Source organism: Brachycentrus maculatus, unplaced genomic scaffold (assembly GCF_059751285.1).
Source record: "Brachycentrus maculatus isolate JH-2025_06_01 unplaced genomic scaffold, ASM5975128v1 h1tg000370l, whole genome shotgun sequence".
Lineage (NCBI taxonomy): Eukaryota > Metazoa > Arthropoda > Insecta > Trichoptera > Brachycentridae > Brachycentrus > Brachycentrus maculatus.
Genome location: NW_028281119.1, coordinates 874778 through 946866, shown reverse-complemented (window position 1 = coordinate 946866; position 72089 = coordinate 874778). Strand labels below are relative to the sequence as shown.

Below are 72089 nucleotides of genomic sequence, written 5' to 3'. Positions count from 1 at the left end.
AGAACACAAAAAGTGTTGCCACATGTTTAAAATAAAGATGAAAAGTTAAAATGCCGCCAAGAATAGGTCTCATGTGAGTTGTGATGGAAACCTTGAAACTTCAAAATGTTCCAAAAGAAATAAACTTTGCCTTTGTTTGAGCATGATGATAGTAAGAACAAACAATCCAGACTAAATAAGTAAAAAACCAGACGGTTTTGTTAAGAAAAATCTCTGTGAACATATCGCTCACTCCTTTCAACAACGTCATATATAAAAAAACTTGATTTTTCAGAGGATCGTTTTTAATGTTAAAGAATATAATAAAATGTATTAAAAATAAATATCAAGCAACGTATTGAACTTTTTACTATGCAACAGATCTTTTTAGATGAAATCTGAAGGTTTTTTCTCCATTTAAAAAATATGTAGAATGGTAAAAAAAATTATTAAACAATACATTTTCTTCGAAATGCATAAACAACACTTTCTGCCCCGTACCAGGTAAATATTAAGTTAAAAATATGCCCCTTTTGCTGGGATATAGTACATTTTCTGGGCATTCTAAAAACATGCAAAACTGAAAATTGACGATTTTTGATATATGACGTTGTTGAAAGGAGTGAGCGATATGTAAAGTTCTCTTTTTAGTTTGAGATTAACGAAGCACAGCATTCACATATGTTTAAACAAATTAAATTGATAATATGACATGGATGATATTTTACTGACATTGTACTTAATACTTGAGAATAAATATTTTGAATTTCATTAATTTATATGATTTTTTGACATCTCAACATCAATGAAGAAGAATATGGAAGTCTGGGCATTTACGGGGCTTACGGCCGTCATAGGCTGGTTTAGGTAATCACTACATACGCGTGTAACATTTACCAATTCTATCCATGATTGACAACCACATTACTCAAATTCTTGGAACATCTATATATATACGGTTCAATTTCAAAACAAAGTGCTTGAATCACTAGAATTTCACTAGAGACATCTATTGGTGAGCAGAAACTCTTTCATTTGTATGTGAGGTCAGAATTCTGGATTATAATCATATACGATATTATAATCCAGAGAAACGCTTAAAAATATATGAAGTAATGTGAAAAATAACTCCTATAATTGGAGATAATCCAGATTTTTGAACAAGTATTTGAATGCACTCAAAATTTCGCTCATAATTTAAGTAATTTTTTCATATAGATAGTCTGTAAGCACTTTTCTACCATGACACACATTTTTGTTTAGACTTTTAAAAATTTTAACAACTAAAAAAATCAATGTTTTAAGACATCAGTTACAGTTCTCAGTTACGTTTATTGTTTTTTTTTAAATAGATTTTTAGGAAACATATGTTAACGTTTTAATCGCGTTTTATTCAAACCAGTGTCCACTCTTTAATTCTATCAGAGAGTTTTCTAAGGTTAGTAAGTCCAAACGTTACTCTTTTTGTATAACGTTACTCTTTTGTATCTTTTTGTATATTTATACGACAGCTATTGAAATTTGAACAGATTTATTAACAACGAGTTTATAAGTATCGGATAAATATTAACAAAAAATATGAAGAAGATATATTTTTAAGACATATTTTTATACCCAAGGAAATAAAGTTAAGAAATCAGAAAGCTCTGAATATCTGAAACACGTGTAAATATAATTGAATTTGATGAAGAGGAATAAGAAAAATATAAATGAGCCGACACTAAGACGACACGGTCTTAAAATATTGTTTCGAATGAAAAAATAGATTATTATTGTAATACTTGTATATTCATGTAATTTTTTTTATACATATCATTAGAAGCAATATCTATAATCATTATTTCGAGAAATAAAAAATACTTTGTGTTCTGATCCACTCACACTTTTATTAACCAACTAGTTTCGGCAACAACCTGTTGCCCTCTTCAGGGTTTATTTATTACTAAACATATATATACATATAAAGAAACAGTGTACAAGTTGTTGGGTTTCAAAAGGGTGACCCCTTTCTTTATATGTAGGTATATATATGTTTAGTAATAAATAAACCCCGAAGAGGGCAACAGGTTGTTGCCAAAACTAGTTGGTTAATAAAAATGTGAGTGGATCAGAACACAAAGTATTTTTTATTTCTCGAAATAATATGTCAATATGATCCACAAAGTTAATGCTTTCAATATTCAAAACATATCTATAATTTATCACAATATGTGCTTGTAAGAGCATTAAATTAAAATGCTGTTGCGATAAAATGATTACAATCTTTAAAATTAAAAAGATTATCAAATAAAAGATTGTCAACAATTTGTTATTATTATTTATTCACACACTAGACTAATCATTCTACGGATGATTTATATATATTAAAGGTGTATTAATTTGAGATTAAACATCTTCATCACAAATTGAGATACCTATTATTTTGATGTAAAATCTGTAAGGTGAATTATAACTAAAATAACAAAGACTGGCTTTACCTTTTCTTAATAATTAATATTGTCAGTTAAAAAATAAACTTTTTTTTCTAATAATAAATGAATATTTTATTGTTTATTATTGAAATGCTTGTTTGATAGAACAAATTATATTTGTTTGGTTAATAATCAACTAATCAAATACAAGTTTCTAGAAATGGAAGCGTTATTTCAAACTCTCTTCCCTAACATATATTTCAACTAAAGGTGCCATAGCCAGAAAAAATCCCTAATATAACAAATAACTACTAACAATAAAATAACAGTGCGTATAAACATCTCTCGAAAAGCGTTATGGAGGTTCAATGATTAAAAGTTAAAAGTGATCACCTGAGCCAGCCAAATGCCAGGCCTTGAAATGCTCGAACCTCCATATTTTTTTCATATGAAAGCGATAGATGCTTCATATCAAGTCGAGACACCTATAATGATGTATTGTTGATTTTAAGTTTCATCTTAATTTTACTAGATAACACATTTTAGGAACATGTCAAAAGAAAAAAAAAGATTATAATTTATATTTGAAACACTAACTTTGTGATTTTCCCTTTCATAAATAGATTCTATTAAATATCTCAGGCACTCTGAAAACATTTATTATTATTGATAACAACATTTGAAATTCATGGTAAGATCTTTTTCAAGAAAGTAGCGTATAATTCATTTAAATCCATTACCTTACTGAAATATTCAGGATAACGTAACATTTATTTCATGAAAAGGATACCCGGGATATTCCGTAGAGATTTTCAGTTTTCAATATGTACGACCAGTTTATGAGAACAACCCCAACAGAGTGTATCCGCATTGAAGAAAATACATAAATAATACACTTATTCTGTATACATCATTCGAAAGCATTTACTGCGAATTCATACGCATTTCTTAAAAACGGGATGACAAACTGAAAATAATCCAGGCTTTTCATAAGCTCGAGCAACTGTGGAAAAGCAAGATAAAAATTGTTCAAATTTTGTTTTCTTTTTTTTCTTCATCATCGTACTGGGATCGCATAACTTGGTATAATTAAATATTTTTTTTTTACAGAATACTGAAAATGAAATTCTTTGTAAAGTGTTTAAAGTTATTTGAATAATTGCCGAAGTTAATCTTGCTTGATTCTGTGATGCTAAAAGAATGTTATATTTTAAGAGAAAAAAAGGTTTTTAATTATTAGCAACTTCAGGACCAATTAAAAATTCTTTCCAAGCACGATCTAACCCTTTCAATCATTATATAAATAAAAGTTAAATTTTTTTAAATCCTTGCTTAGTTGTTATTTTCAAATAAATATATGCAGCCCCAAATAAAGAATTAAAGCTCGTAAGTATCTATATTACAGGTATTTTATTAAATTAAATTGATGTTTACAACAATAATATTTTTAAACTTTAATAAAGGATAATTTAAAATGTTTCAATATATGGCACTAAACTACAAAAGTTGGTCGGTAAAGTAAATAGTTTGTTCCGATAGAAAACTGGAATGCAATATGAGAAAAGCGAGGAAAACATTTTCAGCGCTACATTTCTTAAAAAACTAAATATAATATTTATTTATTTGATATTTTTACCAAAGTCAGACGGAGAATGTGTCACGGAAGACTATTTATAGTAAAATCTTAATATTGAATATAAACTAACGAATTACTGAGTCAAATGTTTTTTTGAAAAATAAAAAGTTAATTTTGTTTCTCATATTTTAATGATGAAAAGGCTGTAACAGAAAATAATAAAGTTAATTTTTTTTTTAAATTAAATTTTGGTTTGATATTTTTAACAACCCTTAAATGGAAAACCTATTTTCACAAAGAAACATCTGCCCCATATGTGCTGGATATAAGTGTAAAATGTCTAATATGTACATAAATTATCATTATACAATGCCATCCATGCTTTGAGAATGTTTGATATTATCATACCTCTGTTTTTCACCATATTTAAAAAACGGTTTACTTCATCTTCAATTACCTTAAAATAAAAATTCATTGGAATTTTTAAAATTCATTACGGCAAAATATTGGAAATTCCTCAAAGATTTATTCCGAAGTCTTCGAACACAATCTTTCGTTGAATTAATACAAGAATCTTTCTCCTTACGTACATAAATTCTTTAATAAACTTTCAAAAAAAACTTTCTTAAAAATATTTGTAAATATTGCTTAAAGAAAAACCCTTTTAAGTAAATTAGAAAAAAATGTTTAAAGTGTTGGCTTTAAATTAAAAAATACGTGGTGAAAATAGATATTTTTAATGAAGTAACTATGAAATCAATGAAATAATTTGGTTGACGCTGTACATAGTTTAAACGTTTTCAATGCATTTTTCTATATGGGTGCAAATGAATTCTTCTATACCCTTTGATGCATAACCTATATAAAAGAGTGTATACACGAGGATACTTATATTTTCAAATTTAGAAACTTTATAAAAAAGAAAAAGTGAAATTTGAAATATTTCTGTAGTCAGCTCATCTGGGAAATTAGAATACTCATTTAATCTGACGGGAAATGTATGCCTGTCCGCATCTTGGTGCCAACGCTTCCGGCGGATATGACAGGAGGTTGTATATCATTAGCGGAAACCTGATGTTAAAATATGATTTAATTAGATGAACATGCTCTTTACCTCTCTCAGAGATGATCCATAGAACTTTGATTTTAAAATACTTAAATAAAAATAAATAAATAATTGAATGGACTACATTCCAGGCAACAGATTTTTTTAACCATTATTTTTTATATCAAGAAAACGTAGCGCATTTGTAACTTATGAAATTCTTTATCCCGATTATTTTTTTATACGTCATTTGAAAACGTATTTTTTGAAAAAAATAATAAATAAAAAAGTTTGTTATGTTTCTAAATCACTCTCAAATATGTAAAAGCATTAAAAGGAAGCAATCAAATAAATGTTTTTATTTTATTAATTTCAGTCTTTCATTCAAATATTTCTCGAGAGATTTGCTGACTTGTTGCAGAGAAAGAGAAATATTTTTTCTTCATAAATATCTGATGAAAAATTAAATTGCCTTCATCATCTTAAAGGAGAGGAAGACATAAATTTATAAAAATAAATTTGAATGGAATCTCGTCTTAACAAACGAATGATATTTAAAAAAATATCATTCGTTTGAATTTCAAAATAAATTTTAGTATAATTTTAACTCATTTAGGTACTTATATTATCAAAATCATCGGTAAAACAAGACAAAAAATAAATCACATGTTTTTTTTAAATTTCGTTCTCAAAATATTCAATGTAACAATGAAAACATTACTTTAATAACATTTGTTCCCTTTTATATATTAAATGTCAATTAAATGTCAGTTAAATCAAGCACTGATTTTTAGGGTCTACTAAATTGTATTTTATTATTAAAAACACAAAAATAAAATTTGTGACAATTGTTTTGCCTTGTTATGGCATTTTTTAATCAATAAGTTTGAAAATGCTAAGCGAAACAACTATCGCCAATTTTATTTTTGTATATTAAACTATAAAATACAATTTAGTAGATTCTAAAAATTAGTACTTGGTTTTAAAATGTATTTAATATATAAACAAAATTGGAGTTCTCCAAATTAAAAGATAAATCTATAAATAAATGTATTTTTTCTTTGAATTTTCTGAAATCTATTTCAAAAGGCTTTCACAATTCTCGTTGAGTGATGGATGACCTCTGTGAACCCCTTGATTTCTAACATTGTGAAAAGTGTATCATTTTAACATTGTCTTTGTCACACCATGAAATATAATAGATAATATGTAACAACAAAACAAAAACAAAATCGGGAATCCAGCGTTTGGTTTAGTTGAGTTATGAAAAACTGCTAAATGAATCCTTTTGTATACTGGCAAAGAAAAAACGAACGTTTCTCTAGATGACTTTAGATATGTGCATGTAAAATAACTTGCAAAATTGCTGATTATTATTTTTTATTATTTTTTGTATTTATCCTTGCAAAATTATTTGTTTTTCAAATATAAACTGAAACGAATTCCTTTGACATCGTCTATTTTAAGCAGAAACATGTTTCATCTGAGAATGGTTCATATATCAATAAGAATTCTTAAGATCTAATCACACAAAAGGTGATATTGGTGGATATGGATATATCAGAGTACAAGTGTAATGTTTCATGATTTTTTATCAATTTTTCATTCTTTTATTACACCACAATCAAGAAAATCAACGTACAAAGAACATGCTGATGAGTTTGAAGAATGAAGATTAGATTAGAAATTTTTGATGTGTTTTTATTTTTATTATTATTTTTTGACATCTCATCAAAGATGAAGAAAAATATGGAAATCTGGGCATTTACGGGGCTGACGACCGTTATAGGCTGATTTAAGTGATCACTTTACACACGTATACACATTCACCAATTCTACCCATTATTGACAACCATACTACTCAAATTCTTGGAAGTTCTATATATATGAACCAATTTTGAAACATTGTTCTTGAAAAACTAGAACTTCACTAGAGACATCTATCGATGAGATGAAAAGACGTTTTTTTTTTTAGCAGAAACTCTTTTATATTAGTATGTGAGGTCCGAATCCTGGATTATAATCACACACATGAGGAACGTCAGAAAATATCATTTTCATTTTTATTATTTAAGCTTATAACTTGACCAGATAATTTATTTGCAACATTTTGAGTGTGTCTAATTTTGAAGTTTAAGTAACAACATTTGGACACACTCTAAATGTTGTTACTTAAACCTAAATTTTTTTGTTTCTAATACGTTAACATAATTTATGAATAAGTTTGTTCCATCGTATACGATGTAGCAAACCAATAAACTGGTTAGTGGAAAAAATTTAATAAGGGCGCATCGCTGAAAATAATAACATAGTCTTATGTTTGTTTACTTTCAAACTAATATCAGCGAATCTAAAACTTTGGTTCACATTCGTTAATATGAGTGATGTTTCAAGAGAGAAAAAAATAACATCCGAAAAATATATGTGTATTTACATACATAGACGTATAGTCTACGAGTTTGATTTTCTTTAGATGCAAAATGAATCCATATTTTTACGATTTTCCCAACTGTGCTATTTGTTCATAGTTTGGCGAAAAATATCTTAGTAAACCCCTATATACCCTTTTGTAAGGATTATAAATAACATCTAATCAACAGTTAAACATGTCAACATAGATAAAGAAGAATATTACATTCTATGAGTGTTTACTTACGATCTGTCAAACACTGGTTAAAGTGATCTCTTTATCCACATGTAACATTCATGGTTCTATACATGAATGACAATCATACAATTCATATTTTTCAATCTCATATATAAACGATATGTTTCATCGGTCGCTTTATATGAGAGTTTACGGCAGTATCTATGGTCGATTTGAGTAAGTTTTATTTAGTAGAGATCCTTTTATACAAAGTGGTCACTTAAACCAGCCTTTGACAGGTCATCAACCCTGTAAATTCCTAGACTTTACAGGGTTAACGACCTGTCACCAGGGTTAACGGGCTTTATTCTTCTTCGTCTATGTTGAGCAGTCAAATGTAAAAATAACCCCTAAGTGGAGAAAACCAGATTTGTGAGCCAGGATTTGGTTACTCCCAAAATGCCGTTTATATATATATCTGTAAAAATAATTTATTGATATGTTTTCTACATATATATACATATATAATATGTATATAGATAAAAGTTTTTTATTTATTGATTTGGCGTTTAATTTGTAGAACTCAATTTTAATTAATGTATTAATTTTAAATCAAACACAAATTTTTTGAGTCTACTATCCTAGTAGACTCAAAAAATCTGTTTGATTTAAAATTAATATATAAAATACATATAAGTATTCATACTAAAGACGAAAACGTGGTAATCGTTCACTTAGCCCATAGTTGCGATCGGATGACTAGGCCGATTTGCGCTGCAAGTAATGCAGCCCTTGGTTGACCGAAGCACGTTCCTGCAACAGGGGATGAACAATTACAAAGTGCAATATAGGCTAAACGTAGAATCATCCAGCTACAAGCCAGCTCTCGAAACTTCACCGACAACTTCAACAACATGCGGTGTCAAACACGTGCTTACTACCACAAATTAATTCCATGCATTACTATTGTATGTATGTAAAGTATCACATTACATTGAACAAGTATACGTAAAGTGGTGAAGAAACTATATTGGCAACAAAATACAATATGACCATGAACAAAGAAAAACTAAATGTATGGTCGTATGAAGAGAGAAATAAAGGATAAAAATTATACAAGATAGTAAAAAAAAACAAAAAGAAGAATTTGATTATTTGGGCAGCTTAATAACTAAGGATAGTCAAGCGAAATCAGAAATATTTAAAAATACGAGTACAGCTAAATAAAACAAGCGAGAAAAGTATTCGATAAGAAATCATGAATTTTGAAAATAATAATCTTAGTTTAAAAATTATAAAAACCTTAATTAAATCTCAAGTTTGGAGTATAATGTTACACAGAAGCGAAACGTGGTTTATCAGTCAAGCTGAACTGGGCGCATGGAGGTGTTTAAGATGTGATGCTACAGACGCATGTTGGGGATTCATTGGTCGGAACAAATTGGGAAAAACGAGCCATAATAAAAGATACTCGGGCCTACTTCTTACGATCGGGGAAGGCATGTGCGAATGCACAATCTGCAGAGGATGACCGCTTCATCTACATGGATCAAATTATATTGACATGCGGTGTATAGCGGGTACGCCGAGTTAAAGAGACGTGCGGAGGATAAAGGCAGGTGAAGACTGCCCGTGAAAGAAGCAAATCAATCATCACAAATATTCCCCACGAAGAAGACGTTAAATTCGAGTTTCAGGCAATTTAGCTTTTTGTTTTTGTTTCAATGTAAATTAATATGAGTACAGTGGAACGTCTCATAACGAACATAATTTGCAACATTATTTGCAACATTTTGAGTGTGTCCAAATACTTGTTCACAAAATCTGGATTATCTCCAATTACAGGAGTTATTTTCGTATAGGCGTTTCTCATGTGTGTGATTATAATCCAGGATTCGGACCTCACATACTAATAAAAAAGTTTCTGCTTAGTAAAAAGCTTCTTTTCATCTCACCAATAGATGTCTCTAGTGAAGTTTTAGTGATTCAAGAATGTTTCAAAAATTGATTCATTCATATATATATATATATATATATATATATATATATATATATATATATATATATATATATATATATATATATATATATATATATATATATATATATATATATATATATATATATATATATATATATAGAACTTCCAAGAATTTGAGCAGTGTGGTTATCAATAATGGGTGGAATTGGTGAATGTTACACGTGTGCAAAGTGATCACTTAAACCAGCCTATGACAGTCGTCAGCCCCGTAAATGCCCAGACTTCTATATTCTTCTTCATCTTTGATAAGATGTCAAAAAATTATATGAAACATCATTTGTTTTAAATTGCGTTTTTGGCTTTTTTATGTCCCGGCTCTTTAAGTGAATGTTGTGAAAAAGGCACTTCCTCTTGAAATTTCACTCGTTAAGGGAGCATCTTTTTCACTTTTTTTTGCTCGCTATGCGAATAACTCATTATGAGAGGTTCCACTGTATAAATAAAACTGCATTAACGCGATGCATTTCCCGGGCTCAGAGCATAAGAGGAACAACTGGGTAATTAAAACGATTAATGTAGTTAAAACGTAGGAATCTTTATAAAAAAGTCGGTAGTAAATCTAGTGGCGTTTATTATTCTTAGAGGCGGCCCACCTTAATGGATCACCCGACAGCAGCTCGGAGTTGCAGAGGCGGACCGGACGTGGTTAACATCCAGCGACAAACTCGGCTAGAATTAATTCCTCGGTTTATATTTCCACGTCGGGAGAGTTTTACGAGAATTCATTGTGCTTGTTGCGCTTTGCGAAATGCACCCTCGGAAGCTTAATGCAAACTGAAAAAATAAAAGCATTCGAAACTCCCAAGAATCTAGGAAGACGCATATTTATTATTTCAAAGACTGTTTGCATTTTAGATGTAAATAAATAAATGACTGGTAAATAAATCTGTGAAAACTTAAATTAAAATAAATAAAGATGGTTTAATATTTTAATTAAACTATCTTATATTCACTCTTTTATCTTAGTATCTTCACGAAATAAAGTACAGAGTTAGTAAAATACTGCAAAGATTCGTTCATATCTGTATTTCTAAAATTAACTTAAAAAAATAAAATAAATGAGTTATTGCGGTGGGAACATAAGTCTGAATATTTATAAGATTTATAACCTAAATATAATGCTGCCAAATAAATAATCTAAGAAAATATTAATTAAAATATATTCACATCATTTTGACATCTCAACACACATGAAGGAGAGTGTGAAAATCTGGGTATTTAGAGGGCTTATGTCTAGTCATAGGCTAGTTAGGTGATTAGTTCATAAACGTGTACCATTCAATAAATAATATACTTTTTCAAAATTCTTCACCTTTGCTTTCCATTTTTCCTTTATTTTCAAACTCCATCCCCTTGACTAACCCCTGCTCCCCTTAACTTACCCCTCTCTTAATTTACATAGCAGTTAATTATTTCTTAGGTTTTAGTTTACATTTAGACCTGATGATGGAAGCTTAGCTTCCGAAATTTGTCGTCATAAAATAAACCCAAGATGAAAACCTTGAAGCAAACAAGTGTTTTCTTTAATAATATCATCATGTCTTACCACGAAGTAAATATCGAAATGATAAATAAAATAGTGTGCCATTCACTTTTATTATCTATGTTGAGATGTCAAAATGTAGAAATAATTTCTAATAGTAAGTGGAGATACCCAGATTTGTGAACAAGGATTTGGATACATCCAAATATTGTGCATAAATTGATGTTTAGAATTTAAATTTAACTTTATTAAATAGCCTCTTCTCAAATTTCATTTCGTAAAAACAATTGCTTTTTTATCATCATTAATGTGATCAAATATTTTAACGTAAACCACAGGTAAGTAATGTTTATAAAATAAAACATTGTATTTAAAATGAATTATATATTTAAATTTCTTAATGGTTGAAACTTGAAAAAATGTCAACGTTTAAAAACAACAGTAATTTAAAGAATTTCCTGAAATGTCTTAAAAGAATTTCAGCAGAGTCCAGAGCTCACGTCCTGCCGACCAAGCCGTAAGGCTTCCCATTCTATCTGCGGCTCATCTCAATTCCTCTCTCATGTTAAAGGTTTCAGCTATTTCCATTTTAAACGTACTGTACTTCCTGCAATTTAACCGAGTGACTTCTTACTGACGCGTGTTTCGTATACGCCATACAGAATTTAATATATCGGAGACTAGCTGCAATAAACTTTATGTCCAATTATGTATAATTTTTTTTAAAACTAAAAATATACTAATTATGGTGTTAATTTTTATCTTTAATACATCCATATATTTAAAATCAAATTAAAAAAAAAGAAAAATATTAAGTATTAACGCTTGTGCACATTGTATAATTGACCACCAAGTTAAGATAAAATAAAGGAGTAGTTACAGTTGATATGATTGTAAAATATTACAAATATATACATTCATGATAAAGGAAGACACGGTAGATTTAGGTACTGAGTCAAGGAAGGAGAGAGTGAGGATCCTTAAAAGTATAGAATGATAAAGGTAAAGGACTATTATAGATATAAGATTTCTTCGAAATTATCAAAGAACATTAATTTTTCTCAAGAAGAAGAGATTCGTTCCAACGTCTTACTTAGACTGAAAAGGAATAATCGAAAATTAAAAATTATAGCGAAGAGTTGAAAAATCATGTTTTGTTAATAAAATTAAATACTCTCCTAATCACACATAATTAAAATGAGAATTCATTAAAAGTTTACTTCACATATCACCATATGAATAAAAAAATCTTACATACATACGACTTAATAATACCGATTCCAATATATAGTAAATTCATATCCATCCTAGGATATTATTTAAAAAAATCAATTTCATTTAAAGTCTATATATATAAATGCATTTAGTAGTTAGCGTATGTGGCTGCCAGGTTTGATTACTACACGATGGGGTTAAAATACACCTATATCCTGATATTTAGCACCAACCAATATTTAAGCTGTATCAATTTAGCCATTATTTAGATGGAATAGGGTTTAAAATAATGTATTTATAACAGATTTCAGTCAATGTCTCAAAACTAACTTGAAATATCAGAATTTTTATCCTGCAATATTTTGTTAACAAAATAACATGAAATGTGAAATAAATATAACTTTCATTAAACTATACTCAGAATAAAAAAAAATACATGAGTCGATATCTATTTTAATGATTCTGACTTTTATACGAAATTCTGCTATTAATACTGAATAATGTTTCGGATTATTTTGATACTTTTTTGTCGCAGATAATTTAACGAAACTACAAATATGTTACCCTCGTTAACTTGATACCATATTTTGCTAGATCGTTCGTTTTGAGTGTCCAGCGAATATAATCCTTAACGGGCAGTTAGACATCATTAGGAACAATTTGAACAGCGCTAAATCGCGCCCCCTAGTCAACTTAAAGACCTATCTTAAAAACATTACGCACGCGTGAAGTGCACAGCGTATTCGTAAAAAAATATTGGTAACCCTTAAGACCTGAGGGGAACTATGATTTAACAACCGCCCCCTTTTTATTATGGTCCATTGTTTAACCGGTGAGAGAGATGTTTACATTAAGCTTTTAGATCAGGCTTAATGCTCCACACACGCCGTAAGTTCAAAGCAAACAAATTAACCCCCATTTAGTTTTCCAGTTGGAAAAGAGCTGGAAAAACGAACTTAATTATCCTGCATACTTAAAGTCTGGCTCATGAATGTTAATATTATTAAGGATACTGCTTTCATCGGAATTATCTTGAATTTATCACTGCACCATTTCTTCTCATTAAAATAAATTAAAATATTTCACTTATAATTTTTCTCTTTACCGCCAGATAATCATATGCGGTACTTAAATATGTATTTAGCTATAATAACTCTGCTTACTATCTTGTCTATTAAAGTTCTAGCTGTACTCAGTAACGCATTGCAGTGGCTCAATTTGCTTAAATGGAAAGTAAAAAAAAAGAGATATCGCTCATTTCTAATACATTTATTTTCACAATCCTTGTGGGTGTACATTAATTGACTAGCTATCAAAAAACACCTGTCTGTCATGTGTTTTTTGATTTTAGTACTGCATGTATTTTTGTTAAATTTCACAGATGACGCTGCTATTACTGTAAAAAAAAACTGTTTTTAAAAAGTTTTTTTCATTTGTCACAGGAAAAGACACCAGTCTTAGTTTGATTCAGACCATATAAAAATACGCACGTTTACAAACGCAACTTTCTGTTAAATTTCCAAGAAATGTGTGAATAACGTTTCTTTAAAATCTAAAATATTAAATATTCACTATTATTTATTATCGATTGGAGTGTCTCCATTGGTATGTAAAAAATATCATTAAATAATTCAGAGACCAGTGCAGGGTAATATTTAATAACTATTATAGTGAGAGATCACTAATATTTATTTTCACCCCCCTGAAAATAGAACACGGGACCTCTAGTACGACAGATAAACAAGCTCACCATTACACCACGGAGGCGTACGGACGGTATATAATACAAATATTTATATGAAAGCGTTTATATTAAAGCTAGTTTAATTTTAAAACTAAGTATAAATCAGTGGTGATATCCACGTCAAGGTTTCACATACTGTTCGGTGGGCTGCGAGTGACAGGGGATGATGCACGCAGCGGTTTGGGAGCTACTGGAGAGTGGGACCGCGGACCGCAGTTTTCCAGCCCTGCGGTTTATATCCCAGCAGTGACATAATATTATCAACCCTTTGTTTCTCTATTATGTACGCAATCGTCATCTTGAATATATTTGGATATTTGGAATAATTGAGAGGTATTTCGATTGTTTCTCCTTCCAATAACGGCCAAGATACAGGCCGTTTCGAAGAAAACACTAGTTAGTTTGTTGTGGGTATGGAGACCTTATTTTGTGAACGGGTTAAAACTGGTATGCGTAAACAAACCTTAGTGGGAGTAATTCCTTAGTCCAGATTTGAAATTCGGGGGAAACCGTGTTAACATAATTAACTCATGCGGCCTTTCACGCGAACGCCTTTTAAACAGAAAAATGGAAAATATGAAATACAAATAATTAAGGGCTAAAATTAAATAATTTGGAGATTTTTTTTACATTCGAAGGCACTTCAAAATAAAATTTCATGAATTAATAACCAAATAAATTTTACTTATAGTTCATTATTTGATTCAACATCGATTAAGCAAGATTCGTCTATATCCAATTCAAACCACGCCCATTCCTGTCAACCTTTATAAACCCGATGTACTGTGACTAACATTCCCCTAAGCAGTGTTGCATAAGCCGTAGCTAGATTTCAGAGTCACTTGGACGTTAGGTCATTAAAAAAAATACTAACATTCCTAGTGCATGTCAGGCCTTGGCTCGTAATGCATATTTGTTCTGTAACCCAATTGCATGTTGGTCCACGGGTCAACCAAAATCGCATGTGATAAACATTTTAAAAATCGTGAGTGGTTAAATACGTATGTATATTACATACGTTTTTGTAAAATGTATAATAGAAAAGTGTATTATTTTTTGGAATCCAATAAACCATAATGCAATATTAGGATAAATACAAGGATCACGTCAAAATGTGAACTGAGTATTGATTTGGTGTTTTTTTTAATATAAAGAAACAAGTTTTTTAAAATTTGAAATATTACATTTTTTGAATATCGCATACTTTTTGGTAAAACACCATTCAATCTGACGATCTTATGTATGTATTTTTGATTTTATTTTTTGATCAAGATAACACTTCGTCAATACGATGCAGTGCCTTATGCACCATTGACTACGAAAAAGAGTTAAAATATTACTTGCAGTCATGTCTTTTAGGAATAACCATACGTACGAAATCATTGTTCCACTAATATCTCTGTAAAAGTTTAATGGAAATGGATTGAAATCTCTCGGAATTGAAAGAACTCAATAGAATTTTATCAGCATTATCTTTTAAAGTGTGTTAGAGTCTCGCTCACGGATAGGCTTTGTACGAGAACTGAGTTCGTACAATAAGTTTTACGCGTCATTTGGTCGATCCATACAACAAAAGATCATTTCTTCTAATCTCCGGTCGGGGCGGGGAACTGGGGCGGGGGACAATAGAATTCGGAGATGGGAAAACAGAGAAGGCTTCGCGGGGGCTTTCCAATCAAATATCGGGAGGTGTAAACGTTGCTCATAACCAGGGTCGCCACAAAAATGACTATATCCTCAGAGATTTATCTCCGAGCAAAAATTAATACAAATTTCCAAAAAATAAAAACACGTCATTTTAAAGATATTTGTCTATAACAAGGGTGGTTCAACGATAAAATTCATGTGATTTTATTTGTCAAAAATTTGTATGATCACAAATATTGGATTTTATAGGAAGTGTGGTAAAAATTTACTCAGAGACAAAACAATTTAAAAGTAATTTGAAAATTTGAAGATATCATATTTTTTTGGTATTTTACAATATAATATAATTACAAGTACCAAAATGTAATTAATTTAACAAAAAGAGATCTCATAAAGGCATGGCCTGTATGTGGGTAAACATTTGCATAGTTAAATATTTCTTTCGTATAAAGTTCTTTGTCTACGTGAGGCATTTTTAACAAATAAATTTTATTTACTTTAAACAATATTGAGTTGATTAAGTTGCTTATTAAATCATGATTTAAATTTTATAATAAAGCGAGCACAGGTTACAACTTGAACATCAAGATAACAACTTGCTCATAAAAATATTATTTTTTTTTATAAAACATAAAAATGTCCTTTGGACTTAAAAAATATGATATACGAAAAATAGAGTTTAAAACAGTGAGAAAATGAGACTTGTGAAATAGTTTTATATATTAGGTTTATAATATAATTTTTTTGGTTCGTATTTATTTTTAAATTAATTTTTTGTAACTCTTTTGTCACCCCTGTCATTATCCATGCAGGTAAGACGTGAAAATTGAAATTCACAAAGCAAAATTCCCAACGATAACAAAGCGATTGCCCGAGGGAAGTGAGGCCGGGGGTAGAGGGTGGAGGAAGGCCAACCGACGATAACGATTCAGAAATGGATGCTCTCCTTCCATTGGGCAACGGGATTCAATCACCAAACCTGTGATCCATGCCACGTGACTTGCACGTGCAATTAGGCAGGCACCAGACACCCACATGATCCAATATGCTCGGATTCATATCAACTCTACTTTTATTGGCCATACCATCGTGTTATACATGTGGATTTTTATAAGATAAGACGCGAGGGAATACAAGGATCTGCGCATACCGGATCAAGGTGTTATATTACGTCTAGATTTTTATTGGTATAAAAATAAGAAATAATGAATTCATTTTGTCCGACTCCGTTTCAGGATTTCTAGAGAATCTCAGAGGTCCCGGGTTTCTGGGAAAATAAATATAGGTGATTTTACACTCCAATATTTATTTAATATTACCCCGAAGTGATCCCCATACCATCATGTAAGTAACGATTAAGAAAACACAGCGTGTTAATGATGCGATATTAATTGTCAATATTTTTAGATTGTAGAATTTTTCAATTTCTCATGAATACTGGTCTAAGAAATAATATATTCATGACATAATAATGATATTTACAGGCATTTTCTACTTTTTTTAATGGAAAGAATCTTAAATATATTTAACAGAGGTTTCTGATACTGAAAAACTATCAATTTCAACAATAGATGTCACCGGCAGCTGATCTTTTCAATTGAAAAAAATATTTGGTACAACTTTAAAATCTTTAGAAGTGTGGTTTTCAATAATGAGGAGAATGATGTATTTAACATAGTTCATAAAAAACCAGTCGATGACAGGTCGTAAGCACTGTTACTGCTAAAATTATTTACTCTTCTTCATCTGTTTTGAAATATCAATACAAAATCTATATAACATGGATATAAAATTCAAGTATTGATGCTTTCCACACAATACACTCAAATATTGTATGGGTTTATGTGAGTATTTCATCACTGGTTTTCAGGTTACGCATTTTTGTAATTATTATTCAGAATGGATTCACGGTGAAAAGATTTTTTTTTGTTTTAACCAGGCAATATTTTGTATTTCAAAAAATGATTTTGCTTTACAATACTAATATACACGTGGATGGCAATTTATTCCTGATTTGATTGAAAAATAAGTCTTTTAAATTGCTATTCTTGATAAATTTATGGACCTTTACTAATTTCAAGTAGATTGTATGTCTTGTACGATTCCTCTTCCATTATCTTACCTTTTAGTAGTAGTAATTCCCATCACCTCCAGTACTTCACGTTCCTATCAAGTTTACACCGTACAATGGTGATTTTTACACATAAAGAAGGACATTCCTTAAATATTTATGCTAAAAAACAATGAGTAAATGGATCAGGCCGTGGTCGGTTTAAAGGATTTATTATTTTTGGAATTTCAACTTATTATTTTAAGATTCAAATTTATTGTTGGATTTAAAATGAGGTCATCAAACATTTTTTCTGTGGTATTAACTAACTAAGTAGTAACTAATAAAGAAATCACTAAATAGCTTTTGCATAGTGTTAGACAGTGAGGATATAACGCCAGATCTTTGGCTATTCCACACACATGCATCTCCTCATGACAACCTACATGTCATTCAAAATATGTGTATTGGAGGCGTTTAAAAATATTTTATATACTGTAAAGATCTGACATATATATCTGAGCGTGAATTCAGATAGTAAGATTTAATTACTAAGGAGTACGGACGCGTCTTTTGAACCTCTTGATTATAACAACGTAAGACGCCGTATTTGAATTCAAACTCAACCAAATTTTGAAGGTGATATTGTCTTATTTTTATCGGTAAGACTATATCTTAGTTTTACAAATATTTGATTTAGAAAAAGAAATTAAATTTTAATCGTTCAAATAAGAAATCTGCTTACTTTGATTGAAAATATTTTAAAATATATATTTTTTAATACATAACTATTTTATTCACTATTCGTTCGTGGCAGTTTTGGATTATCAGAATCTTTTGCTTAATTAGAATAGATGTGAAATTATAAGTTGGTAATCTGAGGTAATTCGGGTAAATTAATATTGTAGAGTCAGCCATAATTCCAAATAATAATGCTTTAAAAGCAAGCTTATGTAAACCAATATATTTGAGATAAATCTAGTTTCTACGTTTTCTTCTTTTTCTTCGTAAAAGAGCCAAATATCTGACAACAAATTCAGATATCATATTACTCTCATCATATCATCATACTACAGATTATGCTGTTAATGTACAACTTATAATACCAAAACACGACCATTGCGCGTGGAAACCACCTGCATAATAATAAAAACGCAATAAAGTACTTTCTGATCGTCCAGTTGTGAAACACAAAAGGCCGCAACATTGAAAATGTACGCGAAAACATTAAGTGTAATTAGTAAACTCGCTTACGGATCCGACGCCTACCGTTGTACGGTGTCCATCAAGACTTGTAAAATAATTCAAGCCCTTTCTGGCAGACTACAGCTTGCGAATTTTAAGATCGGGACTAAAATAAGACAAAGTACCAATCTTCAACTCGATTGAATAATTATCCTACAGTAATACCCTGGACGGTTCGACTCGGGGGCGAGTTATATTTCCTTTCCGTGTAATTTTCTAAATTTAAGAGATGGGAGTGTGGTGCTGCGGCTGCATATACCAAGCCCTTTAGCGAGGGTAATAAATTAGTTAAGGAAAGCATTACTGCTGCTGGGAAATGAGTGTATCCCAAATAACTGTATTACAAGCAAAAGTTTTGAAATTTTTTGTCAGAATGCGAGAAGAAATTCTAGGTTCTTTCGGGTAAAATGTCTTACATCAATTTTCAACAGATAAAAATTTGACGCGCTATTACGTTTATATGTATCGAATTACAATGAACTTCTTTGGGCATAGTGACTCAACGGAAAATTTTAATGTACTTTCTTTGATCATGTCCTAAAGCTTAACTGTGAAAATATATGATTTCTCAAACCCAGATAATCCTCAGCCTAAAGTACCGAGCTGAAAACTGTAATGTTCATTTTTCATTTTCAAAAAGGAGTATGTTAAAAAAAAGTTAAATGAAATTTTGGACTGACATATATTTTGTGTATGTGAAGTTTATTATTGAATTTCTCATAACAAATCTTAAAACATATTTTTAGTAGATACTGCTTTTATAATTATGTACTGAAAATTATTATATCAATCATAGTTTTTTGAGAACAAATACATTTACGGGGAAAAAAGTATCTAAAGAGGATTGTGCTGACTAAGAATCATTTTAAAAATTTAGATAGATCCAGGTTATTCATTTGACCCACTACACATTGCTGCGGCTCAATCTGGTTAAATGAAAAATAAATTAACGGAGAGTATAAGCAATAAAAAACAGGCTAAACAATGAAAATTTAGAAAAAATCTTTGATACAAATGCACTAAAAATACTTAAAATGCTTACTGACAGCTGCTTAGAGTAGCAACTGTCTAAAGTATTGTGCAAGTTTCTATTATGTTTAATAGATGGCGCTACCATTCTTGCAAAATGTTTTTAAAAAAAAACATGTTTTAATATGTCCCAGGTTAATGCACCTGTCACAGGTGTTCGAATGCAGTGTTGTGTCAAAATTTTAAAGCAATCGGTGAACAACTTAAGGAAGTTTTGAGCAAAATTACATTCACATTTTTACCAATGTAATATTCATTAAGTTCATCATTTCATCAGTATTCACATAAACATACATTTATTTATATAAACATATCATAGTCGTACAGGAGAAAGTGACCAACTAACAAAACTTGAAATGTTCAGGAGGGCCATTTAAGTCACTTTTGCTTGGCAAGAAATTAAACAGCAATGCAGTTTTTTTGAACAGCAATGCGTCATTTTTGACAAGTCAATATATTATAAAGTTAAATATAACTTTGTTTTAAAATCACTATTATTTTATTAATATTTTATTAAAACTTAATTATTATGTCTACCGGTTGCGAAGCTAACCGCTTCTTTACTAAGACTGATTAATACCTAAACACTGTCTACTTAACAATAAAAAAAATATTTGCCTAACCGTCAAAATATTTTGAATATTGTTAAGTAGATAGTGTTTAAGTATTAATCAGTCTTGATGAAGAAGCGGTTAGCTTCGAAACCGATAGACATTATAATTAAGTTACAATAAAATACATATTTATAGTAATTTTATAACAAAGTTACATTTTAATTGTAAAATGGAAAATAACAAAGTTAGTGCTTCAAATATAAATTATATTCAATATATTATACTTCCAAGTTTAAAACCCTTTGGGATTTTTTTCGGGGCTATATTAAGCTAGTAAGATATCAAATAGTCAATGATCACGTTTTTGTAAAAAATGCACTTGGTCACTTTCTCCTGTATGAATACGATATCCCTCACTCCTTTCAAGAACGTCATAAATCAAATATAGTCAGATTTCAGTTGTGCATGTTTTCGGAATGCCCAGAATATGTACTATATCCCAGCAAAAGAGGCATGTTTTTAACATAATATTTACCCGCTACAGGGCAGAAAGTGTTGTTTTTGCATTTTGAAGAAAAGGTATTGTTTAATTATTTTTTTAAATATACTAAATATTTTTCAAATGGAGAAAAAACCTTCAGGTTTTTTCTCTTACCTAAAAAGATCTGTTGCATAGTAAAAAGTTCAGTAAGTGGCTTGATATTTATTTTTGATACATTGTATTATATTTTTAAACTTTAAAAACGTTATTTATGACGTTCTTGAAAGGAGTGAGCGATATGTACTTTGAGAATCATGAACTCGATTTGTGACAAAAATGTTCTTCTTGAAAAAATAAGCATTTGAATTTAAACGCCTTTTTTCTTTTCGCGATGTTTTCTTCTCTAGTGAATCGTTAATGCGACTGTGACATGGGGGATGCTAGGGGGAAGGATAGTAGGAGAGAGGGGATGAAGTGATTTCGACAACAGACTCTTACACAGGTCTTATGTAAATGCGTTACTTTTTCCATTAACATACTTTTTCGGAACATAATCTCATTTTAATGGATTCCTTCTCTCGTCTGTCGGATTCAAGGTGATGAGATAATTATGTTTCAAATCACTCCATGTTGTATTATTAATGCTAACCGTTGCTGCCTGAAGGTTGCTGAAGGGAAAACGCGTAGAGGCGAGGGAGGTATCAAATATTCATTCTGCACTATTAGCATTACAGTGCTGCGTAATTTTGCATGTTTTGAGAAAATTTTCTCCTGATTTTTCATCATCATCGTTGTATTCTTAAGACTTACAAATAAAACAATAAAATGCATAAATTATCTAGTTCAAAAAAGATTACGGGTGTTTATTTGAACGTTCAAAATACAATAAATCGGAACCTAATTTATTTGAACCCAAAAAATATTTGACGTAACAATTTTTATATATATTTTTTTGACATCTCATCAAAGATGAGGAAGAATATGGAAGTCTGGGCATTTACGGGGCTGACGACCATCATAGGCTGGTTTAAGTGATCACTTTACACACGTGTAACATTCACCAATTCTACCCATTATTGACAACCACACTTCTCAAATTCTTGGAAGTTCTATATATATGAACCAATTTAGAAACCTTGTTCTTGAATCACTAGAACTTCACTAGAGACATCTATTGGTGAGATGTAAAGAAGCTTTTATTAAGCAGAAACTCTTATACTAGTATGTGAGATCCGAATCCTGAAAATAACTCCTGTAATTGGAGATAATCCAGATTTTGTGAACAAGTATTTGGACACACTCAAAATGTTGTTAACAATTTTTTGCTTATACATAATACCGGTTTGGTATGGAAAAAATTAGTTTATCTTCGAAATAAATATATGGTTTTGAAAAGATAAGGAATTATTAGGAAGGAGTTATTGAAAGATAAGGAATAAAAAAAATGGTGAAAATATTTTTTCAACATGTATTCTAAAATGAAGTCAAATTCCAAAATACATTTAAAAAAATTGCGCGGAAACACGACCGGTTCTCAGCGTAGCCGTTTGCGTTATGAATTTGAATGTCGGAGATCTCGGCCTTAATTTCATCTTATTTCAATTTACACATTGGGTTTAGATAAAGTTTTGAGGAAATTTTGAATTAGTATTAATTTTGCCAACCAAGGTGCATAGGGCATCGAATCGAATCGGCGAAGTATTATCTTTATTGTAAATTGCATGAAGAAAAAGTGCTCACTCTCACGCTCCTTGAAACGGTCCAGGGTGATATGAAACAAATATGGGAGAAAAAAGCAGTAATATTTATTTTGACCCCACTGAGAATTGATCGCAGGACCCCTGGCACAGAAAACAAACACATCAACTACTACACCACGAAGGCGGTCTGGTGATTATTATACTTTTTATGCAAAAGCTGATTCAAATTTGTTTTGAAAGGGCATTTCTTCATAATGAAACGTTCTTTCGGGGGTGCTGTGTTTCGAACATCATAATTTCAGTCTCATAAAATAAACAAAGAAATTTGGATGAGCAGTGTTTTGAAACTGAGCATTGTAAAGGTGACCAAAACGTCGGAAAAAGTACGACACATGGCGTAATAACTCATAAATATGCTTTCAACGTCTGAACGGCCATGACAACTTAAGAAATTGAGTCGTTTCTTCATTTTCAGAAATATTTTAAATTATGAGATGTCTTTTGAAAATTATGCCTTAGAATTTCTCGACGAAAAAGTAACATCAATTATCTGAAAATCCGTAAAGAAAAGCCATTTCGTGGAAAAAAGTATCAATTTCCTTAACCCATTTATCGTTCCAATTATTTTTAATTTAATTCACCCTTATTGAAAAGCATTCGAAATATTTGAATTTGGATTCTCAACGGATTTCCAGGATTTGGCGCATGCGCAGGACTTTCATCGGAATGTGGTTTTCTTGGGCCATAAGCCAGTGTACGGCTGTAAGCCGGCTGGGATACTTCTGCGGGGGTCTTGTCGCCCGGGGAGGAAGAAAGAAAAGCTCCGCACGCTTGAAAACTCTTTTCGGCGCCAAGATTTGCAAGTCACGGGAGGATATTTGTTACTGAAATTCGCGAAATCACACTTGATGATGTGATTTGTCACGAGTAGGGGATGGATGTGGACAATGAGATATCGTCTTTCGCATAAGGTAGGCCTATTTCAAATACCTACTGCTTTAAAAGTACATTAACGTGTTTGAAAACTTGTTGAAAAAACTTTCATGGAAATGAATATTCTGGTGTTTCATAAAAAAAGTTTTTCAAATGCTTTTATCATTTAAATTATAACATTTTAAAGATAATATGCATATTCTTTGACGACGAATTAATTGTTTTTATTGATAATACAATATAAATTTTTTGAAATACAGTTACTTGAAAAGCAAAGTGCCTCGAAGAATTTCCTAGTAATTAATATTTTACCATATAACTTTTCTTTAAATTATGTATTATATTAAACCGACATATAAGTTGACTCAATACTAATTTAAAATGCGCGCGCACGTAAATATATACATACATGCATATCAAGCTATTTGCATGTTTCACCATAGATATGTGTAGTGAGAGTAGTTTAGTTTATATATTCATATAATGCACATGTATGTACATATGATATAAAGAGAATGTAGGATCACCACTTTGTCTTATCTTATAGCAATATATATGTTTACATGATCATTATATGTCTCTAAGTATACACAAACATACTTATATATATATATATATATATATATATATATATATATATATATATATATATATATATATATATATATATATATATATATATATATATATTATTGTAAAATATAAAAACTATGGTAGGGACCATTCTTTTTTATTCTACTCCATTGTATTTAATTTTTAAATTATAATATTTGTCCTTACGCACTGCAAAAAAAGGATTTGGTTAACACATTTTTATGAAATAACGCAAGCATTAAATTTATAAAATAAAAAATCCCATTCACCCCAATCAATGAATATTTAAAATTATTTTAAAGTATATTCAGAAAAACCAAAAAAGCGGTTTGGAAATGATTTTTTTGTATTTCTTGAATGTTTTTCGCAGATACTTTGTGGCACTAAACAACTTTGTTTTAACCACTTTTTTGTTATAAGTACACTTTAACCTACCGGTTTTGACAAGAACCTTGTCATCATCAGGGTTAATTAAATTCTAAAATATCAAAAATATTAATATCCCCATAATTAATTACATTCCATTACCAAAAACTTCCATACACCAATTTTTTCAACGACAAAATTCGACAGGTATTCTCACGCATGCTAGTTCAACGAGATAACAAGAGGAATAATAACAGACAAAAGCCTATATACTTACATTTATCATATCCTCTTCTTACTTTTATCCTCACGCATGATACCTATTTCAAAAAATAAATCAAGATAATAGATCAGGATCAATAAATCAAGATGATAGACCAATAATCTTTCTTATGTTTTGTCATAATGTTAAAAATAATCCTTATCAACTTTCATAGAATGGATTTATAGGTAAACCATAGTCAAGAGACGAATCAAAAAGTTGCGCCATTTTTCTATTTCACTACATTTTCAATCCGGTTTGATATTATAACAGCCACGTAAAATTAAGTATACAGCGACATCCGCCAGAAATAGAGGAGAAATGCTTTGATAGCTTTTAATAAGTGTTTCGTTCATGCATCATCTCTAAATAAGGGTATTTAATATGGTCATTTGGTAAAACAGATGCGGGATTTGACGCAAAAAAACTTTTTTGTGAAGTTTATTTAAAGCCAATATACAAATATTTCAATAAGAACTTTGCACCCAGTCATAAAAATGCCAGAAACAACCCTAAACTTGCATTATTGCTAGAGGTGACCGTTTTCAGAACACAATTTTATTACAATGTCAAGATAATTTATTTTATAAAAAAATTCATCAATAAGTATTTTCAAGTTCTTTGTTGTTATTGTAATTTACAAACAAATCATTTTTTGCTATTTTCATATTCAGCAAAGAGAGAAGTGATTGTTCGTTAGTAAGTATGTGAATTAATAAATTTGATTCGATTTGCGTTGGTGGTTTAAATATATATTTTAAAATCCTTGTCCTAAAAATATTTCAGAAGCTTTTAAATAAAAACAAAAATATTTATTTAGGTACAATATCGTGTTGGGTAAATTTTAGGCGGTAAAAGTACCATGAAAAAAATAAACACTAAAAAAACCATTAATTTCGATATTAATAAATAAGAACATTTTAGCAAAATTTAAATAATCAGAGAAATAAAACAATATTTTTAATAGTACTTAAAACAACGTTTTTGTGATGAAATGAAAATAATTAAAGTAATTCAAATCAAAAGGAAACTTTTTATGGGGGTTTCTTATAAAGAACGATACTCAATTAACATTACAATTCACCCTTAAAAATTCAACTTTAATCTAGAGCCCTTGTAAAAAGCTTTAATTAGTTAAATTACTGCTTAATTGATGAGATGAAAAATCAGTAAAAACTGTTTTACGATGATTAAAACTGTAAGATATAAATTTAAAAATTCCAATATCAAGCAACAATTTTCTTTTTAATTAAAACTTTATGAACCGAATATTTAACGTTTTTGAACTGGCTCCAAAATTTTCCTTTAAAGAACGAAGGAATGGAATATATTAAAAATAATATAGGTTTAAATTTCAAACTTTATGAGTCGTGCTCGTAATATTACTTTAACGAAATCGATAATTGTATTAACGAGTTTATTAAATTAAACACCATTTTTTCCATATGGTAGCCTGGGTTTCCGTGGTTTAAACTTTTTGATATCACTTTATAATATTATGTTAATTTGCTGTATGTATTTTTTTGTTTCTTATAAAAACATAATGATGTATTTTTATTTCAGACTGATGGTTAAAAATATGAATTTATAATATTTTATTAAATTAATTATAACACTAAAATACTCTACAGCAACTAATTTCTCCATTGTATTTTAGATTAATAACAGCTTAAAACATAAAAAATATTCACTTTCCATCTGAGTTTTTTTAAAAAAACCTTTAAAGATTTTTTTAATTGCTTGTTGAAAACAAAAATGATCTTTAGTGCCTTTATAAAAAAATAATTGTGAAAAATATCATCCATCTACCAATATCTTCTTGTGATTTTTTGTTTTTAAGGTTTTCCATTGTGTTTAGATTTTAAAAATTAAAGTGCTTTAAGTTTTATTCAGTCCGTGTATCTAATATTTCGATTGTTTTAAATTAAACCTTGATTTACGATTTTTTTATTAAGCCTGTTCAAATTAATTTACTTAAAAAATACGTTTCCTATAAATAGCAACTAATTAAAAATATGGTTTAATTAACTTTATTATTTATGAATTATAAAATGTAATGCTAGTGAGAGTTTTTTTTATATTACGCGGTACCTAATAATAAAATTGAGAGTTGTTTAAAACCATAAAATCCTCTTCATCAAATATTAAATCAAAACTTCAAATTATTCCATAAAAAACATATATTTTACAAATGTTGTTATTTTACTAAATTGTCAATATTACAATATGAATACTCCTGATAGTAATGTACAACCATATAATGTGCAACGTGCAACAGGTTTAACTAAATACAAAATTTAACTTAAATAATGTATCGGCAAATACCATTTGTGCATAAATAACGCATTTCATCTCACCAATAGATGTCTCTAGTGATTCAAGAACACTGTTCCAAAATGGCTTAGTATATATGTATATAGAACTTTAAAAATATGAGTAGTGTGGTTGTCAATAATGGGTAGAATTGGTGAATGTAACACGTGTGTAAAGTGAACAAGTAAAGTGAAAGTTACACTTAAACCAGCCTATGACGGTCGTCATTCCCGTAAATGCCCAGACTTCTATTGTATATTCTTCTTCATCTTTGATGAAATGTCAAAAAATAATATGAAAAATACTACTTTAATTGGAGATAAAACAGATTTGTGTACAAGTATTTGGACATACTTAAAATGTTGTAAATAAATAACTACATATTTTAATGCAATGGTCACTGCATAACAAAAATAAAAATTATTTATATATTATGCGAAGTATGAGATAATATATAAATTTTAATAAAAGTATCTAACAGTCATATATTTTGTCATTTAAATGCATTCAAATGTAGTCGAAAAATTGTTATCTTAGCAATAATTTTCCAGTATCTGTGATACTAAAAACTTCAGAGTGGAAAAATTCTACATACGTAATCTACCCCTAAGTGCAAAGTAGGTACTGTTTATTTACAATATTTTTGCTGTCAAAATTTCATTCATTCAAACCCTTATCCGCACCCCAATGTTGCACAGGGCACTGCATCATACAAACGCAGTGTTATCTTGATCGTTAGCACATGAAGGAAAGGTGATCAGCCCTCAGCTTCAGGTACCAGTCCAGGGTAATATGGAATAAATATTAGAGTAAAAAAATCACTTATATTTATTTGACCCCCCCTGGGAATCGAACCCGGGACCTCCAGAACGGTAGCCGAGAGCGCTGACCATTACACTACGGAGGCGGAGAAAAATTTAGTAACACAATTATAAATCACTTTGAGTATATTATGGAATAATAATAATTATTTCCACGGTCTCATTTAGAAGCTAATACATCATTTACAGTTCAGTATTGATCTGTCATCCGTTAATGGGGCAAAACTGATGTGGTAGCAAGTTTTGTAATTAACTCACCATACACACGCTTTGTCCAGACAAATAGGGCGACGGGGGGTGTTGATGGGTCCCCGGCGGCCGAGGGGTTGAGGTGATCGCCGCCCTTGCCTGGGCTGGGATGATGGCCCCCTCTCCCCTAAAGTGGAACTCGTGTTACTATTCTCAGTTTCCCACTCGACTAGGAAATGTCGACCCAAAAGGTGTCCGATTCTTCCATTTAAAACCTAATTTAGCGCATAAATGAAGAAAATTGAAAATTTTTTATCGATTTTCCGAATTTATTATTTTCATCGTTCATATTATAAACTATCCCCCAAAAGAACCAGAAGATTATTATAACTTAAAGCCCGACATACAATAAATCGCAACATAATTTTCTCAGGTAACATTTGACGTAATTTTTTTATATTTTTTTTATTATTTTCGTATTAATAAAATCAGTCTTTCTTCGAAATAAATATATGGTTCTGAAAAGAAAAGAGTTATTGAAAGGTAATGAGTTAAAAATAAAGAATATTTTTTTATAAATGTTTAAAAGAGGTGAATTCCAATATATATTGTAAAAAAGGCGCGGAAACACGACCGGCTCTGGGCGCTTGGGCGGGAACTTGATCGTATGAGATCTCGACCTTAAGTACCTCAAGTATAATGTTGTCACTACCGATTTTGAAGCATAGAAGTTCTTGTTCGTTTTTATACAGGGAACATAATAATTAAGGTTTAATAAGTTGCATTATTCTTCAAATTATTCCAACGGTGCATAGGACACTGCTGTGTTATATTGATCGTTATTTACATTAGAGCATGGTGATCAATTCTGCTCTTCAGGTACCGGTCCATGGTAATTTGGTTAATAATTAATTAAGTTTGTTCTTCAAATATTTAAAAATAAAATATTATTAGTTTATCGAAAATACTTTACAATAAGAGATGTATAGAAATCCGCAGTTAAAAAATGCATTTAACGAGTACACTTGTAACTAATGCGATAGAAATCTATGCATTCAATAACTTGTTTTCCATTTTAAAACTATGAATTGAAGTTAAATATCAGCTAATGGCGGTCCTCCTAATGTTAAGACTTTCGTACCCTACTCAAAAAACTTAATCATCTATGTTGACACATCTGTTCTGCAAAAGTGAAAATACAACATTTTGTATTACGAATCTGATCAATATATCTAGTTTTATTTAGTAGTATGGTTGTCAAATGATAGAATCGGTGAATATTACAAGTGTGTAAAGAGACCACTTGACTAAGCCTATGCCGGTCGTAAGCTCTGTAAATGCCAGTCTTTTATATTCTTCATCATCTAAGAGGAAATACGTTACATAATCGGGTCCATATTATTGAACATTTTGATTCTCCCGTCTTTATTGGTTTTCAATCAATTATGCATATATTCTATGAAATTTCCATTAATTACTGGGTTTCGGGAAGGCCTTGTAAACCATCCCTCGTGGAAAGGCCATTTGTTTGAGGTGATGGAATAAATCAGGCGAAATATATTTATGCATTATTTTTCGCTCCCGGACGAGCGGCCTCCTCCGCTGCCTGCTCCAAATATACCGCACGATATTTCCCGTGTTAATTAAAACAACACATCCCGCGTTAACAGAGTTACGTTACCAACGTTGAGCGTGAGTTGCTTGCTACGTGATCGGTTCCTGGCCTTTGTTGGTCCTACTCCGTCCATCTCTATATTCCAGGGGCGCACTCTATCCTGAATACATTTTTGATTTATGAATTTTCTATAAAACATTATTCGATTAAAAAAATATATTAAATAGAAAAATAGTCTTCTTTTTCTTCTGCTTTGTTAGGACTTGTTTTTAAGAGGGATTAGACTAGAGGGGTTAGCCGTGCATTGCAATGTTTAGGAGTCTGAATGGTTTCATTCTCCTCACATGCGCATACCATATTCTTCTTTGTTATGTTTCCCACCTTACATCATCTTACAACTCGCATATTTCTCTTATCCTTGTGTTCCTTATTCTATCTTGGTAATAATAAACAAAGAAAAATGTAATTGCCAGCTTGTGGATATTGAAAGCTGTCCCAACCGCATTCCTAGATCTGATTCAGAATCATCTAGGTTTCCTAAAAGACCTTTTTTGCAAAGAATTTTTTGTTTGAACCAGGTTTTAAAAATTAAAGAAAATATAAAATCAATTTGAATCTTGATTTTACTGTGAATTTTTATTTAATAGCATTCAATGCCCTTGTTACATCTAATTGCAATAAATACAAGTTTTCAAAACCACCACCAACTTTCTAGAAGTGCCCCAGTGTAGGCAGTGAAAGAGATTAGCAGTTAGTATGTTCAGTTAGTCATGTAGATCCAATTCCAACTCTACATTGGCCGTTATATAGATGCTTCCACAACCAGCACAGCAGATAGATACAGAATAGTTCCAAGCCATTTGCAGTATATGTTCAGTCATCGCATTTCCCACTCAACCATTATTGATCGATATTCTATTATGGATCCCTTTAAGAAGTTGAGTTTCGTTTCTTAACTCAAACCTATCACAGTCCTAACCATCGATAGACAAAAAATAACTCACAGCCTAGCACAAAGTCTTAACCATGATTTAGAAAGACAATTACACAATGCAACATCTTACATAAAGATAACACCCTTATGATGCTATCCCGTTGATCAAACATAATTTTTTAGATATTTTATTTATTGTTTCGGCATTAACTTTGTGGTAAGACATGTTACAATGATTTAAAAACTAGTCAAAACTTATTATACAGACCTGAATGATGGAAGTTTAACTTCTGAAACATGTAGTCTTTAATAAAACTCAAGTGGTAAAAAACAAGTGTTTTCTTTAATCATTGTAATTATTTAGACATAACAAGTATAACGCCCGCTCCATGAGTCCAAAACTGGTGTATTTAAATTAAAAGCAATAAATAGTTATGCTGTGAACAAAACAAGTAAGTAGTATACATACAGGCAAAATATGACTGAAGTGGAATGTAGTCAACATGCAACATGCAACTATGACACATTCCACAATTAAGCGAAATGTAAAATATTAATCATTAAAAGTTTGTCATACTAGCATACCGGGTTAACATGCAACACTTGACTATATGTAACATATTAAATGTTGTCTAGTGTTGCTTCATTCAAATTGAGCGGAATATTGTTAACATGAATGTAAAGCCTGAAAATATGAAAAGTCATCCGAACATATGACTTTTTTTATCAATAAAATTAAACAATAAAAAAACTTTTTTACTTTTTTTCAACTTTACGCAGTGTTAAAATATTTTCTTAAATTTGAATTTATAATTTTGCATTTATCGAGGGCGTTTGTGCACTACACGGAATTTTACCGTCCGGCACGTCAGTTAGCATATAAAATGGATGATTGGCTTGGATTGGCTTGTGCTTTTGTCCGACTTTCTTCGGATCGGTGCTCTTGATCGGTGCGTGAACACGTTGCGCGTAAATTCGATCACGCTAAACTGTCGTAGTAGCTTTCATTTTTCAAAACCGGACTGCCGGACGGTGAAATTCCATGTAGCTTTAAACGTAAAGAGTAAATCTACTCACAAGTAAGAATAGGCTTTATAACTATTAAAGTTGGAGTCTAAGTAGGGCCATGATAAGTGGTGTTTCATAAGCCGTAACTAAGTCACCTGGACATAATATTATTCTCAAAATAAGTGGTATTTACAATGTTGACTTTAAGTTTTATTCCAAAAATAAATATACTACTTGTACATAGATAAGCGGTCACCAAACATTTTAATTTATTTAAATAAAAAATAAAAAAGATAAATTTATTCGGCAGTAACTTTGTGGTAAAAACAAGTATCACAATACATTTTAAGAAAAAGTGGTATTTTCCAAGTAAAACATAAGGAGAGAATCTTTATTGTAAATTATAAATTAAAATAATAATTAAAATACTCTAGTAGGTATATATATTGATATAAGTATTATTGACATTATACAATTTTCACGAAGAAGCGTTCTTTTCTAGGTCCAATAAAAGAACAATAATTATTTGATTTTGAACGACGAAACTTCATTATCGATTTAAGAATTGACTTTAGCAATCTATGTAAACAATCATGTCTGCCGAATAAAGACTTTTTTTATGAAAAGGGAATGGTTTGAACTAAAGTATAATGCAGAGATGGTAGTTGAAAATTCAAACACTTTATTTTGTTCTTAAAAAAACGTGAGCATATAAATAATAAAAAAAATAAAACTTGTAGGTAATAATAATCTCCACAGCATTGCAAAAACGTCATGACAGCAGTTTTTTTTTAAATTTTAAATTATTTTGTTAATTTACTTTGAGGTTTTTTGTTTTGCTTTAATATATCGCTCATTCCTTTCAAGAACGTCATAAATCAAAAAACTTGATTTTTCAGGAGAACGTTTTAAAAGTTCAAAAATATAATACAATGTATCAAAAATAAATATCAAACCACTTATTGAAGTTTTTTTTTGTGCAACAGATCTTTTTAGGTAAAAGCTGAAGGTTTTTTCTCCTTTTGAAAAATATTTAATTTATTTAAAAAAATAATCAAACAATACATTTTCTTCAAAATGCAAAAACAGCACCTTCTGCCCTGTAGCGGGTAAATATTAAGTTAAAAATATGCCGCTTTTTCTGAGATATTGTACATTTTCTGAGCATTCAGAAATCATGCACAACTGAAAATTGTTCAAATTTTTGAAATATGACGTTCTTGAAAGGAGTGAGCGATATGTAACATCTATGAATATTTATCGTTTTTTTACATACTGTTAGTGTGACTTTGAAAATACCTGACTACTGTTTGTTTATGTATTTCATTGTAAAATTAATTTGAATTCAGGGTGTTGGGCAGCCCTCGTCCGCTTGGTCATCCCATTACGTCCGAGCAGACGCACGTGCAAGTTTTCTCCTCTCAACACCTCCCAAGTTAGTCTTGTTTAGTACGCCACTGGAGCAGCTCATTACATATTCATTAGATAAGCTTCTAACATTTGTAGCCTACAATTTTCGCCAGAGAGGACCGCTTTGTCTGTGATGATAATTGAGCCGAGTATGGGTTTATTACGAATTCTTGAAAGAGATGTGATACGAAACTGTTTCCGAAATCTTTCATTAAAGGTATACGAGAAATATGAAAAGAATTATTACTTCTGTTACTTTAGCGACCATCTATGTGCGCGAGTGGTCTCAAATATAAATTTTATTTTCAAACATATCTGTTTTAGCAGTGACTTTGTGGTAAAATCTATCAAAATAAAATACCACTATTTCTTAAAAAACGGTGTTTGAAAATGATGCGGAATGCATCGAAACACGTGTCATAGTAGATTTTAAGAAAAAGGGTAATTTACTAAATATATGTTTTAATCTAAAAGCAATATTATGTAAACTTCGTAGTAAATAAGGTTTTCATTAAATATTTTTGGTCAATCATAATAAAGTCTAATTATTAAAAATAATAGTGATGTATTTTACGCTTGGAATTTGCTTTGTATAAAAAAAATATTTCGTCTTGGTGTCTCTATTATTGATAGTAATAAATAGCTGATTAGCTATGCAATAGATGTTCAAAACTGTGACAGTTCGTAAAAAAATTTAAAAAAAGCTTTTCCATTTAATATTTTATGTTAATCAATTTAGTACTACTATTATTCGGACACTTTAAATATATTATTATAATATGATTAGTCTGCATGTGTTTTGTGTAGTGTAAAAAGAGGAAACGGAAAAAAGGAAGCGGAGTGTTTCAATCTTATATACTTTATTTCACTCAAAATTAATTAGGTTGTTTTTATTTATTGTAAAGTACTTAACATAAATAACAAATCCATAAAAAAACACATATTGTTAATCGATGAAAAACTTTTTGACGGTCGCTAGTGCAAAATACTAACAAAGTCAGGAAGTATTGAATAAAATATGCAATTAAAAGACAAGTATGTCATTTGTTAGATTTTATTTATAAATAAATTGATCTCTTTATTATAAAGTTTTTTTTAACATATATTTTTTATACTGAAATGAATTAATTCACTTTTACCTACACAATTTTCTGTGATTTTCCTTAACATATTATACAAGTGACAATGTGTCGCTCCAGTTCCGAATATATTTAAAAAAAATAAAAGTAAAAGGAATGAATCAAGTAAAGCAGACATAAGCTGACGTTCAAAATGAGAAATCCTGATAAATTTCTGAGTTATCGTTTCGCAAAAATTCCAGATCTTAAAAATTCCTCTTGTATGCAAATCAAATCAATCTAAATCATCTGAGTCATCATGATTCCTTTCTGATTTCCGTGCATCTATTTCTTTAATAGGTTTCTGGAAGTCTAAACCAATCAGAGTGATAGGTAAGTCGTTGTTCCTGACGTTCGATTTAAGGTCTCCGCCCACGATCACATCTGAACCGCCTTTCGGAGGTACACTGACAAAGATAGAAATAGAAAGACTAAAAAAAGGATGAAACCAACAATTTTCAAGGTTTTCGCTTAAAATTGTGCAGCATTTTTTTTTCATTTTGTAAGCAACTTTCTCGTCTGGAAATCCTGATACTATTGTGTTTGTAGCCTCGCAGGATATTCAGCAGGCTTATAAAATTTTTCATCCACGACGCTTTTCACTATTTTCGTTTTCTAATTTTTTTATTTGAAAGAAATATATACATGTCTTGATTAGTAATGGTTTTATTTCTTAGCATGGTGTGTAATTTTTTTTAATACTTGACATTATACTATAATATTTGAATCCCTAGTAAGGAAGATTAATTTTTTTTTTATTTGTTTATTATTATAAAAAAGTTAAAATTATTTATTATTTTATCTAATTACTTTTTGTATGATAATAAATTTAATCAAGAATAAATTGACGTTTCACCTCAAACACGCATGCCATAGGTAATCCATCACTGTTTTAGACACACCTAGAAGGAATGCAAATCTTGCACTTCTGCGATGCTCCGCGAATTGCTGCATCGCATATGAAAGGGGTATGCAACTTAGTGTGAAATTATTATACTATCTTAAAATGGGGCCAAAAATTACTTTCGATGAAACCAAAGTTTTATTACCAATAAGTTTTTTTGTCAAAGAAAGTAAAAGTAAAGACGTTTAGTGCGAGAAATTTTATTATTCTTTCAGACCAACTATGCGTAATTATGCACATCTTTACTCTGATACTCATTGTTTTGATTTATAAAAAAATTGTGGCAATTACAATAAACCTGTATATATTTGTATTTATAAATATATATATATATATATATATATATATATATATATATATATATATATATATATATATATATATATATATATATATATATATATATATATATATATATATATATATATATATATATATATATATATATATATATATATATAAATATATATATATACACAATTTTATCGAAAACAATATGCTTCAAATCTTATATTACATCGACACACCGTAAAACGTCTTTTAAAGCAGTGCCATTTTAATTTATATGTATTTTTTCAAACATCTGTTTTTATATCAAACGTCAATATATTTTTCAATTCAATTCAATTCAGGATATAGATTTAGGTCTGCTAGGGTTAAATCAGTACAAATGCATTGATTTATATCCTTCAATCATTACATTTAGGATACGAATATTTATTGAATTTCGATAATGAAAACATTTGCTTTGTATTCGAATTTTGGAGAGCTTTAAATTGACAAGTTATTTTAATCAACATAAATCATATTTTATTCCCCTGGTGTTCAGTGCCTACCCTTGATATTGGACATATAAAACTAATAAAACTTTCTTAACCCAATGAAAATGTCAACAAAAGTTTATTGCCCATATCCCATTGAAGCAAATACAGAATTTCCCACCATATAAAGGTTATCACACAAAATGTTAACCGTAATAAAGTTCACCTCAACGAATGTTCAGTACCCAATGAAAATTCATAAACCAATTATCCCAAAGGATAAAAATCATACAAATTTTTATACTCGTACAAATGATCAAAAGTTTTTTGATGTTACTAATTTTCTGAAAAGGGTTCTAGTTTTACAAAAGTTAATATCACAATAAACTAAAGAGAATTTAATGATAAATCACGTTTTAGAATATATTTTTTTGCCAATACATTATACAAATATACTCCAATATGTTGTTTAGTGCAATTAGAATACATTGGGTTTTATTTTTTAAGTGTTCAAATAAACTAAAAAAGTAATTGTTATGTAATTTTTACTATTTTTTCCTTATAATTATGTAACATTTGCAATATACTAGACCGACTTGCATATGTCTTGATTGTGAAAAATTATCAATTGTTTTTTTTATGTATATATAACGATTTTCAAAAATTGTTTTAAAAGTACATTTAAAGTTAAATTTATTGATATCACTCGTACCAAGAAATTTGTTAACCAATGTTTTGGTAAAGGAAACAATCCATTTTTAATTATTTTCACTTGGCGAATACCACTTTTTCCTAAAACCTATTGTGACACGTGTTTCGACGCATTTTGCACTATTTTCAAATACCGTCCGGTGTTAATAACAAATAGATTATGACCACAAAGCGACGAATCAATAAATAAAATAATCTAAAACAACATTTTGAGTGAGTCCAAATACTTGATCACAAAATCTCGATTATCTCCAATTACAGGAGTTATTTTCATATTATTATTATAACTATTTTTTGACATCTCATCAAAGATGAAGAAGATTCTTCTCCATCTTCGATGAGATGTCAAAAAATAATATGAAAATAACTCCTGTAATTGGAGATAGTCCAGATTTTTATAAGATGTCAGAAAATAATATATCTCTAAAACATTGATTCATATTATTAACGTTTGTACCGCACCGAACAAAGATCTTATAACATATTTTCTGAAAACCTTGGTTATAAATTTTGATACTTTTCTTAAAGGGTACGGTGTTATATATACATTTGTCTATAAATAAAGAAGTTTATCGGGTCGTTGCAAAAATGTTTTCTTTCGTAATAAAATTATCACCTTTATCAGGTAGCAGGGGGAACAAAACCACTTAAAAATCGCTTTACGTCAGTTTTGCAATTACCGAAGCATTTGCGATGGACGCTCGCACCGCCTAGCGGTAAACTTTTAAATTAAAAATTTAAAATGCAAAATGGCGTCTAAATAAATATATATCCGGCCACTCCTCCCGGCTTATCGCGAGGTTTCCACATTTAAAAATAAATAGGCGGTAATAAGCGGAGGATTACGCGTAACATATAGCTGCAGAAAAATAAAAATGGAGCAAAATTACAAAAGCAGTTATGCTAAATAGGTGTTATGGAGGGATGAGGCGTTAGGCATTGCGCTGGTTGGAGATTGGCAATATCTCAAATTGTTCACGGTATTTTCCACCTCCTACAATTGTGCTACCAGAGGCTTGTTAATTCGGTCTAAGGATGCAAGAATAGCAACGTTTATCGACTTTTGGTTTCCTGATTAGAGCTTGAAACTAATTTTGCTGGGACAACTATATTTCATGCCAGTTAAATATGATCTGGCGTTGATATAGCTGAGCCTGTTTAAATGAAGAAAAATAACGTGTACAGCAACGTTTTGCTGGATACAGCTAGTAAGTAATAAATATTTAAGAAAGCTTTATAACTATTTTAACACATTAATGAATAGAACAATGCAAAACAGAATTCCTACTTACCAAATTGGAGAATTCTATAAAATCTACCGAAAAATTACTCAAAATTATAGTTTTTCAATGAAAGTTATTATGGTCTTGGTTTCATTAGACAGCAACTCTCTAAGCGTATTTGAATCATTCCAAATAATTTTATGTGTTAAAAGTAACTAATTAACGCGTCTTCCCCGCATGGGTAGGCAAAGATAATATAATACCACGCCAATCTGTCTCTGCAAACAATCCTCTTCCACATTCATGCATCTTATAATACATACCCGCCGATTATTTCAAGCACTGACTTGACCACTTTCAACTAAGTAATAATAAAAACCCTTTTCCGCACCCCAATGTTGCATAGGGCACTGCTTCATATAAACGCAGTGTTTCTTGATCGTTTACACATGAAGGAAAGGTGATCAGCCCTACGCTTCAGGTACCAGTCAAGGGTAGTACCTAATAAATATTACAGTGAAAAAATCACTTATATTTATTTGACCCCCCCTGGGAATCGAACCCGGGACCTCCAGAACGGTAGCTGAGTTACACTACGGAGGCGGACTTTCAACTAAGCATTTGAAATATTTGATCGTGCCAAGATTTCCCCGGTTCGATGCATTTTTTTTTATACAGAATGTGTTGATATTGGAACTGACTGACACCTGCTGAAGGTGGAAAAATATAAAATGGGATCAGTAAGTGAGAAGGTCCTGATTTAAAGCTCCCCTCACAGCCAAAGGGGACAACAGGCCAAAGGCCAGCAAGGGACACGAGACAAGGTGCTCTCCGGCGCTTGTTGGGACGCCAGTCACGGCTCTGGCGTATCGCGCTCAAATATAAATGAATCCAATCTTTAAGGTCGTTGAAAAATAAAGGCGGCAAAATATGCCCGAGGATATAAATACGGCAATCGGTAAAACGTCTCTGTCAAACGTTCATGCTTCGCCTGGCTTCTGGAGCTGATTCCCGGAAAATCGAATAACGTAAACAAATTCCATTCTTCCCGCTTTTATTCGTCGTAGCAATGTCAATATTTGCGAGGATAAAAGCATTATTCGCCTTTATTAGTATTCGTTTTGTATCGCGATGATAAATTTGTTTGTCAAAATTTACAAATTTACCGATCAATATTGAAGGAATAAATAAGCAAACAAATATAATTTTTTTTGCGAATAATGTTTTTAATTATTTTTCAATATCTCAATGTACATGGTGATTTGAAATTTTTTATTTTTTTATTTAGTATACTTAAAAAAGTATACTAAATGAATGTTTATTTCAAAATTTATATATGGGAATTAATTCCTTGTAAAAAATTCTAAAATTTGTTCATTTTAGACGACGTCATCAATTTAATATTTAAGAAGTTTGTTAAAACATGCGAATACCGACTAGAAGACTGTTAGTTTTAATTCGTGTTTTTTATCTGACAACACAATGTGCAATATCTGATTACACATTATTATCTTTATATATATATATATATATATATATATATATATATATATATATATATATATATATATATATATATATATATATATATGTATATATATATATATATATATATATGTATATATATATATATATATATATATATATATATATATATTTATATATATATATATATATATATATATATATATATATATATATATATATATATATATATATATATATATATATATATATATATATATATATATATATATATATATATATATATATATATATAAATATATATATATGTACAACACATGAATCAAAATTTTGAAAACAGTTGTCGCTATTACTCAAATTATAATGACGAGGTTTTTTCTTTGCTTCAATATGTTTCACCTTTATGTTTTAGTATTAGTCACGTAATATTTCTATAAAATAATAAATCAAACATCTTTTATCTTTCGGTAAGAGCAATTTTCGCGTTGAATTGTAAGAGCTAGGAGCTTTCCAAACACTTGAGCTTTACATTGCAAAAACTGTACATTCTCAGGTGCCCGCTCTTCCCATTGTCTGTGAATTGATTTACACCCTGCGAAATCTTGTCGTCAGAATTTACTTTCCTATTCGAATTTTCATTTCTCTGCCATCTCTCTCAATCTCTCGGCTCATGGTTTACATTGCGTTTAAAGAAAATTGTCTTCAATCGTCAAAACTCGATCAAATTAATTTTTCAATGAGATTTTACGTGAAAATACAGTTTTTTTTAAAGGTAAGTACTTTGTTTTTACTATGTAAAATGTCAATATAAACACTCTTTATACAGCCATTTTTTATTCAATGGAATTTGGATATTTCGTGATTATTGTTAAGTTTTTATTTAAATACTACTAGGAATATACTCGTAGAATACATAGTTATGATATCGTTATCGTTTCGTAAAATAAATAACAATTATATAGTTTTTTCTACATATATATTATTTTACCGGTTACCGGATTTTGTCGTAACCGATATCATCAGAATGGTGATGTCGGTTACGACGAAATCCGGTCACTGATCAAATAAATTATATGTGGAAAAAACTACAAAGTTGTTTTTCAATTATGTAAAGTGCAGTTCCACCAAGAAATGTCATTACAAAACTCAAAGTTATGTTTTCGGTTTTTAAATTGGCAATTTAAGTTTAAATTTTGTAATTTGAACTAAAATATATGTTAGTCGTTATTTTTTGCTGTAGATAAACGGAATTTTTCACTATCTTATACCTTTTAATGATGTCAATCATTTTATTCGGCATTGTGAATAAAAAAAGATAAAAATGAATGAACAAAAAGTTAACTTTTACACAAATCATGACATGACCTTTAATTTAGAATCAGAATATATTTTAAGAATGTTAATATTTCAACCCAATACCTACGTGTTGTACTTTGGTTGACATTTACAAAAAATGTTTTTGTACAATAAAACGTTATTTTTTATGTTAAAAATACGCGACGTATTTTTATAATAGCATTCGTTTGTGAATAATCAGAACGTGATTGACATCCGAGACATTTATGAGATGGATTAACAATTATTTATTGAAATCATTGTTAAAACTATTTTTCTCGTCAATATTTTCAATGCTAATACAGTAAAACCCCAATTTAATATAATAATTCTAACCTTTTCATCGATTAATTTTATTTGTACAAAAATAATAATATGTATCTAAAAACAACCGTGATTTCTGTACACACAAAAAAATTAATATACTTTTATATTTATTTTTTCATATATTTATTAAAACCATTAAAAATGTGTGTTTGTATGTTCTAGACTTATAAGGTTGGAAGTTGGAAATGTTTAAGGCTTTCTGTATTAATACACCTAATAATCTTTACCATAAATCAACAAAACGGGGAAACTTTTTCGGTTGAAATTAACATCGGGAATCCAAAGATTTCCGCCAAAAAATTCTTCCAAGTTATTAAATGAGGAAAGTTGTTGAAGCGCGATCGATCCTACAAATATTTTATACGTGTAATTAGACCATGGGGAAAATTTATTTATTTATTGGTTTATTAACGGAAGAAACTTAATTCTTACAAATAAATTTAAATAATTTATCTGTTATAAAAATACAGACATTCAGTTGTTAGTTTTGTTAAAGTTTACATATAACTAGGTACCTACTTAAATTTTTGTTTACTGGTTTCGAGATGCACGCTGATGGATAGTGACCTACGCCAGGACAATAACTATACCAGCATGTAAACAACGCTCTATCCTACAATTATAGGAGTATTCACACACTTATCGCTCACTCCTTTCAACAAATATATATAAAAAATCGTCAATTTTCAGTTGTGCATATTTCCGAAATGCCCAAAAAATGTGTTCTATATCACAGCAAAAGCGGCATATTTTTTACTTAATATTTACCCGCTACAGGGCGGAAAGTGTTTTTTTTGCATTTTTCAGAAAATGTATTGTTTAATTATTTTATGAAATGTACTAAATATTTTTCAAACGAAGAAAAAACATTCAGGTTTTACCTAAATATATCCGTTGGACAGTAAAAAGTTCAATACGTGGCTTGATATTTATTTTTAATACATTTTATTATATTTTTAAACTTTAAAAACGATCTCCTGAAAAATCAAGTTTTTGAAATATGACGTTATTGAAGGGAGTTAGCGTTATGTGCATGTCTACATTGATCTCCTAATAGACTTATCAGGCATGTGATTACTATTTTGTGTAGATGTAAATGTGTGTTTTTGTGTATAGTCATGTTCGTAAACTTGTGTTTAATCGTTCGAAAACAGAGACAAATACCTCTCGAAACTGGTCCCTATGAAAACGTAATGCAACTAACATTTTGTTCAATTGTTTGACTTCAAAGTTAATGTAATAAATGTTTAAATTATAATGCAATAATTATTCTACTATAATGATTAGAATGGCTTGTTATAAAAATATAAAGTGTAAAGATTTTTGTTGCTTCACACACGCACAGCTTCAAAGTGACTATCTTTATTTTCTCGAATATAAATTAATCGTACCGTTTTAGTACATACATTACATATCCCGTAGTTCAAATCTAATGCACTTTACAGATGAATAGTAGTTGCTTAAAAAGAGTAGCCCCCACTTGATTGATGTGTTCAATTTAAACCCATAAAATCTGAATTTATACATATTTCAGTAGTAAAAACATTTTTGTAAAGATATGTTTTTTCAATGTGATTGATGCTTTGTAGTTTATATTCGTGATAAAAAAAGTTACGTTAGTTAAAAGTGAACAATTCACGGTCAAGAAAATTAATAATTATTAAAACAACATTATTATTGGAGGTTACGTGCTGTTTTTTTATGTACATATTTTTTTAATGCTCAAAATATTAATTTAGGTACGGAACCATTTGAAACCTAACATTTTAAAATGATTTAAAATGCTTAATTTGACGACGTTGCCGTGGGTCAATCTAATTATTGGAAATAAAAGAAAATAGAATTGATTTTTTTTACATTATTTGTGTGTTTGATATTTTAAGTAGCTATCAAGAAATGTAGTCTATGAATATGTTAAGTATTGCGTTTTTTGCTATTGCTTTCATCAGATGAAGCCACCATTGTTGGACACTTCACATTACAATGCAATGTTTTCCCAAAATTTTAAAGCAATCGGTGAATATCTTTAAAGAATTTACGATTATGAACTAACATTTTCATTTTTTTTATTAAGATTATTGTAATTAATTTATTATTCTATAACCGATAATCTCAAGTAACTTTTTTTTAAAAATAAAAATAAAAAATATTTAAAAAAAATCTCAAATAACGAGGGCCAAAATTAACAAAAAGAAATCATAAAAATACAACCATTCTTAATTTTCTGAGGTATTTTAAGAACAGAGTATTTTTTCAATAGATATTAATCCATCAACTAATTAACGTTCACGACAATTAAAATACAACGAAATACATATCAGGACCATAAGAACCTACTCGTTATTTCCCAAAATACGAAAGTTTGATATTTGATCCCCGTTGTTAATCATTAGTTGCCAAATTAATTAAACGAATATGTTTCAATAATAAATGTATTGCTTAACCAATTTTCTTCATCAACCTACATATTAATAAGACTTTGAATTTGTTAATAACAACGACAAAATTCGTTTGTTCATTATCATTTGTAATATTTGAAATTTTTGTACCTACTACAGAAATATAAAAAGTATAAATTAATGAGTAAAATAAAATAAATGCATACCACACGTATATTTAGAATTAATCGTAAAGATATATCTTTAAAAATACTACTTAGCGCTGGCCCATTTTTTTTTAAATGGGACATTACTTAGGATTAATAGGTTTATAGATTATAAAGTGGATTTTAGTTCCTTCTAACATAAAAAAAAGTTTTTTCTTTTAATCTGTGGCCCGTAGTATTTACTTATTTATTTATTTTTCAAAACATATTACATACGTTATTCATATATATAATATTCCCGAAGAGTAATTCCCGAGAGAAAGTGACCAAGTGCAGTATTTACAAAAACGTGATCATTGACTATTTGATATCTTACTAGCTTAATATTGCCCTGAAAAAATCCTAAAGCGATTTTAAACTTGGAAGTGTAATATACTGACTTGTTAAAAATGACTAACTGCATTGATGTTTATTTTCTTGCTTAGTAAAAGTGACTTGAATGGCTCTCCTGAACATTTTACGTTCTGTTAGTTGCTTTCTCCTGTACGACTACGATATTAAAGAAATAAATGAGAAAAACATAAAGTAAGAAGCGTATTTTAAATAAACTAATGACAAAATATAAAAAAAATGAGAAAATACAAAAAAAACATGAGGTAAAAACAAAATAAGAAAATATGACTGATCGCTGCATGTATATCTTTCCATAAAGTATTTTTTCAGATCATAAATTGTATGATTTCTAAACTATGGGCTCAGGTTTTGTTTTTATTATTTTTCAATTGTTTAACTTTCAGAAGGAGTAATGTGGTGGGCGGTTGCAACTTGTCTTCTGGCTGCAGTGGCTGAGGGAGAACAAAACTCTTCTGTCCAGATATGTCCAGAGCAGTGCATCTGTCTTTCTCCCACACAGGTAAAATCCATCAGTTTATTTTACGTTTTTAATAATTATTATTTTTAAGGATACGTTAAAAATATTAGAACGTTAATGTTTACTTTTCCTCGTATCAATACAAAGGAAAAAAATGTCCTCAATCTTGGTTGAGCTAGGAAAGCAACTGTTAGTCAACTAAAGCAACTCAGTCTTCGAGTCAAATAAAAGTCTAATACATAATGAATAAAAATATGTAAAAAAGAAAATTGTATGATAATGTCGATAACAACGAAATCTGATTTTTGACTAGAGAATACAAAAATTCAAACTTAAACAACAAAAAACGCATTTAATTTTTTTCGATGAAATGATATCCGTTCAAAAAAAGTCAAATCAATCAATAATTGAGATTCATTTGTAAAAATTGAGTTTGTTTTTATTATACATGTGTAACTTACTTTTTTAATCAATTATTAATTTGTTATTTTTTATAGTTCTATGATTAAATAATTTTAAAATTATGGTTATTTTAAACATTAAATGTTTATTTTCCGTTCTGTAAAAGCGAACAAAGGTACAAAGACTCGCATCTATTTTTAAACCTCATTTTGTTTTTGAAACTTCGAATCAGTACAGTACTTATTTGTGTCTATTCATAGAAGCTCCTTATACTTTTAGGTACAATATCCTGTATGATTTTTTCTGATGCTCGTTAACATGATATTTGATAACTTTTGAAATCAACGCTTTTCTGTTCAGATATGTCTAAAGTAGGAACTTCAATATCAAGAGCTCGTTTACATAAAATTATATACATACCTACATTTCCTATCAAAGTAAAAGGATCTTAACAACTTAGCCTTAAAGAAAAAACAAATTTGATAAAAAAAAATTGTTGACCATTTGAATGAATAAAAACGATTTTCGTACGTATATGCATACATATTTTTATATATTTATATATATATATATACATATATATATATATATATATATATATATATATATATATATATATATATATATATATATATATATATATATATATATATATATATATATATAAATATATATATATAACGTGGTAATATTTTCCTTTTGAAAATTAAGTGTAAATAATATGTAAAGTGGGTTTATAATAATAAAATAAACAATGTGTTGCTTTGTAATTAAAGTTTATAATTAAAGTTTATTCTTAATTTATCTTTATAATAATTTTTATATCTATCTATCTATCTATCTATCTGATTCTGACAGTTAATAATATTATCGGAAGTCTTTTGTTTTATTCTGAGCGACGCATGCGGCATCTGGTGGTAGAACTGTTTTATGTAGGTACTTTTTGTAAGTACTTAATAAAATGTATAGGTAGGTACCTAGTTATTTTATTACATCTCCCCCCTTGGGGATGAAAATTTATAGTAAAATTTTCACTCGTCCTCCGGATTATCTTCTTGTAGTGAAGGGACTGGTATAAGTTTAGTGATATGTTAAAGTTTTTTTTTCTTTCTTTCTTTTTTCCTTCTTTTTTTCTTTCTTTTTTTTCTTTCTTGTTTTTTTTTCTTTCTTTCTTTTTTTTTCTTTTTTCCGTTCTTTTTTTTCTTTCTTTTTTTTGTATTTTTTTTTCTTCTTGACCCTTTTAAAGTAGACACAGTTTTTTTCAATCCATTTGTTTTTTTCTTTTGAATTCCTTCATTTTTATTCAGATCTCTTAAAGTATCTTCTAATATAACCAAATTTACAACTTTTAATTGTTCATTTTCATTTTCCTTTGATTCTAATACTGGATTCCTGCTCAGACAATCTACTTCTAAATTCTTCTTTCCTGGAGTATATTTTATTTTATATTTTGTAGAAATTTTTTTCACATTATTTTTATTTTCATTTTTCAAGCAATGTTGCTGTGTAATTTGTAAATCTTCATTTTTATTATTAATCTTATCATCCTCCTTTGTTTTAAACCAGCACGTTGCTTCAGGGTGATATCGAGTTCCCTTATTTATATTTTCACAAATCTTACATGGACTTTTATCTTTAATTTTGTCACTAGTTCTTAGATTTCCACGTCTTCTTTGATTATCTTTTAATCGTTTTCTTTGATCATCTTCTAATTTTTCTCTCTCACTCCGAACATATTGTAGTAATTGTTTTAATACATCTAATGTTTCATAATCCATTTCCAATTAACAAAATTGTCGTTTTATAACGTGGTAATATTTTCCTTTTGAAAATTAAGTGTAAATAATATGTAAAGTGGGTTTATAATAATAAAATAAACAATGTGTTGCTTTGTAATTAAAGTTTATAATTAAAGTTTATTCTTAATTTATCTTTATAATAATTTTTATATCTATCTATCTATCTATCTATCTGATTCTGACAGTTAATAATATTATCGGAAGTCTTTTGTTTTATTCTGAGCGACGCATGCGGCATCTGGTGGTAAAACTGTTTTATGTAGGTACTTTTTGTAAGTACTTAATAAAATGTATAGGTAGGTACCTAGTTATTTTATTACATATATATATATATATATATATATATATATATATATATATATATATATATATATATATATATATATATATATATATATATATATATATATATATATATATATATATATATATATATATATATATATATATTGTTTACGGTGGTATGGACATGTGGAGCGAATGGATAACGAAAGAATGACTAAGAAAATATATGTGGCGAACGTAAGAGGGAAAACAGAACGAGGACGACCGAAAAAGACTTGGCACGATCAGATCAATCAGAACCTAAAATCTGGCGGTGTCTTAAGTCTGCGTAATTGGAGGGCATGTATGACTAGATGTGTGGATGTGAAGGAGGCGAGAAGTGTATGTCAGGACAGAAGAGTGTGGCGTTCCATCCTCTCTGCCTACCCCTGCGGAGAAAGGGCGTGATGTTAGTAGTAGTAGTAGTACATTAGGATATTTGAAATTGCGAATAATCTTGAATTTAAATTATTTATAAAAAAAAAATATCACGTGTAGGTATAAATAGAATGACATTTTTCTTAAAATTGCAAGTCTTGTTCCAAACATCGGTAGCTTAGAGCTGCAATTGTACATTCTAGTCGTATCATTATTATGTCAATAAAGACAGTTTCCGGAACTGAAACTCACAGCTCCTGCATCTCAGTTACAATAATATTTACAATTTATGTACTAAACATGTACACAAGTAAAGTAAAATGGAACACACGATGAATTAATAATGAAGGATGTGTTTTGAGGCCATGATAATCTTTCAAGGCATAATATTTACCATATGTGAATTCATGAAGTGAATTTAATTTTTCATGTTAATTTTTGGTTAACAGATTCTAAATTCTAACGAGAATAATTTTAAAACGACTTTTGAGTATACTTATAGCCACAAACAGGCTGATTAAATATTTATTACCATTTGAAAATTTTATGCGTGTTTTAAAAATTAATGAGAAAGAGACTATTTTATTAAGTAGTTGTCTTAGGTAACATATAAATTAAAAAAATTGTTTAAGAAAGAAAACATTTTTTTTCTCTTACCATTTTTATTTCAAGTGTGGCTCGACATCGTATTTATTATCCCAACTCCGATTTCGATTTTAGCTCTTCTTTATATGGCACAATTTCTAAAATATGTAATATAACTGAATAAATTAACACACTCGACAATGTCCCGTTAAAAAAAACAAATGAATGACCCTTTTTAAAATGTTGCAACTGATTATTGACTTACAAAATAGTATTCATGGTAAAATTACATATTTTTCAGTTTGTACTTTTATATGTAATTTAAAGATTATAAGAAATCGAAATATTAACTTTCGGTGTCGGGTTGTGGTCCCGTGGTTAGTGTCGCGGACTCTTGAGTTAAGAGTTTCTCGATTCGAACAAACTCTACCACAATTTGATACCTATTTCTAATAATGAGCCGCTTAGGCTCACAGAAATAGTATGAAATCGAAGTATATTTATAAATAATAAAAACACAAATATTTATATTTTAATTAAAATCAACCTTTAAAAGATTACTTAAATCTTGATATTTGATTGTTTTTTTTGTTATTTTTTTTTGTTAAGCCCGGATTGATTTTTTATAAAATATTTTCAGGTCCTGTGCAACAACGGCGGCCTTGTAGACATTCCCATCAAGTCTCTCCCGCCCACTGTGGAGCACCTGTCCCTGTCCAAGAACCACTTCCCCGTGGTGAGGAGCGAGGCGTTCTCCGGCCTGCGGGCGCTGCGTCGCCTGTCGCTGGACGGCAACAGCATCGGAGCCCTGCGCCCCTTCACCTTCCGCGGTCTGCCGAGGCTCAAGGAACTATCCATCCAACATACGTCCTTGGACATTTTAGCCCAATTCACTTTCGCCGGCCTCCAAAACATCACTTCGATACTCCTAGGTCACAATAGAATCAAACGAATCGAAGGCTACGCTTTCGCCGGGACCTCGAATATAAAACATCTCCTGCTAAACAACAACCCGACTCACACGATCGAAACAAACGCGTTCTCGGGATTAGCGAATGTAGAACACCTTATTTTCCCATCCGGCATTAAAAACATCGAAGTAGACGCTTTCTCGGGGTTAACTTTTGTGAATTCGATCAAGCTGGCTTTTATGGATCTCTCAACCGTGAGAAGATACACTTTCAGGGGACTGCTTCACGTGAACGTGTTATCCATGCAAGAATCGGATTTGGGAATAATAGACTTCGGGGCTTTCGAGGGGATGAGCTATATCGGCTTGCTCAGCGTTATCAATAACAAGATCGACGGAATACGGGAGTTTAATATCACGTACAACAATAGCGTGAGGGCATTACGGTTTCACGGGAACCATCTGCTAGAGAACCCGAATCCGGAGGCGGTGATCATAGAAGGGGTCGTCAAGTTGGTGGTCAGTGCCAACCACTTCCCGTGCGACTGCAGGGCTCGCGGCATAGCGGACGGGCCGCTCGGTAACGCGACCAGCGGGGACTTTCTGGGCAAGAACTACTGCATCTCTCCCCTAGAGGCCCGGGGGAGAAAAATGAAGGAAGTCGAAACATTGTTCTCGGAAAGTTGTTCCAGGAAGGTAACTAGCGGTCAAGGGCCCGGGGAGTTAGCGTCAAAGGGAACTACTTCGAAAACTTCGTTAGCGTTTGCATGTGTTGTGACCTGTCTCCTCGTTCTCATATTAAAAGTAAGCTGATTATAAAATATTTCATACGAAAAAAACACATAGTTTTATTTCGATATGCTGAAATGACATATTTCAATATTAATGAATTGTCATGAATTAAATCGTCCCAGTAACGACATTTTTATTTCTCTGTTGTATAACATATTAATATTACAATAGCTTAGTCGTTAAATGTTAATATTTCAAATAAAGCTATTGAAAATGTTTTTGTACAAATTAGAGGATAATTGATGCATTTGTAAAAATATGAAAAATTATTTTCAAGACTGATTCATTCAGACTGAAGATGACAAACTAAATCTTCATTGTATTATAAAACACTTCTCTTCGTGCCGTGAATTAACACATAAAAATCTTACAGTTGTGTCATATGTTTGATGTAGGTAAAAAGAAAAACGTATTTAATTGGTAAATTAAAAACGTGATTTACCTAAACGATATTAATAAGTGTATAAAAACTCTAGATTTATTATGAGAATAATTTTGATCTGGGTAATTCTTTGCAACCTTATTGTATAAGAAAGTATATTGATGTTAAGAAATAAGTATGTACTGTTATATGAATGCTTGTTTGTAAGCCTTCGTAATTAATATGAAGCCATTGTTACGCAAAGCTTTGAGAAAAAGTTATGTTAACATTATCACAATTTAACCAATTATAAACGAACATTCAAAACATAGATTTGTCTCATTATTTCCTTTATATGAAAGAAGACGTACTGAAGAAGCTTTTTGTTATTTACGGTTTATGGAAAATTCTAGATATATACCCAATTCAAAAATTAATTAAAGGAATTTATCCGAATAATCAAGAAAAAATATAAAATAATTGAAATATTTTCTGTGAGTAATATCATCAATAATATGAATTTTATGTTGAACTCTAGATTTTTTTATTATTTTTTAATACTGTATATTTTTCATATTTAAAAAATTATTCCTACTCAAGTAGGAATATGCAAATAACACATTCAGTTTCATGTTTGCTTTTCATAATAATTGTTTATATTAAATTTAAAAAAATACAGGCAATCATTGATTTGAATTTGCATTATCTGCTATCTTATTATTTTATTTCGATATTTATTTTTTACTATCAAAACTAATTTTGAAATTTAAAAATATGTATATTAATATGCAGTTAGTATAAATTATGTTGATTTTCGAAGGCGTTGATTTTGGCATCTATATGGGATGTAAAATGATGTTCTTCGTCGATTTATTACATTATTATTTATTATCATTACGTATACACACATATTAATTTGGTAGAGATATAACTCTCCAAAGGTCAGAAGTTCCAATTGATGTGAAGAATTGATAGTTCGATATATTTAAAACATATGAGAATAGTATTCTTGGCATCAATATAGTTTACAAATTCAAAAAAATATATTAAAAAGTAAAAACCTTATTTCACACCGTATAAATCTTATAAGAAACAAGATGCCTTTTAAGAGTATGACTACATTCATATTAAACTTAATAAGTTTGCGAACGTGCAAAGGGGCAAAAATTAGATAAATATACAAATGAATACGTTTATTCTACAAGGAATAATCCAATTTAAAATCACGTTCCTAAGGAAAAGCAAAATGACCCTGTTAGTAACATTGGACCGAGCAATATGAAAAAAATGGCAACTGAAGGGTAAAGTGCCGTAACTTCAATCCACTCCGTAACATTCTTGTTAGGCACTAAGTAAAAGGATGAATTTTATTACTGTTGTTTTATTAGGCCTGGGACCTATCGTTCGAGACCTTTTTACTGCGTGCAATGGGGGACGTTGATACGTGAGGATGTAGCCCGGCGTAACTTCATTTTCCCTATTACGCATTCTTCTTTATAAACAAGCGCAGGAATAAAGTCTGATTCGTTTAACCCCTTTGAAGCGAAATGGTATTTCTGAAGAGATGTGATGTTTTCTCACAAAGATCAGAATGTTGTGTAAAATATGCAAGAATTTTTCGTTAAATAAATTTCCCATCCCTCGGTTCTTTTCAGATTAATAATCCTGCTTCAGGAAGTAATACGTGGACCAGATAAGGTTGGCAAAAATATGTATAAGATGCTTATAGTATTATTAAAAACATATTTTAGCTCACTCGCATGTGATCTCATTTTTGTAGATACATTATATATTCTTTAAAAAATACAACGTAATTTAACGTTTAATTTAAAATAAGTAGATATTTTATGAGTATGACACTACTCCATAACATTATAGAAAAATTAAATAGTTCTGTGATTAAGGTAGATGCAAGTTAATAAGAAATATTCATTATATATGCAATATTATTGAATTTTGAAAACAACTCATATGTAAGTGTTAACTTTACTCATGTGTAACATTCACCATTCTACCCATGTATGACAACCACACTGCTCAATTTTCGGAAGTCATACATATATGATCAATCTCATGACGTTCCGTGATTGAGTTAACAACAGTCATCTATGATTGGATTTAAAAAGCTATTATTTGGCAAAGACCCCTTTATTTGTATGCGAGATCCGAATTTAATTGTTTTTACCCACTTATTTAAAAAAGTACCATTTCGAACTTGCAAGTATTTCTTAATAAATTGTAATTCATTAACATAAATATACTACAATCAGTTACAGTAATCACACACATGTGTGTGATTATAATCCAGGATTCGGACCTCACATACTAATATAAGAGTTTCTGCTTTATAAAAAGCTTCTTTACATCTCACCAATAGATGTCTCTAGTGAAGTTCTAGTGATTCAAGAACAAGGTTTCTAAATTGGTTCATATATACAGTACTTCCAAGAATTTGAGTAGTGTGGTTGTCAATAATGGGTAGAATTGGTGAATGTTACACGTGTGTAAAGTGATCACTTAAACCAGCCTATGACGATCGTCAGCCCCGTAAATGCCCAGACTTCCAATTCTTCTTCATCTTTGATGAGATGTCAAAAAATACTTCCTTGTAACAAAAAAATATTTTTTATTCATACATATTTATTGGTAATATCTATACATGAAAATAAGTCTGGTTAAATAGAAAATAACACATACATTAATTAAAACGTAGGTATTTGAATGCAGTTATTAAAAAATTTCAAAACAATCGGTGAATAACTATAAGATATTTATGATTTTGAACAAACGAACCATAATTTATTTATTTATATACATTAACGGATTAAGTATATTTAATTTATAATTATTTCATTTTATTTTGAAAAAACTTTTTAAATCTTTGTAATTAAAACAGGTTATTTTGTGATGTAAAGATGAAGAAAAAAATATATGTTTGTATACTTATATGAATTCTATTAGAACTACATACGTAGATACACAAAATGAGAAATGTCCATGTAAAGTTACAAATTGCTTCGATGAAATTTCTAACAAAAACATTTTGTCCACCCATTTAACGATCTTCACCGCCATTATTTTTCCGAATGTCGATCGCATTATTTATGTACGATTCCATTAATTGATTAGGTTGTCGTCAGTTACTTTTTGGTGGGGTCTATCCGTTTGTCGGAATTAAATTAAACTTTTCCCACTTAAACCTCTAGAAACTTGATAAAGATGGTGTAAACATTGAGGTACGTCATGTCACGTAATTATAAAGTTGAAATGGTTATTTATAAAGTTAGATTTAATTGTAAAAACGTATTTATATAAATTAATAACCTTTTGTTTGATGAAGCGTCTGTGTCAAAAAACTAACAAATCTAACTGTTTTAAAGTTTGATAGCAAGCAATTTAAAATTTAAGAATAATTTCTGAAGAAAAATAAGAATAAAAAATATAAATTAAAAACTTTAAATGCTTGCAAAATATTAAAGTAAATAAATTTATAAGGTCTCTATTTTTTTTTTTTTTTTTTTTTTATTCATTTAATATATTTACATTTTTATTTATAACATAATAACATTTGAATCATTTATACATATGTAGAACTTTTATATTTCGATTCGCTGTGCCTCTCCATAAAAGAGTCTGTGCTCTTGTGCTTGGAAAGGGACTTACACTCGTGGTTTAATGTTATATAATAAAAGATATAATAGTTTTTTTAATATATTTTTTTAAAGATTTAAATGTATAGAGCTTTAATTTTTTTAATTTTATTAATATTATTTTAATGATATATAGGTTTCCTAGAATATGAAACAACAAATTAACTTAATTTATTGTGATAAACTTTATAAAATTAAACAACTCTGTTTTTATCACTTTTTTATTATAAGTAAACCTTAACTTGGGTTAATTAAAATTCTAAAACATTTAAAACATTTGAATACTCATAGTTAATTACATTCCCTTACCAAAAACTTCCACACACTAATAAAAAAAAGTGGTTCAAATAAAGTTGTTTAAATTTATAAAGTTTATAAAATGTGCCACAAAGTATCTGCTAAAAACATTTAAAAAATCAAAGTGATAAGTTTCAGTCGAATTTTAAATAATATTTACATTCTTATTAAATGTTACGATTTAAAAAAATATATAATGCTAACAGTACCTACATCTGATGAGGTCAAAACAGTATACAATTCCAATTTGTGAAGCATATTGGCACTCAATAGTGGATAGGGCACAGAATCGGATACATAAGGTCCAAAATTGAAAGTTAATTTCATAAAGACAAGGCGATCATCGGTCCTGAACTGCAGTTCCTTGGATATATGAATAAAATTTATTTATATGGATATAAATTGCGTAAGTAAATGAGTACAATATAAAAAACATACTACTTGCTATGTGGTAAGAGAAATACTACTAAATAATAAAAATCTAATTGTAGAACTCAATATCTAATTTTTGGAATACAGTTTATCCTAACATTATAAATTTAATCATCATTATTTTTATATTTTTTGTTTCAAATTAATATTAATAAAATTAAAAAAATATATGAAAAATGGATTCTAGTACTTGTGATTGACGATTTCATATACATATTTGGGAAGTACATTTTGTAGGGATGGAAATATTGATTAACGTATTGAAATGAGAGATTAAATAATGGTGCACTTAAATCAGTTATAACAAATAAAAGCCTAACAGCGAAAGCTTAGAGTCGTATTAATCGGCAGGTATGTATAAGGAGATGCGTCAATGTGAAAGAAGCGAAGAATATTTGCAAATAAAGAGTGGTGTGGCGTTCTATTATCTCTGCCTACCCGTACGGGGAAGCGCTGTAATGGTTGGTTGGTAAGTTAAAGCACTTAAGTAATTATTTATAATACTATTTTTGACTAGATTTCTTTAAGCTTTTATTATTTTTATGTAATGCTATTGAATGAAGTACAGTAGGTAGTAAGTAGCTTTATTATACGTAAACTACAAAAAACTTTAATAAGCTGTATACGAATGTGCACTATGTATATAAAGTGCAAATATGTAAGAATTTCTTGAGAGCGCACAAAAGGGTAAAGGTGCTTGACGTACGAACATGATACTCATACGTGCATTGTAATAAAACATTTATGTTGGTCATTACCATAACATTATATAGATGGAGTAGGGAGCGCTACGGAATGCTTAGTTGCGGCTGGAGGCGAAAGCTTTCCTCTAAATTCTGATTGGATCAGTTTGAGAACCATGAGTATAAACTACATTGAAGGAATATCGAAAATCAAATATTAATAAAAAGATCGTTGAGCAGTTCCCCTCTTTACATTTGGCCAAGAATCGCATTTTATGGTGTTTGAAAATTATGCGGAATGCATCGAAGCACGTATCATAATACATTCTAATAGAGTGGTATTTATTTAGTAACACTAAAATAATTTATGTTTATATATATATATATATATATATATATATATATATATATATATATATATATATATATATATATATATATATATATATATATATATATATATTTATTTATATATATATATATATATATATATATATATATATATATATATATATATATATATATATATATATATATATTTATACATATATACATATATATATATATATATATATATATATATATATATATATATATATATATATATATATATATATATATATATATATATATGTGTATATATATATATATGTGTGTTTGTGTGTGTATATCTTACTTGATGGCTTTTCACTAGATTCAAATGATCTGTTCGTAAAAAGAAAATAAATACTCGTACAGTGATTCATTTGTCTCTTTTTTTATTTCAAAATATTGGAAAAATAGGTAGTCAAAAAAAAAAGTTTTCATTTAAAAAGATAATTTGGTTATATTAAATAGGTCAACAATTTGTTAAAATACCAAAATAGTTTTCAATAAAATATCAACAAAAGTAAGTTATGTCCAGACTTGAGATATGTGTAGAAAGTGACACAGTTATTATATCTGAATTACTTTTTAGTAAAAATCAACCTTCAGATCTTGAAGAATACAAGAACAATCTACTGAAAAACAAATCTAAGTAAAATATATATATAAAGTATAAAAAACATAAAAGTACTTAGAATCTCCCATAAAAGCTGCGTAGGTGATTCGTATATTACCCATCTCATTTCTCTACACACAATACAGGTGATGTTTGTATGAACAGTGAAAAGGGAAAGAAACACGTCATTGTTAACATCCATTTAAATAATGAAACGAAAATACGTTCCATTGTTTAACGTACAGCCAAACTTTTCCACGGAAAACATACTTTCAGACATGGTCGAACTTTACGTATAAGAAAAGTGAAAAAAGCATTTCTTCTGGTCTGTTTATTAGCAAAATAGAAATGGATTTTTTTCAGCAAAGACTTGAGATGAAAGACTTTTTTTACAAAACATATATCTTTTTTAAATTAATATTACTCGATTTCGTTCAAAAATAAATTTTAAAGGGGCCACTTAAATTTAATCAATTTAATATGTTTTCATGGCTAGTACAATAAAAAATTACAAAAGTTGTTTTTCACTTATTGTGTGTTTATAAACTAGAAGTACCAGTACAAACTATGTACATTTTTAGTGATTGAAAATAAGTAATGTCGAAAGAAATATAAAGTGATAAAATAAGAAAAACACAGATCATGAAATATTTATCAAGTCTTATATCATCCCCATTCGATTCGTAATTATATACCGAAAGGATAGTGTAAGCATGATAGTAAATTATAAGGAACAACTTACAATACATTTGATGAAATACAGATAACGTGAAGTAAAGGAGCCAAGGATGAAGGAAATTAATTTTATCTTTACAAACACAGAAACCAGTATCTTAGGACGAAACGTATACGAAAGACATTACTGTTATATAGGAAAGAAAATAGAAAAAGGATAGTACTTAGAAAAAGAAAAACATCAGTAACTGCTAGGGTACTTGTATATATGTATAAAGTAGTACACCACTTATGCAACCTTGTGTACGAGTCCCTTGAGGTCTGAGAGTGTACTGATTCATAAACTAAAACCTTGTTTCTTCAATGCGTCGCATTGCCGGCGGTGTTTCACGGTGTTTCGTATCAGATATTTTTTTCTTGTTTAATTTTCTTTTAATAATTATTAATCATTCCCCTTTTCAGCAAGGAAAGGTAGGGAAAGTAGGATGCATCATCAATTTGTCATCATCAATTCTTTCCTTTTCCCGCCGATTATTCCAATTCCTATCCTATCCACTTTCAAGTATTTTTTTCACTAAATTCTCGTATATGTTAGTACTTTTACACCGGTACTTCTAGTTTACTTTACGTAATAAATAAATAAATGTTAAATGTATATCATTTAATTGAAAATCGTGTACTATTAAGCTAATAATAAAATCTAAAATAAATAAATACTGTTTCTGTCTATGATGTAAACAGTAAACAAAGAGAAACGTTTGATTTTTGCTCAAAAAATGGAAGATCAAAATGAATAGAGATCCTGAGCGTGACTTTTACTGTGAGATTTGATTGAAATCCATTGGTTTGTTTCCAAAAAATGTTTGATTTTTTTCTCTGCATTTTCTCACGTATTATTTGTGCACATTAGATGTACAATTTAAGTTTATCGCATATTTTTCAACGTATTTTTGAATGAAAGAAGTATGTGGTAGGTTTTGTTCGATATGTTTCTGTATTATGAACATGAAGATGTCGGGTTGTGGTCCCGTGGTTAGTGTCACAGACTCTCAAGTCAGAGTTTCTCGGTTCGAATCCACTCTACCACAATTTGATACCTATTTCTAATAATGAGCCGCTTAGGTTCACAGAAATAGTATGAAATTGAAATATTTGTGTAATTAATAAAAACACAATTATTTCTCTTTATTATAAAAAAAAAAAATGTAAAAGTGCGTGTTCGATATTACTTCCGGGAAGTAATATGAAAAGTCTTGGGATGGGAAATGTGGTTCAATAAACAAAAATAGTTGAATGATGAAATGCATACAAGTGGGATGTGACAACAAATTTGTGTCACTTTGGATCCCGTTTTAGATTGCTAAATTCTTTTCAATTTGTCACAATGTATATAAATTTGTCAAGGATTTGACTATTTTTACATAAATTATTTTTTTTTAAAAAATTAATAAACAAAAAAAACACATGTGCGCTAATCTGTCCAAGTACAGCTGTGTATTGATAAATATAATGATATGTTTTGTTATATATATTTTTTTAAAGTTATAAATAAATAATCTGAATTTTTGTGAGTTAGAAAGTAAATAAGTAATAATTACGAATTAAATTATCACATATTGTAAAATCGGCCGGTCATAAATGTGCCGGTTTAAAAAATGGCGAAACTAAGGCAAAAGTATTCATAAAATGAAAAATACACATAAATATACTCAATTACATAAAAATAAAGATTGAAAAACATGTTGAAATTATATTTAATGGATAATCACATTTTACTTGAAAAACTAAATTCATGTTTCGAATAAACGTTTTGTTTAAAATTACTTTCTTAAATATTTAAAAAAAAAACTTAGTTCTTTTGTCTGAAACAGACTAAAGCAGATAATATAAAGTATCTTTGAGTATATTTGAGGAATCATTTTTCATATTTTTTTTCATTTTAAATATTGAAAAACAATACATACTCGTGTATGATTTATACAAATAATTTACATAAAAATATGTATTGGTTATGTTATTCGTTGAGAAAAAAATAAGAAAAAGCAGATAAAATATTTTGATCGCATAAAGTTAAAAAATAAAAATTGAAAAGCATGAACTATGTTTCATTAATGTGAAAAAACGATAACCTGAGAACTGAAGTTTCTCGTTGAAAATAAAATAAATACACACATTTTTCATACTCGGCGCAAACATTCAGAAAATATTTTATTCATAATATTAATTTGTAATGCCTGGATTTACATTCATGAATTTCAGTGTGAAATGCTTTTTATTCAGTGTTCCAACGTGTAGCTGTGGTTTCCTGTCTTGCAGTTGAAAATTCACGTGGTGCCTGAAATGAAGGGAACATTTAAAATTAATATACGAGCTTACAACATAAAAGCGTTGAATTATAATCATTTAATCTTTAATTTTAATCATTGAAAAATTAAACCACATATTTTCACAAAATTTTAGGCACTCTGGCTTTAAAATACAAACTTCTTGGTATAGTTGTTTCACCTTTTGAGAGCACTTGTAATAAATTTTGAAACAATATATTTATATGTAGATTCACAATACGTGAACACAACTCTTATAATAATGTACGAGTTTACAAGTCCTTTGTGTAGGAATATACAAATATAATTGTATTTTTTAATTCTATGTTTTTCTTTATTTTGTTTTACCATTCAATCCACGAAAAACTATTTTTTTCTTAAAAATAAAACGTTTTTAGTGAATATATGATATAATTCTGTAATATGTAAAATGCTTTTAGTTTTGATATAGCAAAATGTATGAAATCTATTTTAAAGGTGAAAACAGGCAGATTCATGAGATATCCATTTCCACCTGCAAATCTCCATACATATATCTCAGCAGGGGTAGTTTTAACCCATGACGCTCGCAAATCAACAGAATAGCGGGCCACTCTCCATCCCCCAGGACCGCTCCATCACCATCCCTTCTGCTTCCAGTCACTCGTGAGGGTAGGACAAAGGAGCAAGACACTTAAAGCTATAAACTAAACACTTTGCGCTTATTTAAACATACCCCTCATAACGCATAAACCGAAATGTTTTTGGTCCTTTTAGAAGATATAAGAGCAAAAATGTAAAAACGTGTTACATTAAATTAATAAAATTTCTTCATAAATTTTTCTATTTCTAATTAACGATAGGTATTGTATACGTGATACGTGGGAGGGTTCGATGCCTTGCTGGAAACCCGCTCGAACAGTGTGGGTGTAAACTTGACATTCAAGATTTGACTATGTGTGATATTCTCAGCATAATGAATGCATATTTTATTGCGTAAATATAAATTATTAACATATTTTACTGAAAGTTAAGTTAAAGTTTAAAGTCTAACATCGCAATTGAAATATTTAAATGGATATAACATAAAATATATCGTTAGTAAAATGTTAAGATTGCGTAAATACTGTTCCGATTCGGGAAATACTTTTAACATATACAATTTAATAAAACATTTTAAAAGTCTTCAAATGTTTAAAAATCTCCAATTATAGGAGTTATTTTTAATTTTTTTGATATCTCAACATACATAGATAAAGAAGAATATGGAAGTCTGGGCATTTACGAAGCTTACGACCCCGTATACCCTGAAATCATAGACCAACGAAATTTTGAAACAACGTTACATTCCAATACTCGCGGTTTTAATTTGATGTTTTCTTTCTTTTCTATTTACCTAGACTAAGCCACAGTAACGAGTAGCCCGATGCTGCTAGTAAAACATAAACAAAACATAATATACTGGGGATTTGTTTTTAATTTACCTTTTAAGGAAATTTGAAAAAGAGAATATATATATATACATATATATATATATATATATATATATATATATATATATATATATATATATATATATATATATATATATATATATATATATATATATATATATATGTATATATATATATATATATATATATATATATATATATATTTATATTTATATATTATATATATATATATATATATATATATATATATATATGTATATATATATATATATATATATATATATATATATATATATATATATATATATATATATATATATATATATATAATATATATATATATATATATATATATATATATATAAATATATTTATATATATATATTAATATATATTTATATAATAGGTAATGTAAAAATTGCAACAACTTCAAAAATCATTTATAGATAACATATAATCTGTAATACCTTAACAAATTTAACTGAAAGATTACCAAATAAAAACATTGGCACCAAATAATTCAATATCAATATTTTTTTCTTTATATTTTTTAATCCCCAGTGAGATTCATTTCATGCCATTACTCCCAAACTCTCATTCTTCTTTACGTTCCAACACAATGAATTCATGTTCTCTTTTCATCTAATGATTTCGTAATTTATTACTTTTATTGTTACACCTATATTTTGTTAAATCTGCAGCACAAACAAAATATGGTTTTCTTTACCTCCTTTTAAGAGTGGAATACTATGATATTTTTTCTCACGTTCAGGTGTTTGAGAAAAGACAATTGTAATAAAAAAAATATTTAAGTAAATACGAATCAATGATTTAATATGGAAATAATGTGACCACTAAATAAAATTTGAAAATTCTCATAATTGGACATACACATTTGTATAATTTTTTTGACATCTCATCAAAGATGAAGAAAAATATGGAAGTCTGGGCATTTACGGGGCTGACGACCGTCATAGGCTGGTTTAAGTGATCACTTTACACACGTGTAACATTCACCAATTCTACCCATTATTGACAACCACACTACTCAAATTCTTGGAAGATCTATATACATGAACCAATTTAGAAACCTTGTTCTTAAATCACTAGAACTTCACTACAGACATCTATTGGTGGATGTTAAGAAGCTTTTACATATTTGTAGATATAAATTTTTAAAATGTCTTACTCTCTTTTGTATCTATTGATGTATAAACATCGCCTGAGATATAATGAGTAAAATATTGATTATTAATCTCATGAATATATAGTGTTAGGTCCAGGACACTGTTACATAAATATAAGAGTGATAATTAGTTCGACGCTTTGCTAACTTGATAGTCGATAACACTAATGCAAGTTGATTTATCTTAGGGTTCAGTTACCACTATTGAATAATTATTAAATAAATAAAATTGTGAAAAAATAAACTAATATTAGACCTCCGGAGAATCGAACCCGAAAGATCATAGATGGAAGCTAAACCCTTTGACTTCTGCATCATAGTGCAGATAAATATCCAGCTCTATAGAGCTGGATAAAATTGATAGTTAATAATGATAACGCTAAAAAACGCTTTTGAATAACTACAAAATAAATAGAACGAAGAAATAACTAATATTATATCTTCCGAGAATCAAACCCGAAACATCATAGATGGTAGCTAAACCGGTTGACTTCTGCACTATAGTGCAGATATAATCTTCAACACTATCAATTTTACCCAACTCTATAAAGCTAGATAAAATTGATAGTAATTAATGATAACGTGAAAATGTGCTTTCATACTTGAATCAAATGGATTCAGGATTATGAGTTATTTTTATTCAATATTTGTTATTGTAAAACTCATTTGTAAATATTAAGCATTTATTTTAATACGGGAAATGATAATAAATATAATATCTCGACAACAGGCACACTCTGGAACATCGTTTCGCCAAAAGGCTAATCGAGTCCATATTGACTCAAGGAACCAGAGAAAACAAAGCTGTTCGAGAAGGTGTATAAAGGTAGATAGTGGGTACTTCCGACACGGATATTGTCAGAACAAATATTAGCCTTTAGCAACACACGGGGTAGTCTGAAATGTTTCTCAACACCCCTTCCATATATCAAGTGTGAAGGGTGAATGTATCCAAAGAATTATTTCAAATACTTGTGGCGTAGTGAGTTAAGCGAATTTCATGGAATGTCGCAGACAGCATACATATTACTTTTTTTTTAATGCTTTTATACATACAATTCTATACACGCCAGATATGTTAATAAAATATTCAATGTGATGTGTTACATAATACAAGTAATGAATAACAATGATATTTTTAATATATATATAAATACATATAATTATATTTATATATATATATATATATATATATATATATATATATATATATATATATATATATATATATATATATATATATATATATATATATATATATATATACATAAAACCACAGATGGTGCAAAAGAAAAAGCATGTGCCAGAAGGTACCAACTGGATTATAAGTATAACATCCGAAATTTGAGTAGTTTGACTGTAATTCATAGATAGAAAAGTGAATGTAATACTGTATATACCAGCCAACTAACAGACCATGTGCACCGTCAATACTCAGACATATTAATATCCATAAACAGTTCCTAAGTGGAGAAAAAACCCAGGATTTTAAACAAAAAATTGGACACTCAAAATATTATGAATTTTATTTTTATTATGAAGTAATTGACGGGACTTGAACCTAGTACGCTAGTTTTTTTTAGTCAAGCATCTACCTAACTAGGCCAAGGACTGTTTGTTTTTATTTTTAAAGAATACTTTTATTTTCACGTGATTATCCAAAAACTGCTTTATAAGTAACTATCGTTTCATGTTGAAGATATATTCGAGTAAAAGATAGAAGACGTAAATTCTGGTAAATGGGGGCTATCTTGAGATTAAATATACCCGAAGGGGATTAAAATCAATACTAATTAGTTCAGCGTTCTAATTAGACTCTTAACGCATGGCAATTCGGAATCATGTGATAGTTAATAGAATGAATATCACACTCGCTGTTTCATTATACTGCTAACTGCGCCGTTTGCTTTAGCTACAAGGAACGAAAATCCAAAACAATGCTCTCATTAAGCGCAACTTACAAGAAAATCTAATAAAAGCACCTTATTGAAACATTAATGTCCTTTTTAAAGTAAACGGCTTATTAAATTTTTAATAAAATGGAGTTACATAAAAAATGACTCGTTCTGGATTATTTGACATTTGTTAATTCAAATGCTTTTAAAGTTTACTTTAAAAAATATTAATATTGCTTTTTTAGAATTGATCGACAAACACTTGCCAATTTGTTGGTTTTGCAGAAAAAAGTCGGTGTTTCGCATGAGACTTTTAAATTCTTATTACATACACCCTACGAAAAATCAAATGATAAAATTTGGTATGAAATTATTAAGTATACTTATATTACACGTAATAATAAATGAGTAATATTGAAATATAATGGTTATAAATTATGTATAAACATTCAAGCAAAATACAAATTTTGCAAATGAACTATAAAAAAAATATTATTAGAATCTTCCTTAACTATGGCGTTCACGTATGTATGAATAAATCTTATTTTATAAGAACTTAGTGAGAGCTCATAAATAAATACATGAACGTATCCAAATAATTTGCAAATGTTTTTTCACTTTAGTATCACAGGTCCTTTAATCGTGTTCAAAAATTAATATCATATCTTAAAAACGTATTTTCAGAACGTATATGCACAGTTATAACTATCTCAAATGAAGTGTTTTGATATCGTTCAAACAATTAAATTTGATATCATACTTAATTCCTATTCTATTCATAGAAAAACTATTTTTTATTTCAAGACAAGTCGTCTTATTTTTAAATGTGTGATGTTTCACGAAAAAACCATGTGGATCGAAATATTCTATGACGCTTAGGTTACAAAGGGTTGTTGCGTCGATCCAGTAAGTGTTTTTTTTCACTTACGGGTATTACTTCAACCCTACCATTTCATATGATGATAAGGCTTGGACGCGAACACCTGTTATGTTACAAAAATCTATTAAATGGATGACATTTTTTGTGCAGAAATTATCTTCGATTTTTTCCTCTTTTCGCAACGAGAATAGAAATAAGATAAAAATTGAACCTGCTGTTTAATAATTGAAAATAAAGTCGTTTATTTATTCAAGTATTTAATTAATTAAATGTATTTTATTATTTACCAATTGTTCTGCAGTATATTTTAGCGGGAATTCAAAGGTTAATTTTATAGTGCCTTCAAACAATCTTGACCTATTTTGACGAGCGCGTTTCTTATAGTGAGGAAATACGTCGGTCAACCGCTACTGAACAACATCCTAGAATATTTCCACCCTCTTATCATGAAGGCAGCAGTTAGGAAGGTGGTAGTTGTTAGGCGTAGACACATCCCTTGTTATTCTACCAAAGTTTGTATTGCACAGGAAATAGTGGGATACCCGGGAGACTCCCTGTGGTTGCTGGTTACCGTCGGCGGTGCTAGATCTCTAACTCGCTATATTTGCGAATATGTTACAGTAACACTAATAAATCTGGTCAGTATCAATACTTACCGGCTATTATCAAAACTAATGTTAATAATTTAGAAGTGATGCTAAATAACACACTTATATTCACTGTACCCATTATATACCACATATATTCACTAAACGCGTTATTTTGAACTCTCGTTATGTATTGCATTAAGAAATTCCTTATTTACCAACAAAAAAAAACTGAGAGAAAAACAGTTTTAAATTTCAATTTATTATTTTTGTGATAAAATAGTAAGAATTATCCTATTTTATCCTCTTTTTCGTGTATTTTTTAATTATATCTCTTAATTCTATCCATCTTATTACATATTTTGAAATTTTACATGTAGTATCTTGTAATATAAACAGCTTTACAAGGCATAAACGTTGTTAGATAAATTCTTTACATCAATTATCATATTTATATTTATATTATATTTACAGTCGTTTAATTTGAAAAATTCTTAAAATATGATTATTTTAGCCAATGCATTGGTTAAATTGGTTACATTGCAATGTATTTTGTTTTGTATTACAAATAACTGGTAATTATCAATAATTACCAACTAATCGCTCTAACCGTAACATACATCAACAACATTTCTTTGTTTTCTACGTAATCATAGTCCCTACAAATAGGGCACATTTCACGCCTCATTTGGTCGAAATTGGTATAACTTAATTGATACAAACCATTTATTAATTTGAGTTACAGTATAATATTATAAATAATATTATAATTATTAAATTCGATAAAATATAACTCTGTTGTATAATGGTGTGTATAAAATAAGGAAAATAAAATAATGTTCCATGGCTATTTTTGGAAACTAATCCTAATATTCTACGAAAATGTTTTATTTTATTCGAAATACCTTACGAAAAACTATTGAAAGATTTTTTTTCTTTAAAAATAATGCAAAATGTTCATTAATATATTTAATTTACCCATATTATGTGCAAACGATAATTTTTTTATAATGTTTTTAAATATTCTCAAATTTGAAGCATAAAAAATACGTTTTTATGCTTCGAAATTGCGACTTAAAAAAAATTATGTATCAAAGCTTTTAAACGAAATCTAATTTTTTAATACGTAAAAATATTTTTTTTGCATTTATTACTGAAATATAATATAAACCTTCATATTCAAATAAAATGTGAGCTAGGTATACATAGGGTTTTATTATATAAAAGTATGTTCAAATCGGTAGCCATTTCCATAATAGCCAAATGGAATGACCATTTAGGTCGCACGTTCAAAGTTAAAGGGTAAAAAATAAGGTCTCTTCCTACAAACCGGAAATCTGAGTATTATTTGTGCCTCAATATTCGCGGATGAAAAGCGGATTACGCTATGGTGGAATTTAACACCCCAGTAAGTCAACAAGTGGTTATATCCTCCCTTACTATAACCCATATGGACAGATGTCGTCAAATGTTGGAAAAACGTTGAAATTTCGATAATATTTCGATACTATTTTTTATAATTTTTATAAGGCAAATAGTCCGCCTCCGTAGAGTAATGCTCAGCACGCTCGGCCACCGTTCTGGAGGTCCCGGGTTCGATTCCCAGGGGGGGGGTCAAATAAATATAAGTGATTTTTTCACTGTAATATTTATTTAAAAATATTACCTTGGACTGGTACCTGAAGCGGAGGGCTGATCACCTTTCCTTCATGTGTAAACGATCAAGATAACACTGCGTTCATATGAAGCACTGCCCTATGCACCATTGGGGTGCGGAAGGGTTTTTTAAATATTTTTTATAAGGCAAACAGTGGTAAAAAAACATATGTGTTAACAAAAAATATGGTACATAATATTTAGAGTGTGTCCAAATCTGCGTTTGTCCACTAAGAAGTTATTTATCAAAGGTAGAATGATGAATGTTTCATGACAAGTTGGAAGCCTTTAACATATTCAGACTTCCATAATCTTTATCATACATGTGAGTGTTATGTTTGGAAAACTATACATTTATAACTCAATTAGTAATGTCACAGGAATAATCCATCTCATGATCGTTTATTAGACAGATGACCTTGCAGGAAGCATATAAAACGAATGAAAAATTGTTTCGATGACTGGGATTAACTGTAAGTATTGATGAAAAAAGCATGTTTACAACGCTTTTTGTTGTCATATCACTCTAACGAAAAAAGGTAGTGGTGTGGATGACACTGTACTTTAATAAGCTTTACCATATTTTAGACTTTATCTATAAACGATCTTATAAATGACTTGTAAATTACCACTCTTTAGTTTAGTTAATATTCAACTTAGAAGTAAAATCTCATCGAAAAATTATAGAAAAAACATATAGTTTTTGGATTGATTTTTGAAAGAATATTAGTGAAGGGTGCTTGTTTTATTGTAGTTGGCATACCCTGAAGTAGGGTTATTTTCTCAACTATGTATCTCTCGGTAGGATGAACTTCTTGCGATGAATGGAATATCAGTTTCCAGCATGTGATCGGGGCTTAAATAGGATATTTGACTTTCTCCTGTATCTGCCTTCATGTAATATTTTTCGCAAAGAAATCGTGATCAAAATGCCTTCAACTGTGAACGTGGCACTATGGAACTGTAATCCCATACACGTGGCTTACTTTATTCTCGATAATAATATAAAAGGAGGATATGTTTCTATAAATATCGTGTTACACACACACACGCCTATTTTGTTAGAAATAAATCATTTAAGCATGTAAGTTCATAAAAAACATCTGAATATGATATTAAGTTGTTAGTGATTTTGCTCAGGGGTCAACATTTGATTTTAAATTGTATAACTGACAAAATAAATTCGTTTTCCATGATTTTACTATAACTTAATTGCCGAACAGTTTTGAAGTATACAGCTTCTTTCTCGAGATTTATTATTTTTGATAGTGTTGAGAAATAAGTGGTTTGCTTGAAACTGATCAATGTAATTGTTATAATAAGGTAAAAAGATATTTTACAAAAACTTTAGTATCTGTGTAATAAAGAATTTTATTATTTAACTGCACGAACAATATCTTTCTGCAAGGATTCGGGGAATTTGTGGAATTAAAAAAAAATACATACAACATAAAAAAACAAATAAAGACAAATGACACATCATGTTTTAGGACAATCTCAGTTAAAAGCTTGTGTTCAATTATTGTATTGTATTATCTGGAATACGCTGTTAAATGAAATTGTTACAATCTTTATATATAAGAAGTATTTGCTTATATATTTCTCTTATATATAAATATATATATTTGTATATATATATATATATATATATATATATATATATATATATATATATATATATATATATATATTTATATATTTAAATATATATATATATACACACATATATATATATATATATATATATATATATATATATATATATATATATATATATATATATACATATATATTTAATTTTATTTTTGTTTTATAGTCTCAGATATATTATTTTCCCATATAACATTCTTTTTTTCTTCTCATAGTCAATTACAATCAAAGATAAAAATCATTGTCAGTCTAGTTTTAAGACCACTTTATATGTATTCATCTAAAATGTTAAAGTCACTGTTATCTCCCATAAATAAACAAACATTGAAAATCATCTAAAAAAAAATAATATTGCTATATGCGAACTTTTTATGTTTTTAATGTAAATATGAATTGTTTCGAAAACTCGATACTTTAAATTTCTTTGTGTTTTAAACATCTATTGTTCTCAAAACCACCATCGTATTACATTCATAAACTGAAAAAGTTGTCATAAACAAGTCATTTATTTTTATAAACCATCACGTTATTCCACAAGATATTGCCGAATAATAAACAACTTTTTTTTTAATCATCTATTTAAATTCACTTTTCACTCATAATCCTCGATTCCGTTATACTTTGGTAATATCTTAATTATCAGGTAATTGGAAAGTTTGTTTTGTGTGTTGTGATATAGAACAATTAACAGGTAGGTATGTTAACGTTATTTAAGGAACTCATTAAGGAGATTGTATCATTGATTTCATAAAAAAGGTACTGTTATAAAATACTGTTTTTTGTTACGTCTAATCGATTCGATCTTCCGTGGTTCGATGGACTGTGGACGTGAGATGGAGAAGAAGCTGTGCAATCGATATTTACGTTTTCTAATAAAAGCTCCTTGTATTTTTAGCTGAGTGCTGGCAAATCAAAATCGGACAGTTGAAGCCGTCCGACTGAATGATTGGTTGGTGTAGGATTGATTTATGAGCCCGTCCCACGAGATTATTCTGCGGCAATCACAGAAAGTGTTGGTTGATGGACCCGCAAATTCGTTTCAATTAATTGTTTCACCCCCCGCGGGGTAGGATGAAACTTTCCTTGAGAAATGTACGCAGCTTCGACAGGAATCCGCATTATCATTTATCATCTCTGAAGATCTCGATCCTGGCAACAAAGGAAGCCCTGTTTCGCGGAATAATAATTTGGATAAAGCGAGAAATGATTATTATTACCTACCTGCCGCGAACGTTTTCATTTTTATTTTTGTGAGATAAAAAATTGAGCCAAGGATCATAAATTAATTAAGCGTCTCATCGCCTATTTTGATGAAAGTAGCTTATTTATTTTATTGAATTAATTAAATTTTTGCTAGATAAAAAATATGCTGTAAACATGGATAAATGAAGGTTTTATTTTTATTAATTAATCCCATAAAATTTGTTCATAAACCCTCAATGTATTTAATGGCCTTCGCCCCTAGTTTTTGTTTGTTGTTTTATTCATATCTACTCATTGGAATCAAACTCAAGATCTCCTGGATGGTAGTTTTTTTATGTATAACAGTACTTAGGCGGAAAAATATTTATCTAATGTTTTAAATAAAATAAATTTACAATTTGTTTTAAAATATTTAAAACATTTTGAGTGAGTCCAAATACTTGTTCACAAATTAATTGGTCAAATTATAAGCTAAAATGATAAAAATGAAAATGATATTTTCTGGCGTTTCTCGTGTGTGTGATTATAATCCAGGATTTGGACCTCACATACTAATAAAAGAGTTTCTGCTCAATAAAAAGCTTATTTTCATCTCACCAATAGATGTCTGTAGTGAAGTTACAGTGCTTCAAGAACAATGTTTCAAAAATTGGTTCATTTATATAGAACTTCCAAGAATTTGAGGAGTGTGGTTGTCAATAATGGGTAGAATTGGTGAATATTACACGTGTGTAAAGTGATCACTTAAACCAGCCTATGACAATAATGCATTAAATCAAATTGCTGCAATGTTAATTTGATCGTTGAGTATATGAAGTCCAGCAGATCAGTCCTCCACTTCAGGTACCAGTCCAGGGTAAAATTGAATACATATTAGATTGAAAAAGCATTAATGGTATATTTAATTTATTACCTTTGGAAATCGAACAGGGGACTTTCAGTATGATAGTTGAATGTTATAACCAATTCACTATGGAGACGGGCTAAAAAAGCTTGTAATGCTGCCAAAATTATATTCAAACTATTTGAAACGTTATGATAAATATTTTTTTAAAATGTCAGTTTAATGTTTTTTTTTTTAATAATTGTGATAAGAAATAGATAAGCTAAAAAGTAAGTATTTGGTAAAAATGTTACTTTGTTTTAAAATCAAAGTGATTAAAAAACAAAGTTATATTTTAATTATAAATCACAAATGTGGAAAATCACAAAGTTAGTGCTTCAAATATAAATTATAAAAAGTAAGTATTCTACTTTCTTGCCCTTCTATTTCTCAATTATATTTTCTCACGAGTGCATTGTTCAAAGACCTATTTAGAGTTCCGATAAAATATAAAATTGACTAGTGCCAACATAAATGGGACGATTACCTTTAGGGACCCTCCTCACGTCCACTGGACCCGACCCGATGGAAATAGGGACTGAATAACAGATGCAACCACTCCCCACCTAAATGCAAGTCTTGTAATGCAATAGAAGTCAACGAGTCTCCTTTATAACATGTGCATCGCGTGACTCTGGATCATTCCTCTCCTGAACATCTCTCTAAACTCGAGATGACTATAAAACTTTTTCACGACTTCCATAAAAGCTAGATATTCAATAGGTTGACATATATTTTGAACAACTACATTTATTGGATTAGTAAATTATTTTACTTCGACAAAAAATACAAAGACCACAAATATCACAAAAACTATATTTTATGTATTTGTGAAACTTATAGAAAATAAATTATTTAATACAGACAATATTTAATACAGCTGCAGACAAGCATTTTATAGACGCTTGGCGGGTTATTACTTAAAAAATATATAATAATTTTCAATTGACAGAAATCGAAATTGGGAAACACAAATATAAATAATGCCCTGTACTCTATGGAGCCAAATAAAACCCTTTAAAAATTCTTGGCATCTTTATTAAATACCAATAATTTTACCAAAAATAAATTTTAAACCATGAAAAATATTTTGGAATACTTACAAATACATTATCTGATCAGAAGCTTTTGAAATTTAAAAACATGTTTGACAATAGGAAAGACCTAATCGGATTTAAGAATTTATTAAAAAACTATAAAAAATTTATTTTTATTATTTAATTTACGACTTTCTAAAATATTTGATTTTTTAATTAACCTCTCCATGAAAGAACATCTGATGAAGCCTTAAAAACATTTTAAGAAAAATAACGCAATTGATGAGAAAATTTTCAAAAAAAATACAAAATTCCAGACGAGAAACAGTGTGGAGGAGATAAACGACAAAACAGGAATGAATAAGAGATTTTCCAACCGCTAGGAAATTTCTAGAGAAATCTCGAAACATTGAGTTATATGATAATGAATAATGAACTCAAAGTGTGGAGATGGTGTACAGAAAAAAAAGCCTTTATATCATGTCATTACTAAGGTTGCCAGAAAAAAAGCATGTCTTTTTTATGTTATTAAATCTTTACGTCTTTTTCTTGCCGTAATTTCACTAATTTGAA

General features: G+C 29.2%; 1 protein-coding gene across 2 annotated transcripts; it reads left to right on the top strand.

The window, feature by feature from the left end:
- The first annotated feature begins 23538 nt into the window (after window positions 1–23538).
- On the top strand, window positions 23539–50392 carry LOC148303359 (uncharacterized). Of its 2 annotated transcripts, XM_088270024.1 has the most exons (4): window positions 23579–23758; window positions 33172–33257; window positions 44439–44554; window positions 48641–50208. In XM_088270024.1, the coding sequence occupies exons 3-4, from the start codon at window positions 44447–44449 to the stop codon at window positions 49721–49723; spliced, it is 1191 nt and encodes a 396-aa protein (XP_088126150.1). In that variant the 5' UTR covers window positions 23579–23758; window positions 33172–33257; window positions 44439–44446; the 3' UTR covers window positions 49724–50208. The 2 variants fall into 2 exon arrangements, with proteins under 2 accessions (XP_088126151.1, XP_088126150.1); XM_088270025.1 differs by lacking the exon at window positions 33172–33257 and having other exon boundaries at window positions 23539–23758; window positions 48641–50392.
- Window positions 50393–72089: the final 21697 nt, after the last annotated feature.

Coding starts and splice junctions, on each gene's coding strand:
- LOC148303359 (XM_088270025.1), top strand. CDS start 44,447: ATGTGGTGGGCGGTTGCAACTTGTCTTCTGGCTGCAGTGGCTGAGGGA. Junction 44,555..48,640: donor TCTGTCTTTCTCCCACACAG/GTAAAATCCATC, acceptor AAATATTTTCAG/GTCCTGTGCAACAACGGCGG.